We start from the raw sequence: 55,032 nt of genomic DNA, 5'->3' as shown, positions 1-55,032 counted from the left end.
AAGTAGTCCAATGGTTGATGATGAAGGTGAAGGGTGTATTGATTGCGGCGATCAAGCGCGGGCAGTCTTTGGAGAGGTATTTGGGGAATGGAGAGGATATGGATGCAGGTTGTGGATTTGGGCGGTGGTGATAATGACTTGGGTCGCGCAATCGGTTGGAGCTCTAATACCAACTAATATGAACACGAATGAGATGGTCAATTCTTCTTGGACGCGGATCTAGATCGAGCACTTTCACTGGATCATTGATTTGTTTTTACGTGTTTAAGTGACAGAACAAGAACGTTTTTGAGAAACAGAACAAGATTGATAAGGGATCTTTAAGGTGCGAGCCCGTGCCGGGGTGGCGCCGATACAAAAGAGGAGATAACTCGCATTCAAGTAATTGTAAAGAAAATACTAGTAGGCTATATATAGCCAACGAACTCTTCCAAAACCCTAATGGCCTTAGGCCTTATTCTTAATAATGATTAGGCCTTCTTAAGCATAAGAGAAGTACACACCCAAAATAGAAAATGCATAAAACATGAGAATGCAAATTAATAATGGAATATGTAATAACTATATACTAAGTATTCATCCAAGGAGGACGCCGTGGTCGGGGTTGTCTCACAGTTGCCTCGAATTGTCTGATTACAAGCTAGGATTGCATCAGAGACTATTTCAACCCATAAATGGGTTTACTTAACAAACAAGCATGATTAGTATGATTTTTGTCAACAAAAGTTAAAGACTGTCTCATATAGATAGTTTCATCCAATTCACCATGTAAGACAATAGTTTTAAAATCCATATGTTCCCAATTGTAAACAGTACAGATAGCAAGGAGCAAGTGCATAGTCTTATATTTCACTACATGTGTGAATATATCATTATAGTATGTGCCTTCTCTCTATATAAACCCTTTTGCCACTAGTCTTGCCTTATATCTAGGAGGACCATTAAAATTTCCCTCCTTAATCTTATAGATCCATTTACAGTCAATAAGCTTAGCACCTTAAAGGTTTAGCAACTAAGGTCCAAGTTTTATTTATTTTCAAGGATTCTAACTCACCATGCATAGCATTTATCCATTTCCGGGCATCTTTACACTTGACAACATGATTTTATGTGTCCAGAGTGTAATTTTCAGTTTTTATAACAGATGCAACCATAAATGCATAATCAACAAGGCTCATATGTTCAAAAAGATAACATGCTCAACATTACCAGAAAATACTTCCTATAGGCATAACCATACAAGGTTCTCTATCTCTTATAAGTTGGTAATTATTCACTTTATCATCCATTTTATCAGATTATGATTCCTCAATAATTTCAACATGCATAGAAAGAAGTGAATTACTAGAAAGAGAGATAGGGTTAGAAGTATTCTCATCCCTTTTCTCTGATGGGTAGTGCAGTCGTTATGCACTAGTCAAATGTATTCTTATGAATACCCAATGAGGAAGTATCAGATAAGCACATGGTAGAATCCACAGAGAGATAGTATAATTACTTTCTACGAATCACCACCAAGTAATTTAATGTGACAAAAGGAGTTTTTTGTTTGGTTTGTTATAACTGGTGAACGAACAAAAGCTTCTTTGTTTGTGTAGAACCGGATGTGTTTAAGTAAGTCCAAGGAACACGGAGTTGTTCCTTAGATGCGGAAATAACTTTCAACTCACAAGGGAACAATGTTCTTTAGAGTGGAAACTTTTGACAACCAACTAGTTGTCTATGATAAAACCCACTACCTTTGTTCGGAAGGATTTAGAAACCTTGTTTATATAGATAGATCGATTAAAGAAATTAGGAGAAGACACAAATTATGTATAAACATTCTAGACTTCCTAATTAACTATCACTCTCAACAAAACAGAATAGGAGTTTCACTATTCTCTCAATAAAGAACCACTACTAGAAATAACGGCTTTTTAACCTTGGCGTGTAAGGGCAAAGAGCCCAAATATAGCCAAAACCGTCCGGGATTTAGGTCTTTGGGCTAAAAGGGTATAGGGTCCGGAGACCTTTTCACACATTCCGCTCTATATAATTGCAAGAGAGTATGCTTGACATAGGTTTTTTATCCCGGACCAAATGTCACACAACCCCGGGATCTATGGTTAATATAGTGCACAAATAAGAGAGACATTTAAGTTCAGATGTGTTTTATTCAATATACGGGCTGTATACTCAGATCCGAAAAACCGGATTTCTTCCCAATATATACCTGTATACATCAGCATTAATAATCTGAAATTTCAACACGGTACAACACACATTAATAATCTGAAATTTATAATAATAATCCAAGTATCATACATCAACATTTTATGATCCAACACACAATATAATTGTTCACTTATAGTCCGAATTGATTGATTGTCTTCCTGTAAATGAATTTCAACATTGTTTCATACTTCCAAATCCACCTTCATAAGATGAATCATTCTTGATATTTGACATCCTGCAAACGATAGCGAACATATTTTAGACAATTATAAAAAAAATAAACAAACGATAGTAAGATAGATAAGCACTATTACATACCTACACAAGACTGAGATAATAATCCAACCACTCCCGTCGAATTTCAGCAAGATCATTATTACTATAGATAATCTTGTCACCAAACCACTACAACATATAATAATGTAATTATTATAAGTACAACTTACAAAAGACTATAACGTATTATAAAAGACTTACATTAATTGGTATCATTGAAGTGTTTTTCTTGTGTAGTACAAGGTCTTTCATGAACTTTAGAACATAATATCCACAATCAGCAACATTTTTCCGACGAGGACACTACAAGTCATGATATAAATAACTATGTAATCTAAATAACTAGATATACCTTATTAATTATAAATTTTTTTTCTCTAATACTAATATAACTAAAATCAGTAACCTCATCTTAATAATATGCCACAAAGTGTCTCTTCGTGGTATTTTCATGCCAAAATTCGTATATGTCATTTTGTAAGTACTGTTTACAAAGGAAAAAAAAGCTTTTAAAAATATTAAAGAGAAAGAAAAAATGTTAGTGAATATAACTAAATACTTACAACTTGACTAATGCCTTTGCGTCTTTTCTACTTTACCATGGTGTGAATCAATCCAATAAGCATGATGCAAATGATGATTCATTATTATCAACACCCAATGGTCCTTGTAGACATATTAATTAAAATAAGTGATCATTAAAATTTCAATGAAAAAGGTTAATAAAACTATATGGGATGGTTACCTAAAGTGATACAGTGCGACAAATATCTTATCCTTCACATGTCCTTCCATAGATTTTGTAATGTAAGTAGCCGTTTGTTTGATGGTTTGAGTGGAAGGGGAAATTTGAGTAGGACAAAGAAATTTTATCATGTCATTCACACTTTTGCATTGATTGTCAAATAAAAATCTATAAGAAGTTTAAAGATGTTGTTAGGAACTTTAGCATGAATGATAATAAACTGTATTTTGCTAGAACTAACCTGATATATAATATCATGTGAGTAATTTGAACCTCTTACCTATCGAGCCATATTAGAATCTCCTCCTTGCCAATTTCAATCCCATGATGGTTAGAATAAAAAATTTCATCATTTACCTTAACTTTTCGCATCATTATAGTGCCATCATAATATTCTAATATCCATTGATATTCTTCCAATGAATTTCACTCTAATTCAGCTTCACCCGGACCAATGACAGATTAATAAGTTAATGTATTTCCCTTGGTATACACTTTCTCTTAATCCTTTTTAGATTGCTCATTATCCTTATTAATAAAAAATGAAACTGAGGTAAGACTCATTCTTATGGTCATTTTCTCACTATAACTTGCAAAATTTGAACAAACAACAAATTGTATTGGCTATAACAGCATCTATTTGAAATTAATCCTTGTTGTCTTCACTTATGCATATGCAATTTGAAATCTGGAAGAATCTAGAAATCTAAAAAAAAGATAAAGATAAATGATCACTGAGTATTTTTTCACTTACCTCAATGGGAAGCACAAGGGATTAAGGCCAACCAATAAACTGTCATATGGCTTCTCGGACTGTACGAACCTCATCAATAGGACAAGGTACCACAACATCACCTTTTACAAGGGTGACGACTTCAACCTTCACATAACCAAAATAAATTACATGGTTGCCAGCCTTACATACAAAACTTCTTAATTTCATGTTCAAAATAAACTGAAGTACAAATATATAAGAGAATCACTTCTAGTATATTCACCATTTTTTCTAATGTAATAGGGTTATTTTTCAAAGTTCAACAAGATGCTTTTCCACTTTGTGGAAAAGGAAGCTGAGGTGAAGGGGTAGATAACACATGCACCTTTTTTGATGTAATAGGATGCTTCTCTGCGACCAAATTTGTAATAACTTCTTTTAATGCTTGTATCTGTACCCCAAATGTTGTTTTCATGACCTTCATTTGATCCTTGAGCTCAGCAATCTTAGCTTGTTCCGAAGTATTTACTTTGGATTAAGATGCTCCTTGAGATCCTCGTGGCCAAAATTTGCTAATCGTGATATCTTGACCAACTCCTCTAACACGCCCTGGGTGCTCAGGCTTTCCTAGTGCTAAAGCCAGCACATCTTTTTGAAGTAGTAAGCTCTCCTAAAGCTTGTTGTTTCATGTAATGATGCCAATCCACAAAGTAAAATCAGTAGCAAACAATCAAACATAAAAAACAACAGAAATGGAAAAAGCAACAACAAAATATCAACAGAAAATCAGAGTGGAGTTAGTGATTATGTATATATCATGGAAAATTATGAAAAATACACTCAGCAAAAAATCAACACAAAGTATCATGGAAAATACACTTTATTAGTCATTTGAATATTATGACTATGTATATATCATGGAAAAATCAGCAAACAATCAATATAATGCAAGCTTACGAGTGTTTCAACCATGGGATTCGATTGTTCACTATACTCCCCAGTGTTTTTCGTTCTTGATTTGACCCAAAAAATGGCTCGAGAAATAGTAGCAGAATAATACAGTTTATGTTCAACTTTCTAAGATAAATGAAAATAATATGGTTACATCATTATATACATCATAAATATAAATAAAAATTAAGTTATTTGAAAGGAGTTGTGTCTCAGTACTTACATATTCAGCGTGGAGACCAGCATAACCCTTGCGAGATGCCCAGTAACTAAAATCATTTTTCAGGGGAACTTAAGAGCCCGGATATTAAAATAGGAGTTGGAGGGAAATTTTAGGGGAACTTAAGACCCGGATTTTTTAAAAAAACAAGACCGGTCTGTAAAGTTGAGTACATAAAGGTGATATCTATATGTTTAGCCCGGATGTCAACTCAAATATCCGGGCTAATATGTTGCACCTATAAAACAACCTTATCTGATTGTGTCTATTGCTACAATTCATCTCGGATAATCATTGTCCGAGCTAATAAAAAACGGGCTAAAATGCAATTTGTGTAGTAGTGAACACTCGATCGTTTCTAAATTTTTTTCTCTCTTTTGTTTTGGAAATCGATGAAACTAAGTGAAGGATAATGAGCACTATATATATGTTCCAAGAATTAAGTCTTGTAACATCCAATTCGGGCTCCATGATTTACAAACTTGATTTTAGCAATTTCCATAAACGACTCAAGTCAAAGATGCGAAATAAATCTTAAATGGAAACTCGGGAATTTACACATATTACACATTTTGTTCTTATCTTAAGACTATCCATAAACAGAGTACATGAATCTCCTTCAAAATTCAAATACACAAATCGACCGCCAACTAGAAAAGAGGTGTTTCCTTGCATTGGGGATCTGTCTTCTATTCTTGATGGATAGTGTTATTCAAAAATAACTCTTCTTGATCTTGAGATGTGTATAGGAGTTAGTTTCAAATACCATATTCACTTCATTAAATGTTTGAAGACGTTGTTCTGTTGAACGGTGTTTAACAGAACGTTATTCTCTAGTTCTTGACTTAAGGCATTCTGTCTTGTTCTCTTGATCTCAGACTTGGACAATATACTTGATATAATATGAGATAACAATTAGTTTGTCATAATGAAAAAAAGGAAAAAGAATGTTACTTATGAACAAAACAATGTTCTGTTCTCTGAGTTCACAATACTAATAATTTCCCTTTTTTGATGATGAAAAACATAAGAACCCGGCATATAGATAACATAGAAAAGATGAGAAGGAAACATAAAGGAGAATGTAGAAAGATCATCATTGAATTGCATATAGCCCCTCAACACAACCAGGGTTCCTTTTAGAGTTTAACTTTAGAAGCATAATGAACTTCCCCCTCAATAGAACAATGTTATGTTCTTAGTCCGTTCAAATATCCAGACTTCACTTACCCCTTTTTCTATCATCTAAAATTTTCTAGAGAAATATATCACAAAACTAGCAGTTAGAAAACACAGATTAATCAAAACTTTAGGGAAATTGCAGGTGATAAAACTCGAAAGCACGAAACAATTCAAAGAAGCAAAGAGTTCATATGTTAATCAGTAAAAACATGGGAGAGTCAACACAAAGAGAACAAAAAAATTGTAGTGAAAGATGATAGTGGAAAAACCCTAGGGAAACAAGTTCTGTAGTTTTCAGTGGAACACGATTCTGATGAAGAACTACTCTTGGGCAGAGTCTGTTCCCTCTTCCTTGGTCTTAACCATAGGAGGATATTCCACTGCCATTTCCTTTCCCGTATCCTTTGATGCTGGTTCCTTATCCTCATGAATAGTATTAATGCCAAAATCACCGCCCTTCTCCACGCGCCCTTTGTGCCTCATCCCTGGTCTTGAAGTCCTTTCCCTTGGGCCACTTGTTCTTACTCACCAGAATGTTGAAACCCTTTCTAGTTTATACTCCCAGAGCATTGGAGATTATCACGGCATTCAGAGGAATCATATGCTCACCCCGAATGATAATGATGTTGGAGCCAGGGGTGTTCTCCTTCTTGCTTTGGTAAATCTCATGCCTAAAAAGAACAGACGAACAACATCGTGGTTTACCGCAAAAGGTTATGTGATCAGCTTGTCCAACACTTGTTAGTGAAAGAGGGAGTGAAGAATGCGAATCCCTTTGCCGTAAGCCTTCTCTTTGACATGAGAGATGGATTGCTTCCAGAACTCCTCACCGATGATGAGAGGAGTGATGATTCCACGATTAGCGAAGGCTTTATCTGGAGAAGGGCTGAGGTGATGGCCAACATGGATGCCTTTCCCTTATCTTTGGCAAGCTCCATTTTCGACTTCTTGGCAGGGCATCTTTCTTCCTCCTCTTCTTTGTCATCCCTACCCTCTATTATCCGTAGAGCAAGGAAATGGGCACCTCATTTTTTGAGGCATCCTGCCACCGACTAAGAATCCCTCACTAGAATAGGTGAAATAAGAGGGGAGGAGTGTTTGGAAAGGTTGATTGTGTCCTTTGTTGGCAACAAAAGTTTGATCAGAGGAGCATGTCATTGTTGTGTCCTCCAATGTTTTGGAGGAAGTGGTGGTAATTTCAATGACTGGGAGGCAGAGGAGCAACCCTTCTGTTTTATAAACTGCTTGAGCATCAGAAGATCTTCATCGGAGAGGGAGAAGGTATTGTTGGAGGCCATTTGGTGGAGAGAGAGAGAGAGAAGTATGAGGCAAGAGAGATTTAATAATTTAGAATATAACAATGAAAGTGGTGATAAATGAAAGGATCTTCTATTTCCTTAAATACATGAATCAAATCCCTAATAAGAATAAGCAAATCTATCCGTTGGAGATACAGAATCCCAAGATATAGTTGTAAGAACACTTCAAATCATAACACTAGCTTGGGCAACAAACAACACAAATCTTCCTTCAATGTTACCGTTGTCACAGATAAACCCATCGAGCCACATGGAGAACCAATCAAATCATCGTAATCAATCACAAAACATACACAGATCAGTAATGATGAGCCTCGGGAACTGGTGTAGTCTATGATAATAGAGTCGTTGGAGTCTAGACAATGGTGTTCTCTTTCATGAGCAATTTCCTCAGAACCTTACTATCTGCTAGAGTACTACATAAAAGGGATGACATGGGTACCTTTTTGGAATGAAAAGTGTTCTTATGGTAAGGAAAAGTACGTACCCATGTAATAAAAATAATGGACGATTGTTTTGTCACCACAAATTTGATTCGCATTTGTAGATTAAAGGGGGTTCATAGGGAATCACGATCAAGTGTTCAGGTTTAGGGACGGATTTAGTATGCAATCATGATTTCGGCTTGTAATATTAGGATAAAAATATGATCAGATTGGGACTTTTGGATTTAGAAAGAAAGACTCACCCATGTAATCACCACAAATATAATCATTCCAGGCATGAATTGAACAATGCTTAAGGAGAAATATTACATGACATGCAAGGTCATAATAAAACATAGTTCAATAAAGTACAAGTCAAAAGAACATGTCAAAGGAACAAGTCTAGACAATCAAGAGAATTGGATAACACAAACATTATTAAGCTAGATGTATCAATCTAAGAAGACATCTTAGATTATCATAGGGTTCCCTATTCAATGCTTTAGTGAATATATCGACAATTTGATCCTTAGTTATAAAGTGATAAAGAACAATGTTCCCTTTCTCATCATGATCTCTAAGGAAATGATGCCTAATGTATATATGCTTGGTTTAATTTGATCCTCAGTTCTATAGTGATAAAGAACAATGTTCCCTTTCTCAACATGATCTCTAACGAAATGATGCCTAATGTCAATATGCATGGTTCTAGAACAATTCACAAGATTCTTAGATATATTTATAGTACTTGTATTATCACAAAGAATCTGAACAGAACCAAAAAGTCATACCGAAATCTCCAATTTGTTGCTTTGAGCCAGAGGAGTTGAGAATAGAAAGCTACGGCGGCAATGTATTCTACTTCAATTGTGGACAAGGAAACGTTGTTCTGTGTCTTTGATACCCAAGAAATTAGGAACGGTCTAAGGAATTGCTCCATCCTAGAGGATCTATTTCTATCCATGAGAAAGCCTGCATAGTCCGCATCTGTGTAGCCAAGTAGACTCATGGAATAGTCCTTAGGATACCATGGGAAAAGGACTTTGTTCCTTTTAGGAATCTAAAGATTCACTTAACCACAACGAGGTATGATTCTAGGATCTGATAGGAATCGTGCATATAGACATAATGAGAACACAATATCTGGCATGCTTGATGTGAGATACATAAGAGAACCTATCATTCCTCGATAGTGCTTTTCTTCAACCTTGTTCCTTCAGAGTTTGTACTGAGATGAGATGCTGGATAAATACGAGTTCCTTTTAGGAATCTAATGATTCACTTAACCACAACGAGGTGTGATTCTAGGATCTGATTGGAATCGTGCATATAGACATAATGAGAACACAATATCTGGCATTCTTGATGTGAGATACATAAGAGAACCTATCATTCCTCGATAGTGCTTTTCTTCAACCTTGTTCCCTTCAAAGTTTGTACTGAGATGAGATGCTGGATAAATACGAGTGTTGATTGGTTTATAGTTCTCCATCTTGTACTTCTTAAGAATCTCATTAAATATTTTTGTCAATGGATTTGGATGCCTTCTTTCTTATTGGTGATTTGAAGTCCTATTAAGAACGACATTTCTCCAATCATACTCATCTTGAACTTACTACTAATAAGCTCTTTGAAGCTTTCCACAAGTGTCAAGTTCTTTGAACCAAAGATGATATCATCCACATACACTTGAACTACCAGAACACTTCCATTCTTCTTCACAAGAAATAGTGTTTTGTCCGTCTGGCCTCTCTTGTAGCCATTCTTGATAAGAAAGTCTACGAGACACTCATACCATGCTCTTGGAGCTTACTTGAGTCCATAAAGTGCTTTGTCAAGTCTATACACATAATCTGGATTTGAGGGATCTTCAAAACCTGGAGTTCGCTAAACATAGACTTCTTTATTGATCATGTCATTAAGGAACGCTGTTTTCACATCCATTTGGTAAAGAGTGAAGTTCTGATGTGAAGCATAAGCAATAAGAAGTATGATGGCTTCGAGACGAGCAATTAGTGCAAATTCATCATATTACATGCCCTCTTGTTGATTGTATCCTTCAACAACCAGTCTAGGCTTGTTTCTTGAGACTCCAAAATCATCAAGCTTATTATGGAACACCCACCTTGTTACAATGATGTGGCAATCAGAGGGAAGAGGAACCAATTTTTATACCTTGTTCCTTTCAAACTCTACCAGTTCTTCTTGAAGGCTATCAACTAATCTTCATCCTTTAGTGCTTCATTGATGTTCTTGGGTTCTATGAGAGAGAGAAAGGCATTGATGGCATAATGTTATTGTTCTTCATAACCATATCTCACAGGAGGCTTGACCGTTCTCTTCTCTCTATTGGGAACAAGCATTCCAGATGATGACAATGTAATGGGAACGTTGTTCTCTTCAAGAGACATATCAACAATAGGATTTATCAAAGCATCTTCTTCTTCGGTTGAATCATCCAAATGATCAGAATTTGGGGTTGGAACTTATTCAATGAGATATCGAGGATTAGCTTGAACAAGTGGAGGCAAAAGACAAGACTTTGTAGGAGGGGCGTCGTCGTTAGAATCAACGCCAATGGGAACAACATTCCCTTTATCTTTATTCAATTCCTGCAAGGGTTTAGTAATAGAAAATTCATTTAACTCCATGCATATGCTCTCGACAACCTTCTTGGTACAGTTGTTAAACACTTAGTATGCACTACTCTTAGGAGCATAGCCCAAGAAGATTCCTTCATCGCTTCTGGCAACAAACTTACCAAGCTTGTTTACACCTACATTGAGCACAAAACGGTGGAAATAAAAATTCTTCGGTGAAAATAGTAGGGGTGCTTCCTTTGTACAACTAATAGGGGGTTTTCCCTATCAAAGGACGAAGCATCGCCCTGTTGAAGATGTAGCAATTCGTGTTGACAGCTTCAACCCAGAACCCCTGAGAAAGATTACTCGATAATAGCATGGTTCTATCACTTCTTCTAGTGTTCTATTCTTTCTTTTCACGGCTCCGTTCTGCTGAGTATAAGGAGAAGAGAGGTTGTGCTGAATTTTGTGTTCTCTACAAAAGTCAAGAAAGTCCTTGTTTACTAACTCGATGGCATGGTCTTAGCGAATATCCTTGATTGGGAGATATTTCGCCTTTCTAATAAAGGAACAAGTAATTTAAAGTGACAAAACACCTTGGTCTTGGATTTGATGAAAATGGTCTAGATGAAGCATGAGAAGCCATCAACAAGCACAAGAATGTACTTGCTTCCACCAATTCCATGGGTTCACATAAATCCAATGCTTTGGATCACACCAATGCTTTGGACATTCATGGGTTCACAAAAATCCATATGAATCATCTCTAGAGGTTTGGAGGTAGACACTTGATTCTTGGGTTTGAACGATGTTCTGACTTGCTTTCCCCTTACGCAATGTGAACAAAGTTATGTTCTTTCCTTTTTAATACGGAAGAGACCTCTTACCAACTACATAGACTATAGCTTGTGAATGAGATCCAAGCTAGCATGACCTAGCCTCTTGTGCAACAGTGTGGAGTCATTTTTTATAAAGGAAAGACAAAGTTTCTTCTCAGGGATGAAAGAAGGATCAATAACATAGATGTTTTTGAAGCTTTTCCATTCTAGAATCAAGTTCCCTTCATTGTTAAAAACCTTGCAATTCGATGTGGTTAACCTGACTTCATTCATACCTTGGTCACACAGTTGGGAAACACTAAGTAAGTTGAATCCCAATGAGCTCTCAAGATTGACGTTGCTGACTTTAACGTGGTCATTGAGGTTTACATTTTCGACCCTAATAATAGTTCTAATGCTCTTATCTCCAAAGGAAATGTAGCCTCCATGTAGATGTTGAAGTGAATACATTGTTCTCTTGTTTCTAGTCATGTGGAACAAGCATCCACTATCGAAATATCACATGTCCTCCTTCTTCACTTCAACCCACACAGAGAAAATCAAGTATTTTGAACCCAGACAAGCTTAGATTTTCTAGGTGAAGCAGTAGAAGAATGTTTGTTAGCGTTCTTATGAGTGTTTCTCCATACAGAACAAACATTAGGATCAGATTCATTAACAGTATCAACAATGTTCTTCTCCGACATTTTCTTGGACGTTTCAGGTTCCTTATTCTTCTTACATTCATGGATAACATTCCCATTTTGACCATAGTGCCAACAAACTCAATTGTACAAAATATGTCCATACTTGCCCTTTCCTAGTCAAAAGGGTTCATGTTTCTTCATTTTGTTGTTCTCTCTAGTGTTTCTTCCTTGTGCTTGCTTAATTTACATTGAGTGAGCACTTTGACCGTAAAACCACTTCTTCTCCTTGTCAGAGCTCTTTGGAGAATTCTTGGTTGATGAAACAGAGGTGTTCTGTTGAAAGTTATTCTCGAGGACCTTGATCTTCTCTTCAAGAAATGTTGTTCTGTCCTTTGAGGTCTAAAGATCTAATCTTAAGCTTTCATTCTTGCTTTCCAACTCCACACGAATATTTTTGTGCTTGATTTGTTCTTCAGTATTGTCCTCAGTAGGACCATGATAACCCAGACCATAACGTGGTCTCACAAACACCGTTTGATTCATAGTTTTGTCATCAGTAGAGTAAGATAAATCTTTAAGTTTATATATAATGTTCTCAAGCATATTCCATGAAGATTTAGACTCAATATCATTCCTCAGATCTTTTCCCTTGCAATTTTCACAAGACTTGGAGGATTCTGCGAGCAACTTCACATTTTCAACAAGTCTTCTCTTAGACTCAAGCAAGTCTGTTTCTAAGAAATCCACTTGCATACTCCATTGACTGTTTCAGCAGTAAGGCATCCTATCTTATCTTCACACCAGCAATTATTTCTTGTAATTCTCCATTTTCTTTGCCCAACTGTTTTACGATGTTAATCAGTTGCTTCTTATCACAATCATTTAAATAGTTAAAGAGATCACTAGAAACTACATCAAAAGTTGACGACTCACCATCAGATCCTTTTTCTATTCGACATTGTTCTCCTGCTTCTACTCTTCTGATTCATTTGGGATTTTTTGCAAGGTGTCCCTTCTCCTTGCAGTGGTAACAGATGTACTCCTTGAGGTATCTCTTCTGGAATCCTTGCTTGAAGTTCCTATTGATGAACTACCTTTTGATGTGCTTTGAGAACTAGGTTGTCATCTGATCTTCTTCTTCTTCTTAATCATCATCAGAACAATAATCATCCATATCAAGCTTAGCAAAAGCTTTTGAAATACCAACTTCTATCTATGGCGCGACTCCTTTCTCAACTTCTTTTGAGAGATTGATCTTTGTTGTGTTTGATTCATCGACAACAAGCATGCCAATGATTTGGTCTAGAGGAATATCAAGAGTGTCGGGAGTGTTTCTCAAAATTCATTTAACCAAGAAATACTTCTCATTCAGCCCGTTTACGATGGTCAATGCATTGCACTTTTCCTCAAGCTGGACTCTATCATTTGCAAGTTTGTAACACAACCTATGAAATCTTGAGTAGTATCCGGAGATGGACTCTCTTTCGTTCATCTTGAAGGAATGGTATTCACTTTCTAGTTGAAGCTTTCTGCTAGCCTTAAGATTGTCACTTCTTTTGTGCATCTCCTTCAAAGCATTCCTCATATCTTTGATGTTGTCAATGTGGAGAACATTATCCATGTATTATCTTTACAAACCATTAAGAATGTATTGTCTCACCTTGGCATTCTTCTCCGTGGTGGTGTAGTCAGTTGGGGTCCAAAAGTTTGCTACCATTGTGAAATCTACTACACCATTCCCATTGAGGATGATTCTCTAGAACTGGTAGTCGTTGATGGAGATGTAGTTTTCCATGTTCCTTTCCCACCATTCTTCTTCTTTTTCCTTCCTTAGATGTGGCTTGCATGTAGAGATACCGAGGGAAATTGGCCATTGTGAGACATTTCTTGTGAGTAAACACAAAATTAGAGACTTGATCTAATACCAATTGTAGGACCAGATATATTTTAATTAAATCTAATCGATGTGGAAATATCTTCCAACTCATAATGGAACATTGTTCTTTATAGTGGGAACCTTTGACAACCAACTAGTTGTCCAGGATAAAACCCACTACCTTTCTTTTAAAAGGGTTTATAAGCCCTGTTTATATTGATAGATCAATTAGAAAATTTACGAGAACACATAGATTATGTCTAAACACTCTAGACTTCCTAATTCTTTAACTCCCTCAACAAAATAGAACAGGAGTTTCACTTTTCTCTCAACAAAGAACACTCGATTGATTCTTAGTTTTTTTTCTCTTTTATTTTAGAAACCGATGAAACTAAGTGAAGGATAATGAGACTTATTTATATGTTCCAAGAATTAAGTCATGCAACATCCAATTTGGGCTCCATGATTTACGCTCTTGATTTGAGCAGTTTCCATAACGACTCAAGTCAAAGTTGCAAAATGAATCTTACATGGAAACTCAGGAATTTACACGCATTTCACATTGCATTCTTATCCCAATATTATCCATAAACAGAGTAAATGAATCTCCTTCAAAATTTAAATACTCAAATCAACCGCCAACTAGAAAACTGGTGTTTCCTTGCGTTGGGGTTTTGTCTTCTATTCTTGATGGAAGGAGTTCTTCAAAAATAACTCTTCTCAATCTTGAGATGTGTATAGGAGTTATTTTCAAAGTCCATATTCACTTCATTTAGCATTTAAGACAAATTTGGATGTAATAGAATAGTGTTCTCTAGTTCTTGACTCAAGACATTTTGTCATGTTCTCTTGATCATAGACTTGGACTTTCAGTGAGGCTTTTGATCAATTCTTTATACCTGTATAATATACTTGATATAAGACGAGATAAAAATTAGTTTTTCATAATGAAAACAAAGGAAAAAGAATATTTCTTATGAACAGAATGGTGTTCCATTCTGGATTCATAATACTAACAGTTTATGATGGAATGGATATTGTTTCATTTAATCACTTTCAACAATTCAACTATGTTATTGATCCTTGTATTCTATTAATATCTAGTTCATAGACCCTAATGTTGTCTTTGTTAAAGGTATATACTATAAATGCAAACTAGTCTATTCATAGCATGCAAACAATTCCCACCTCATAATTACATTCGTGATGAATCATGTTAATTGTATTTGCTACTAGATTCACTATTCCTAGAAATATGTAAATCATAGCATTGTGTATCTCAATTTTAAATCTAAGTGGTCTTCCTAGATAAATTCATGAGAGACAATGAAGTTGAATCAATGAGAGACAAAATAACAGTGATAGAATCAGAACTAGAATAAAAACACTCACAATACCATAGTCGAAAGCTTCAAGGTTTTAGGCAAAAGCACAATGGAATTAGTTCTCCATAGGAGGCAGAGAACTATTCTATGTAAAAGAATATGTAAAACTAACTAACTCCTAACCCTAGTTGCCTCCTTAGAATAAAAGTATGATTCTTCTCTTCTAAGGGTAAAAGTGGAAATAGATAAAAGTAAACTAATAAAACAATTAAGAGTCTGATAGAAAATAATCGAATCCTATATATAACTCTTATAAATAATAATAACATGCAGAATATGGTCTTGCATAGAAATCCCGAGTCAGGTCCAACCGCGGGCCACAACAATAAAGGCGCAAGGAGCGTCCTTCAGTGGAATTTCTCCTGTTTGTTGACGTGCGGTCTTCATGCACGTCAATCTTTAATATTCCTATCAAATACCCAATACGGAAGTACTTGGTAAGCAGAGGGTCGATCTCATGGGGAGACTGTAGAATAGTAGTTTAAAGTTGAAAGCTTTAGTAACAACAGAGGTTTTAGGTTTCTATTTCATATGGTGAGTATTGTTCCTCTTTACTATTCCATCTATATTTCCATCATTGTGTTCCTTGTCACCTATCCATATTAATTCCTATGTTGCCCTATTCTACAAACAAGTTCACAGTCTACATTCACCAACCTGAACCCTGTAAAACATGTTTGATGCCAAGAATAGACATAGTTAAGATGAGCCACAACACAAGCGTCTATAAATCATAATCCTTGAGACGAGACAACACACCAATAGTCTATAAATCCTAACAATTAACATAGCCAATAGGTGTGTTTACAAGCTTTAACTATATGTAATACTTCCTCTTTTGACTTATACCCGCAACTAGTTTAAACACAAGCAGAGGGTTTTTCTATGATGATAATATAAAAAGTAATCATAAATGTCTAGGTTGTCAATCTAATCAACTATAAAAAGCAATAAGATGATAATCATGGAAGCAAAAATCAACATACTATAAATTAACATGAATAGAGAAACACTTATAAAACTAAAACATCCATATAGACTTCATAGAAAAGGGAGATAATGTTTGAAGCTTAGATCCTCATAACAAACTATGCTCTGAAATATAATCTAAGAGTGCGTCCGGACATTGGTTTGTAGGGAGAAGGGATCCTTGTATAGGAGACAACCTTAACCTAATTCTACTAAGAGGAAAAAACAATAAATTCATCTAACTAAAATTCAATCTTTAGAAAACTAATAAAATAATATAATAAAATTTTATCTCCAAAGGTGAATCAAAGATTCCTTCGCCAGGTCATCCCGCGGGGCCCGGTGGATAAGGCGCGGGCCGCATCCGTTGGAAACTGGTGAGATTCCATTATCCTTTGCAACAACATGATTTATTAAGTGGGAATAAGGCAAAGTTTCATTGGACCCATGACGCAGGGCACAACAATAAAGGCGTGGGTCGCGTCCGGCCTACTGTTGACATTTTCTCCTAAAGACGACTTCTTGAAATATGGTGGAATCCTGCAATTCCGTGGGCATGTCTTTTTGGGCACGAGTCACAGTTCTGGTTCTGAGGAGCAGGACTCCGTTTTCAGCATTTTCCAGCACTTGCCTCACAATATCGCCATTGATTGTCAACTTCATTCTTTTCTTGTTATTCTCTTCTCTCTAAATTCCTCCAAAAGTGTGCAAAAACCCTTGAATACTTAATCTCCTCATTTCTGGCTCGGGTAATTACCACTTAACTAATGTAGCTCATACCTCATCTAATTATGTGCTAAAACTTGTGAATTAAACCATCGCAATTGGCTCACATCATATGTGCTTTCTTGTATGCCTAAGCGTGAATCTTTTGGTGTTTCTTCATCTTCTGATCTTCTAAACTCTTCTTTGTGGCTTCGTCTTCTATTGGAGCTCAAAACTCCATAATAATCCTCAATTAGGATAAACTCATCTCCAAAGCTAGAATAATTAGAACTCCATTAACTTACTTCATTTTCCTATACAATATGTGCTAAAATATGCTAGATAAGCTATAAAATAGCTCACATCAAACTCCCTCTTACTTAGACCTTTACTTGTCCGGAGTAAGCCAAAAAAATCTAACTCTCTAATCATTAAAATACCGAAGGTCTCAGGATGTACACGCAAGAATGAGCTAATACATCCAACACCTAATCATGTAATCTCCTAGACAAACCAAAACTGAGAACGATGTGAATGTAACCATAAAAATTTGTCTTGTACCTTAACCTTAAGATCATAAGTGGCCAATATTGAACTCCTTATATCACCTCTTCATATGCCACCTTCGCCAAAATGAGAAATCCAGTAAATTACTCTTTTTTCTTTCACTCATTTTTCCTAAGCACCTTTTCTGGATTTTACCTAGCCACTCCTCTTCTTTTAATTGTTTGAATCACATAACTCACGTCTCTCATAACATATTATTGCACCAGTCTATATCGGTCCAGGTTACCTACTTATTGCATGAATCACCCCAACGGATTTTCGAAACTATCCCAGGATTTCGCTTGCCTTTTTATTTTATGGCTTCTTCGTTTATTCTATTTTTTATTGATTTTTAAAAAAATTAATGCAACATTTATAGACTGAATAGATAAAACTGTAACAAAAACGAACCTAATTATCAGTTCAAATGCTGACTCAATGAAACTACAAAAAAACTAGTGAATTATAAACAGTAATGAACTATCTCCCCCCTCCCCCATACTTACTTCTACATTGTCCTCAATGCAGATCTGGGACACAAAGATAGAGAATAAAGGATATAAAAACTTATAGAAAAAGGTTTGGAAGTGGAAAAGTAGCTAAGTACCAGATTTATCAAGGAATACCAAAAAACTAGATATTGTCAAATGTGGGCCAAGAACAGGGCGTGACAGGAAAAGAACGGGGCATTGCTTGGCATATGGTGAAAATAATCATTGGTACTCAGGGAACATGCTGAGGCATGTTCAATACAAAATCTACATTGATTCAGAACTGTGATACGGGAGGTGATGGTGTCACACCAAAGTCATGGTGAAGAACGAAAACTCGGTGATATGGAAAGAAAGTGATGTAGAGATGTCGTTGGCCCTAGAATGGTATTATCTAGGGAGGAGACAACACTAAATATGGTAAAATAGCAAAAAAATTAAAGAAGAATGTAGTTTGTCTCCAAGCATCTATAATGGCTTTTCTTATATTCATGCCTTTTGTTCTTTTTGTTTCTTTTTTCTTGTTCCTCTTTTTCTTGTTATTTTGTTTTTCATATATGTTGTTTTTTCCTTATTTTAATTTTCACATTTCCATGCCTTTTCTTTCTTCTTTCCTAACTATTAACGTTGCACTAGAAGTGAAACATAAACATTGAAAGAAACAAAAACTAGGCCATACACGATCATTCGTGCACAAGTCGCACGATAAGATCATAAAAACCGTTGGAAAGTAAGACTGATGCACCATCCATGTACAAGTCACACGGTAAAGTGACAAATCACATAGCAATGTCTCATAAAGTTCAAGAAAAACTAATAAATAAACCATATAATAGAGACAAGGGTGCCAACTGTAACCTCCCCCATACTTGTAATAGCACATATCCTCAATACATTAAAAGAGGAATCTATATAAAGGGAGAGAAATATAGAAGGACTCACTGTGGCGGTGGTGGTGGAAAATGTTGTGGCCACGCCATTCGTTGGCTCTCAATCTTGTACATCGTTGCAAAGGTGTGGGTTGTCTCTTGGTGCATCACCTCCATCCTGGATTTTTGTGTTGTCTGGGTTACTGCTAGTTGATCAACCCATGAGTAAGCTCCTCAATCCGCTCCGTCAGGATCGGTCGACCACGACGTCTGGGTCTAGATGGACCCCGTCTTTGTTGTACACATGGAATGGAATATGTTTAGGTTAGATCTAGAAGTCACTACACCCAGGTCCGTATGGTATGTCATGTGGCAACTTGAACTTGTGGTTCATGTCCTTGTAGGATAGACACCAGCAAGTGTTATGGGCGATTTTCAGGCACTGATAATGCTGCAATAGCTATACATAATAGGGTGTTGAGTTAACCTTTTCCATCATTGAGAAGTTTACTCCAACTACCAGACCAAGTGAAGTCAAGAGGTAGCCCTACACGATCTTCCTACGTGTCTTCATCTCCTTCACCTTAAGTGAACCCTTGACAAACTCAGTAGCCTAGCATGGAACCCTATTGCTGAAAGGAGTCAGACTGCAAATCAGAGATAAAAGCTTTTAAGAAACACGGTTCAAGTCTACGTTCCCATGGATGTTGGTCGTTAGTAGCTTGCACGCCATCCTCATGGATGGATGAGTCATCTTGTTATTTTACTAAGTGATGGGATCAAATTGTGCTCTAGTGGCCTCTAACCACAAATCAAAGGGCTCCTAGATGCTGATGTCGATCCATACTGGGTCGGACCTTTATTGACACCGAGACAGTGATGTAAGAAATACACCAGGATCTGATAGTCAAGATTCTCAAATGCAAACCTGATCATTGAAACTTCTTGGTCATTGGCTGGCGAGTTAGTGTATACCACCTCCAAAGTCGATAGGCGTGAAATGCAGAACTCCTCGTATGTCAAATGATTGATTGCCAAAAAGTTTCCCAACCCCCTAATTTGAAAAGCATCTGAAGACATACCCAGATACCTAATTCCCTCATTGTGTGAATGTTGATAAATTCACTCGACTTGGCAAAGTTGCATTCCTGCAAATTTTCAGTTCAAGCCAATTCTTCATCCGTCCATCATTTTCTTATGACTTCTATACCGGCCATAATGTACGTAATTAATAACCAAGGTGGTTTAAGAAGTACTTACAACGAGCTAAGTTAAGCTCGGAATATATCCGGGTGGAGTGGTCTAGGACGAGATCTGAATAGGCGGTTCTATGGTGCAACACATGTAGTAGCTTTTTAGGCGTGATACGCGGTCAAATCTGATGCAGGTGGCGTCTTGGTTCTAGTTGGTGGTCGTCACCAGTGGTGTAATAGTTGTTGGAAAACACCCAAAAGTCATTGAATATTGTGTTTTACCCCAAATTTGCTTAGAAAGATGAAAAATTTGGGAATTTTGTGTCTTTTAGGGTCAAAAATTGGAAGGTAAACAACATGTTCCAGGTTATTAGATGTTTTGGCAGTGGAAGCTATGGGATCTTGGCAACAGAGTTAAAAATGGCCATTGTCTCTGGGTGTGGGACGCGGTGGAAAAGACGCAGGGCGCAACCTTCTAGTTCGGCTTCTGCTGGTTGCGACGAAGACCAAAGGGAGATGCGAGTTTTGTGGGCTCGTGCGGTGGCTGGTCTCGTGAAATATGGTGAGGTGTAGAGTTTGTGAAGAAAGGGAGGTTTTTATATTTAATTTATCTTTCCCTTTTTTCTTCTTTTTGTTATTGCTCTTTTTCTATATATTTTTTCTTTTGAAATCTGATTTTTTCTATTTCTCTCATTTTTTATTTTTTATAAGGAATTAGAAAATAATCTTATCGGGTTTCCTCCAGATGAGCGTCTACATTAATGTCTTTCCGCTTGACAAAGATAATTGTCTATCCTTCTCTTTCTTTGAAATTTGCCAGAACTGCTTCTTCTACATGAGCGTTGCTCCAACCATCATGGTAAGGTTTTAACCTTTGATCACTCACCTTGAATACCGTCTCATTCCTAGGGTTGCGTGTGTACACAGCTCCATGGGGGCATGCTCTCTCGACTATGTATGGTCCTGATCATCTAGAATGAAGTTTTCTTGGAAAAAGTTAAAGTCTGGATTGATAGAGTAATACCTTCTATGAAATTCCTTCCTCAAAATTCTCCTGTCATGCAATGCCTTGGTTTTCTCTTTGTATAGAACTGCATTGTTGTATGCGGCATGATGTATTTCGTCCAATTCTTGTAATTGTAGCTTTCAGAACTCATCGACATCTAATCTCATATTTGTAGAGTATCTACCATGTTTTATGTTCAATCTCTACTAGGAGGTGGCATGTTTTACCATACACTAACGAAAAAGGTGTCATTCCAATAGGTGTTTTATATGTGGTTCTGTATGCCTATAGAGCATCATTGAGGCAATCGCTCCAATCCCTTCTATGAGGTGCAATTGTCTTCTCGGGAATGGTTTTGATCTCCTGATTTGACACCTTGTCTTGTCCATTAGTTTGCGAGTGATAAGCAATTGACACTCGCGGTGCCACGTGATACTTCTTAAGTAGTGCAGTGATTTTCTTATTCAGTAAGTGAGTAGCATGATCACTTATCAAAAGTTTGGGTATCCCAAACCTAAAAAAAAATGTTTTCCTTAAGGAAACCTGCAACTTATTTGGAATCATTACTCCTAGTGGCTTTTGCCTTCACCCATTTAGAAACGTAGTCCACTACAAGTAATATATAAGTGTACCTGGGCGAGTTGGGGAATGGTCCCATGAAATCAATATCCCAAACATAAAAATCTCGCAAAAGATAACGATGATTGTGGCAGTTCATCTCTCCTATTCATATTCCATGTCATCTGGAATCGGTCACAAGAGTTAATGAATGCATTATCATCCCTACAGATGTGAAGCCAGTAAGGTCCTTCTTCTAACACATTTCTAGTTGTCTTATTAGCGCCAAAGTGACCCACGCATGCTTGAGTATGTCAAATGTAAGGACATAATTTACCTCATTTTCGCGCAATGAACATCTTATTACCTGGTTTGGGCAGTGTCTCCGTAGGTATGGAACCTCCCATATGTACATCCAAGATTCTCTCTTCATCTTGTCCCTAACAGATTTGATAGATCTTGGTGGAAACTCTCCGCAAACTATGTAATTGACCATATTAGCATACAATAAGTTCATTTTGCAAATTGAGAGTACGACTTCAACTCGTCTTCTCTCTAGCAAAGCATTGAATTTGATAGCTATGTCCTCCAGCAGTTCAGGATGTGTAGTGGTCTTATAGATGTTTTCCTAGTAATCCTCTAGAACAAAATTTAAGTTCACATTGGGTTCGTCAATGACGCGAGATGCAGTCATAATGGCGCGGTTTGTGGCTTTTTGGGTGCCCGGCACTGCCATAATGGAGCGAATCACAGAATTTTGGACGTAGGGCACGACCATGCTATAATTTGATTTGCTTCTGGATAACTTTGAACTGTTTTGATTACTGAGAGTTTTCCGTGGGGCACGACATATTGGGTGCGTGTCACGGATTTTTGGGCACAAGGAGCGGTTTTTGTAATACAATCTACCCAGAACAGTATGTCCTGTGGAAATTCACCATGTATTAGTGTGTTCTATGCATCTCCATTCTCGTCCTTGATGATTCTGCTTAAATGATCGGGCACTATGTTGGTTATAGGAACAAGCTACTAGTATCTATAACATATGATCTCTCAATTTTAATGATAACAAACATCTCTATATACTAATGTCTACCTTGAGTGAGTTATTGTAGGATAGTAATAGGCCTTCGAGCAAATTAGGTAATTGGAGCAAAGGAACTAATGAGCTTAAGTTAGGAATCTGAAGCGAGTCAAGCAAGAAGCAAAGCACTCAAAGCGCTTCCCAGAATGAAGCGAATCGAGTATAGAGTTAGGGATCAAGCAATAGAAGTTCGAAACAATCGAAGGGAGTGACGCGCTGAAGGGAACCGAGTGAAAGGAAGGGAACCGAGCGCGTAAAATAGGAAAGATATCTTTAAGATACTATAAAAGGAAAGTTAGATTCACCAGAGATCTCCTAGATTCGTAATCTATGTTTTTAGAGCTGCTTTATTATCTTTGATATTCAATTATGATTTATTGTTTTTTATATTGTTTTTATCTAGCTTTTAGTAGACTAGTTCTCAGCGGTTATGCCTTTTGTATAAATAGTTTAGATCATTTATTTAGAAAAGGTTTTTTGTTCCAAGAAGTTATCTTTGTTGATTTTGATTTTACGTAATATCTAGGAGAGCTTAGAGACGAATTAAGAATTGTGTGTTCGCCTTGAGGTTGTAAACTCTAGTAGAATCAATACAGAAAATCGTTTTGGAAATCATTGTTCTTAAAGTCTTAATCTATTTTTCACAAAAGAAATATTCTTTAGTTAGATTAAGATACTCAAATTACACGATCCACAATTGATATCAAAGCTGGATCCGATTCCATAACGATGATGAAGATCGGAGAATTCAATCTAGGGATGCCCTTGAACAAACCTCATCAACTTCTTGAAGGGGAGCTTGACTGGTGTCTAGGAGTGCATACAACGTTCATCCAAACCCAGGACTAACAGTGCTGGAAGATTATAGAGCTCGGCGATGAAGTGCTTCCAGAATTAAAGGAAAGGAAGATTGGCAGCCTGAGCACTATGCCAAGATAGAGAAGAATTCAAAAGCTCGACAGCTTATTCTATGTGGGCTCACACGAACAGACATCGACAAGGTCATTGGCATACCAATGGCCAAGGATATGTGGGAAGCCATCATCTCCATTCACAGAGGTAGTGAAGATCAAAACGACACACCAGAAAAATCACTCTTCAAAGAGAGTTCCAAGCATTCAAGCAATTCCCTGGTGAAAGCGTGTGCGCGTGCAAATCCCGGTTCACTATCTTCATGAACAAATTAAGCACTTTTGGTGTTAAGATTGATGATTGGGAGAAAACACTAGAGGTCATTTATGCAATGAGCGACAAGTTCGAGCTCACCCGAAGAACCGCTCTAGTGTCTCCAGATTGCAAGAAGCTCTTAGTAGTCGACTTATTTGGCAAGTTTTTCGACCAAGAGAGCGCTGATATGAGGAAGCGCTTAGCTATTAAAGAAGCCACTGGAACCGCTTTGAAGCTTACAAATTTTCTAGAAAAGATGGACATCAATGATGGAAAAGAGGAAGAGGTCGATGATATGGAAGTCGCCCTCATGAAAAAGATGGTCAAGAAATGGTTCAAGAAGAAAGATGGTCAAGGAGAATCATCATCTATAGCAAAGCGAGATCTCGAGGAGTACAGTTGCTACAAATTGCCAAGAAAAGGGGCATCTTGCTAAGGCTTGCACCAACCCTAAGGTCGAAGCATCTAAAAAGAAGCACTTTTCTCAGCATGGGGAGAAGAAAACGATGAAGCTGACCTCCATGAAGGCTACCAAGGCCACTGTCTTATGGTTGATACAGAGGCTCTTGATCCTGTGGTAAAATCTTCTAACCCTTTTCCTATTCGTCTTAATTTGTTAGAAAAGAAAGAGCTTATCAATATGATTAAGGGCTTTGTTAGAAGATACTGAAACTCTAGAGTCACAAATTAATAAATATGAAGAGGAAGTCAAAGATCTACGTAGTGAGTGTTTGGATTTGTCTACTAGGTTAGCTAACAAGGAAAAGGCCTTAGTAAAGTCTAGGGAACTAAGCTTAATGACTAAGACCTGAAAGGGATGCAATAGTAAGCAACCTCAAGGGGGACTATGTAAGGAATTGCACTCAAATGTAGAAAGCGACTTAGGAATCATCCTTAATAAATCACCGATCTTACTGAATCTATTAATAAGAACACGGTGAATGAAACTGTATTTGTTTGATCTAGAATTGGACTAGGATATGACTCGGATGTGGATTTCACTAAGGGTTCTAGCGCCAATGAGAAGCTTACTAGAGAATTAATTGAAAAAGTTGAGACCTTAAATAAAGCCCTTTAAACTTGTTAGAAGAAAAAATGAATTTCTAGAGAAAAAGGTAAAGGAACTTGAACAACCGTCAAGGGACACTAATTGTTGGTTCAAAGAGGGAAAGGCTGATATGATGTATGTGAGCCAAGCCCAAGGGAACTCAGTAAACACCTTAGATCCTAAGCTTAAGGATAAAATACCCTTTAGACCTGGAAAAGGCAAGTACAGTTATGTCAAATACAATGAATGGTGTAGGTTATGTGGTAATAATGGCCATACTATACATAGTTGCAAGAAGAAGCATGCTCTAAGTAACAAGACATACAAGTCACCCACACAAAATAATCGTGAAGTGCTTGATTCAGATGACCCTTCTTATTTTGAGCATGTTCCTTCAACCAAAGGCCAAAAGCGAGTCTATAATCATTCTCCTAATGTGAACAAGAAAGCTAATCCACCCAGAAAAGATGAGCTTCAATGGGTTCCAAAGGTTTGATTGTTTCATTGTAGGTAAAATTGAGCAGCGAGAACAAATGGTACATAGATAATGGCTACTCATGTCACATGACCGGAGACAAGGAAAGATTGCAAAGGTTTCAGAACTATGACAGTGGAAGCGTATCATTTGGTGACAAAAGAGCTAGAGGAGATTACAGGACATGGAAAGGTGCTTCTGAATGATAAAATACAGATTCAAATGGTGATTTTTGCGGAGATCCTTCACTATAATCTATTGAGTATCGCTCAACTTTGCAATGAGGGACCAAATGAAGTCACTTTTACTACCTCCAAGTTCTTTGTGAGGAACGTTGCAAATGAAATATCTTAAAGGGAAAGCGAGTCAATAGAACTTACATATTTGACCCCATTTACATCCCTAAGAGTAACCCTTTGACTGCTACTTTAGAGGATCAAACCTCTTTGTGGTGTCAAAGAATTGGGCACGTCAATCTACGTCTCCTACACAAGTTTCGTGCAAAAGAGTTGGTCTGTGATTTAGCTCCTATCAAGATAGAGAATATGACACATTGTGCTAATTGTGTCAAGGGCAAACAAGTTAGAAGCTATTTCAAGCCAAAGTCAGACATCACAACCAAGAAGCCCCTTGAGCTTCTTCACATGGACCTCTGTGGACCTATGCGTGTTCAAAGCCCTGGTGGAGCATGTTACATATTTGTGATTGTTGATGACTGTTCTAGATTCACATGGACACTCTTTTTGAACTCTAAAGATCTAGTCTTCACTCGCTTCACTGAGCTCATCACTTTTCTTGAGAACTCCCTATCACGACAAGTGCGCTCCATTGGTTCAGACCATGGGACCCGATTTTTGAGAGGTTTGATATGCATAGCTACTGCATTGAAAGAGGTATAAGCCATAATTTCTCAGCCCCTAGGACTACAACAAAACAAAGTCATTGAAAGGAAGAACATAACTTTAGTGGAGATAGCGAGAAAGATGTCACTTGGAAGTGGAGTTTCTTCCTCATTTTGGGATGAAGCGGTAAACACAGCTTGCTACATCACCAATAGGGCTCTTCTACGCCCTATACTCAATGAAACGCCATATGAGTTGATCAAAGGATATCCTCCAAGCATCTATCATTTCAAGGTCTTTGGATGCAAGTGCTTTGTACTCAACAATGAAAAGGATAATTTGGGCAAATTTGATACAAGAAGCGATGAAGCCATCTTCCTTGGCTATGTTCCAGCGAGTAAGGCATATAAGGTGTTTAATCAAAGAACTAGATTTATGAGGAGAGCATACACGTGGTGTTTGACGAAGGCACTTTCCATTCACCGACTTCTAACACTGCTGATCCATTCCTCCAAGTTTCCCACTAAGAAGCGCCTTCAGAAAGCCCGCAAGCACCTTCTTCTAGAGCCTTAAATCCACTCTCCCCTCCATTTACAGCCTCAACTCCCATAGCATGTGACTCAGACAGTGACATCAATGTGCCCTCTCACTCCGACATAGTTCCCATCACATCCCCTCCTACTAGAGGCTTCCAACAATGAGGAACTCATCCTCCAAGGAACATGATCACTCCCTTACACTCAGGAGTGCATACTCACTCAAGAGCTTCTTTAGAGGCTCGTCTAGAGGCAATCACCGATGCACTTGAAGAAGCCACTTCAGAGACTAATTTATGTGACTTCAATGCCTTTGTCTCCCTCACCGAGCCTAAGAACATCAAAGAATCTATCCTTGATCCAGATTGGGTGGCCGCTATGCAAGAAGAGCTTCATGAGTTCAAAAGGAATAAAGTCCAGCGTCTAGTTCCTAAGCCCTCTAATTGCACTATTATTGGAACTCACTGGGTCTTCCGAAAAAAGCTCGATGACGCAGATGATGTGGTAACGAACAAAGCTCGTCTTGTTGCTCAATGGTACAACCAGCAAGAAGGAATTGACTATGATGAAACCTATGCTCAAGTCGCTCGTCTAGAGGCCATTTGTCTTTTGATAGCCTTCGCCTCTCACAAGGGTTTCTAGATATGCCAAATAGATGCGAAGACAGCCTTTCTCAATGGAGTTCTTAACGAGGAAGTATATGTTAAGCAACCTACAGGATTGGAGGACCCAAATCACCTAGAGCACGTGTATTTCCTAGACATGCACTATATGGCTTGAAGCAAGCTCCAAGGACGATTGACAAGACACTCTTCATTCAAGAACACAAGGGCGACATTCTCGTGGTTCAGGTATATGTAGATGATATCATTTTTTGGCTCCACTAACTTGTTGCTTGTAGATAAATTCAAGAATGTGATGAGTAGAAAGTTAAACATGGGCATAATTGGGGAACTGAACTTCTTTCTCGGCCTTCAAGTGGTGCAAAAGGTTGAAGGCATACAAATCCATCAACAAATGTACTTAAGGGAGATAATCAAGAAGTTTGGGATGGAAAATAGTAAGCCCCTTCACACCCCAGTGTCCATAGGCACTAATCTTGGTGCAGATCTCAATGGCCCCAAGACTAATGAAACACTATATCGAGGTATGGTTAGGTCTTTGATGTACTTAATTGCCTCTAGGCTCGATATTGTCTTTGTAGTAAGCCTATGTGCGAGATTTCAATCCGATCCAAGGGAGTCGCATGTCGCTATCATCAAGCGAACCTTTCGCTACTTAAAAGGGACTGATAATTTATATTTGTGGTACCCTAAGAATTGCGATTTTACCCTTGTTGGATATACAGATGCTGACTTTGAAGGTTATTTAGTTGATCGAAAGAGCACCTCAAGTATGGCTCAATCCTTAGGCCCTTTACTTGTTTCTTGGCGATGTCGAAAGCTAAACTCAGTAGCCGTGTCCACCACTGAGGCAGAATACACAGTGACCACTTCATGATGTGCTCAACTCCTATGGCTCAAGCAACAACTCAAGGACTTTGGTATTACTATGGGATTTCTCAAAACAAGTTGTGACAACACAAATGCTATCAACATCTCAAAGAACCTTGTGCACCACTCTCAAACTAAGCACATTGACGTTCGTCATCATTTCCTTCAAGACCATGTGGAGAAGAAGAACATAGATCGTACCCATTGTAGAACTGAGGATCAAATAGTTGACATTTTCCCCAAGGCCTTGAACAAGGAACCATTTATCAAACTAAGGATACACTTGGGATTGATCCCCCTTCATTAAGCATCTCTCTTTCATTGTAAGATTCTTCCTTCTTGACTCCTTAAAATCCATGCTTCTTTTAAAATTGGGAATTTAGGTCTATTATATGCACAAACCTAGCCTATACTCTTAGGGGTATTTGTCTCTTGCATGCTCTGTGTGATGCTTATTGATAAACGCTTGCTAGGCCCTTCTAGGATTGTACTATTGCTTGCTATAATTGGATACCTTTGCATGCTCTGTTTTTCAAGCCTTGATACATAAACATGATGATCGCTTCTTAACCATATCATGAAGCCCCCTACATATGACTCGTGTTTATAAGCTAGTCCTTTAGCCTTGATCTTTGTGTTCCATTCCCTATGACCACTAGTCCACACCTGGTAATATTCACTTAGATGACAAAGAGCCTTCCTAATTATCCTTAACACATGTTTATTTAAGTATATTCTGCTAAGAATGGGAACTGGGACACATCACCTTAATAAGATAGGGACCGAGTTTTATGAGTATATACCAAGCGCAGAGTGATAGGAACTGAACTTAGGGACCAACATAGTATGGGAACTGAGAACACGGAAAATGGTATGAAGCGTAGATTTTTAGGGAACTGATCATAAGGACCGGTGAAACCATAGGGACCAATCACCCAAACAGTCGTTCCTAGGCAATGATTACGCCCCAGTTCCTAAATGGTAACCAACTGTACCGAGTGGCAAGGCGCCAAATCTGCTCTAAAGTGAACTGTTGCAATTGGACCGTTGCACCTCCCATATAAAATCTAAACAAGTCCAGATCCATGCTCCCTTACCCCATTCTCTCTCGCTCTCACTAATATCTCTCTCTTTCTCTCATCTGTCACTCAAAATCTCTCAAGATCCTTCACAAATCTCAAATGGCCAACCCAATTAATGTAACTCCCGAAGAATGGGAGCAATTTCTAAAATATACGCCTTTTCTTCAGTCTCTTCCCACCAACTCCTCAAACCCGCCACCACCTACACCAGCCACTGAACAAGCGCCATCACCGACCGTCAAAAACCCACATACACAAACCACCACGGCCTCCGTCCACTCTCCGGGACATCAAACCCCTTAGAAAATCCCTTCACCACCACCACCAGCTAAATGGCCTACCTCCTCTCGTCACACCACTCCCACTCCAATGGAGTTGGATAAAGCCAAAATAACCAAGCCCATTCATTCCATTTCTTCCACTATCCTGAAGCCCTCCTCGTCCAAATCCAGTGAGCACACACCTACTATCTCAGCTCACGACAAAAGACATCCACCAACCCTCGCTCTAACAGCCCCTACTCCCACCCTCACAGCTCCCGAGTCCCCCTAAAGCCGCCCATACCTAAAACTCCTTCTCAAAATCACCCCATCCTCCACCATAGTTAAAAAGGCCAAAGGCCTCTCTTCAAAAGCCATCATCTCAATGGAGGGCGTCTCAGAAATCTGTCTCTCACCTCCACACGGAAACTTCGGGACGCGCATGGTGATCGAGCCCATCATTATAGGACAAGGGTTTTGGTGCACCCTGGATCCGGCGTAGTTTGACGTTGCCACCTTAGAGCGCACCCATTGGTGCAAGCTAGAAGAGGAGCCTTTCACTCTCGACCTCGACGAAGTGCGAAGTTTTTACTGCGCCTTGGTGCCCATGCATCGAGCCTCATGCCAGCCCTACTCAGTCGCGTAGAATCCATGGGGAGACGAGCCCAAGACCGTGAATGTCAAGCTCGTCATCAAAAGGTGCTCGGCCTCCCAACCACCGAAGGATACACTTCATTGCCAAAGAAAAACTGGTCCTCTAGGAAGTCAGAGATGATCGAGCTTCTGGTAGGCAAGGAGAGGCCTAAAGAATCAAGAACCACATGCTATCTTTCGGCACAAAGCTCCTACACTTCATCATCTGCGCAACGGTGTTCTCAGATAGGAGAAGTGCGACACCGTGACGATAGATGATGCTTGCCTTCTCAGAGTTGCGATAGAGGGGAGTTTAATCAACACTCCAAGGCTAATCCTCTCCCACATGCTTACAGTCAAGATGCACAAAAACTATGCGCTTCCATACCCGCATGTTGTGAAGAAGATCATGATCAAGCTCAAGATCTACAAGCCAATGAAGGAGACAGTGTTGGAGAGTAGAGTGACATTGACGGGGCTGCGACGACTAGTCAAGAACGCTGGCATTGAGGCCCCTCAGGAGAAGCTCAAGCTCAGGTCTGAACCCAAAGTAGCTCCCAAAGTAGAACCCAAATCTCAGCGCCTCAAGAGCCCAGACAAGCCCCTCATACCAAAAAATCTGACTCCTTCACAGATCCAAGTCAAGACACTAGAGCCCGTGCTTCAACTGAACAGGCACATGGCAGGCCTCCGCAAGATGATTGCTGGCACCTTCACCACATCAAGGCCCTCATGGTAGGCCCTCTTAAGGAAGATTATCTAAGCGACTTCAAGATGAATAGTGGCCTTGAATCAGTGCTTGTTCTCAGCATCTTAGGGCTCCTTAGAAATCCAAAAGTTATCTTTATGTACTTTTTTCTCTTATTACTTGCTTTTTGTGTGCTTAATTAATATATGAAGTATGCTTTTGATTAAATGTCTGTGTGCTCTAGTTCGTACTGAGAAGTGCCTTACTTGTTGTTTTTATTATGCATCACTTAACCATTCCTCTAGAGAGCACGCATGTGCTATACTTAATTTCCCTTGTTTCATATTGAGCATGACCATTTAAATGATGTCAAAAGGGGGAATAATACAATCATAGGAGATATTTGATTAAAGGGGAACCAACCCTTGCAGTAAGTTTAAAGGGTGATACATGCTAGTTGTTCACAAGTTAAGGGGAAATCAAAACTATTTCCTACTCAGTCCCTTTGGTTAAATTTTTATATTTATGCCAGGATCCTATGTCTGTCATGATTAAAAAGAGGATATTGTTGGTTATAGGAACTAGCTACTAGTATCTAGAACCTATGATATCTCAATTTTAATGATAACAAACATCTTTATATACTAATGTCTACCTTGAGTGATTTATTGTAGGATAGTAATAGGCCTTCGAGAAAATTAGGTAATTCGAGCAAAGGAACTAATGAGTTTAAGTTAGGAAGTTGAAGCGAGTCAAGCGAGAAGCAAAGCGCTTCACCAGAATGAAGGAATCGAATACAGAGTTAGGGAACCGAGGAATAGAAGTTACAAACAATAGAAGAGAGTGATGCACTGAAGGTAACTGAGTGAAAGGAAGAATACCGAGTGTCGTAAAAGAGGAAAGATATCCTTTAAGCTACTATAAAAGGAAAGATAGATTTACCAGAGATCTCCTAGATTCGTAATCTAGGTTTTTAGAGCTGCTTTGTTATCTTTGATATTCAATTATGATTTTATTGTTTATTTATTGTTTTTATCTAGGTTTTAGTAGATTAGTTCCCGACGATTATGCCTTTAGTATAATAGTTTAGATTATTGATTTAGAAAAGTTTGTTCGTTTCAAGAAGTTATCTTTGTCGATTTAGATTTTAGGCAATATCTAGGAGAGTTTTGAGACGAACTAAGAACTGTGTGTTCACCTTGAAGTTGTAAAATCTAGTAGAATCAATATAGAAAATCACTTTGGTAACTCATTGTTCTTAAAGTCTTAATCTATTCACAAAAGAAATATTCTTTAGTTAGGATTAAGGTACTCAAATCACACGATCACACACGACATTTTTGTTCCCTTCTTGTCTCTTATTTCAATATCGAACTTGAAAAGCAAGAGAAACCTCATTAGTAGTTGTGGCTTGGCGTGTTTCTTCATCATTTCTTCGTCATTAGGAAACGAAGTGATGCGTGGTCAGTGTAAATGATAACTTTGGCTCCCAACATGTACTATCAAAACTTTTCTAAATAAAACACTACGATAAACATTTCCTTCTCAGTGGTGGAGTAGTTTCATTTCACTCCATTGAATGTGACAGATGCATAATAGATAACGTGAGAAGCACGTACATCTTTCTTATAGAAAATAGCCCCAATTGTGTAGTCACTTGCATCACACATAATCTTGAAAGGTCAGGACCAGTCTGGTGATTTATGATCGATGCTCTCAAGAACCGTTCTTTCATCGTGTCAAATGCCTTCTTGCAGTCTTCTCTCATCTCAAAATTCACCTCCTTATTTAGTAGTTCATACAAGGGTGCTGAGTTCTTTTAAAAGTCTTTGATAAACCTACGGTAGAACCTTGCATGGCTTAAGAAAAAACACACTTCATGAACATTAGTAGGATAAGGCAGAGACTGAATTCCATCAATCTTTGCCTTATTGTCCTCAATCCCCTTGGACGACACAATATGGACAAGGACTATACCTTGTTCTACAATAAAATGACACTTCTCAGAATTGAGAACTATATTCTTTTCTATGTATCTTTTAAGAACAATTGTCATATGTCGTAAATAGTTATCAAAACTATCCTCACAAACAGTGAAATCATCCATAAATACTTCGATAAAGTTTTCTATGTATTCAGATAAAAATACTAACCATACACCGTTGTAAAGCCACAAGGTGCGTTACAAAGTCCGAAAGGCATTTTGCGGTATGCAACATGCCAAATGGGCAAGTGAACGTCGTCTTCTCTTGATCTTCTGGCACTATACCCACTTGGAAGTATCCTAAATAGCTGTCCAGGAAGCAGTAATAGGAACGACCAGCCAGTCGTTCGAGCATCTGGTTATAAAGGACAAAGGAAAGTAATCCTTATGATTAATTATGTCCTCTTGTAGGAGTTTGAGCCCCTCCATCCACTACTACAAAAAAGCAAATATACTTCGAATGTTTCTAGTGATATACACCATATATATGATGGTGTATAGGTCAGAGGTGTATTTGGTCTATATACTGTATATACCGGATTTGATTCCCGGTGTATTTTCCCTATTTTATGTCCAGCTTCCTGGCAATATGTAGAAACCCGGTGTATATATAATTATAGACACCGGGTATGTAACTAAACCGGTGTATATTCCTAGTTTATCGGGGTATTTTCCTAACATATATACCATTTATTTAACGATCGGTGTGATAACCACCATGATATACCCTGTACAATTTAGATCCGGGGTATAGTTAAATTGTTTTTAAAAATAAATAAAATAGATTGCATTAATAAAGCACATCCAAATAGCAGCGCAAAATTAATAAGCAACATTTCATGTAATCATACTACAGCTAAAAATAGATTGCATTTAGATCGGTTTGATAACCACATGATATATCCAAATAGATTGCATTTAGATCCGGAGTATATTTTTGTTACAGAAGCATTGGAATCCCAACTACAATAGATCATTTAAAATTAATTGCTACAGCTAAAAAATAACACTTTTTACAACCTTATTTCAGCACTACATGAAACAACCTCAAATTCCGACACAAGGATAGCAAGCAACTCTGCCTATATCATGTTGCCACTTGTCACAAGCTTGTTTGCTCCTTGTTTTTTTTGTTTACAGAAAAATAGATCACCAAACAAACTAATACTACTCTTAATTTAAACAGAAAGGCATGACTTGAAATTGCACTAGATGATTTTTAGTTTGACAATCAAATTTAGTACAGTCATATGCGATAGAGGAGCACATTCTATTAGATCAAGATTTATAGTTTGGCTCTTTGCCATCTTGAACATAATGCATAGTTTCTACTGTAACAATTCTTCCCGTATTCGAATCCCCGGACTGTTTAAATGGTGTTATTTCCGAATTTACCTCCTCTACTAAAGGGATGAGCTACTAAGGTGAGGGCCAGCTTATATACCCGATTTGTACGTATAATAAACAGTAATATTTACTTAGTTATTCGAAATATGACTTTTTCTTGTATAACTTAAGGTTAACTACTTTAACTAATTTCTATAAATAATTATGAAGTTAAATGGACTTGCCCAAGACCATGATTAAACACGTTATTACAAATAAATATACTGTTGTAGCTTAAAGAGACTAATGTTACTTATTATTCACCTAGATGAATAACAAGCTTTTCTGGGTGGTGGGTAATTCTATATTCCTTACAGCATCTATACACTCCTTTACTACTGGTATTAGTATTGAATATATCTGGTAAAACTCAACCCGACATGATGATCCGATTGAAACCCGATTATTAAGAACACGACCCGACCCGAAGAGGTATTTAAACCTGAGTGACCCGAACCCGATCATCCCGAAATTTGGTGTGTAAAACCCGACCCGACCCTGACCGAATATGTGTTTCACATCATACATGACATTATAATAAAAAATATTTACACATAATTTACTTAAAATATATAATATTATTTTTTAATTTAAAAATAATATTATCTTCTTATTAAAAATGTATTATATTTCGATAAAAAGTTAAAAAAAATATTAAATGAAACATGCGTGACCGTTGGGTCAACCCGAACTGACCCGAAACTCGACATGACCGTTGGGTCAACCCGAACCTGATTTGTACCCGAACCCGAACCGCCCACCCATTTTCCAGGTCTAGTATTGAACAATTCTTTTCTGATTTTTTGAAGACAGTGGAATAAAATATATTTATTACTAACAAGCAAGCAATTTGCTATTATAGTTAACTAGGACCTTCCGGCCCGTGCTACGCACGGGCTTTGATTATTGTATTGTGATTACACTGCGTGCTTTTTTGTATTATACTCCCTCTGTCCTTTATTGATCTTTCCATTTCCTTTTGTCCCATTTGCCGAGACACGTTTTGTATTGTGAATATCTACAAAAATATATTGCCAAAAATTAAAAATTTTAGATATTGTTAAAGTACTTATTAAGACGAATCAAACAAGACCCCACATGACTATGTTTTATCGTACATATCGAGAGAAATAAGAAAGATTTTCTAGAAATGTGAATAGTGTACAAAAAGCAAATGAATCTTATATTAGGGGACGGAGGGAGTATGTGATAAGATTAGAAGATTAGACCTAGAATCTTTTTTCTCGTGCTTTTCACGGGTCTTATGTATATCAATATTTTAGCTTATGTGATGAGATTGATTTATATTTCATTTAGGTCTAATTCTAAGTTATTTCATACAATGTTAAATAGGTCTAATTCTAATTATTGTAAACGTCCAAATATGTTATACACAACTAAATAAATTTTATTGAAAATAGGTCTTAATTTCTTAAAAAAGTCCTCAATTACTTTTTGATGACACCATAATAACCATAAATTACATGCAAAACTCATAATTTCTTAAAAATACCCTCAATTAGTGTTTGGTGACACCCTAAAAGTTCATTTATATATACGTCGATATTAGATACTTGGTATTAGATACTTGATATTAGATTAGATAAATATATTAGTTATAGATAGATTAGATTAGATTTATATTTTAAAAATCCTACATACTTAATATAATCATATATATTTCTAGATGGTTATTATGATTAAAGAGAGGTACAATATAATTCTAGTTGATTATTCATTCTAAATAGTATCATTGATTATTATAAAAAATACCATTACTTTGTGTTAAATGTCATTACTTTGCGTTAAATGACATTGATTCAAACACATTGCACTCTGGCGATTACTCTGCGTCAAATGTCATTACTTTGGCCGGATGAATTGAATTAGCCATTACTGAAAAAGCAACAGCCTAGCCATTATATATAATAGATAGATTGTAATAAACAAAATCAGGAGATAAATCTTTCAGGTTTATTATAATAGACACAAGTATAATGAAATAAATAAGAACTAAAAATTTCAAATACAAGAATTAATAAACTAGGCTAATGAATCAATGTTGCTCAGTATGTCTTATAGATAAAAGATTGTAGGATGACAACTAAGTTGTATCTGCAATTTTCTCTCTACAAGAGATTCCACTCTTCTTATTAGTAAAAGTTAACTTTGATCTGACTTGTTAATATTTTGTATGGCGTATTCACTCTTTATGCATATGATGATATCAGACGCTTTTCCTGACAAGAGAGATATATATAGAGCCCAATCTAATGTGGTTGTGGGTTTTGGTGGTTGGTTGATCCTGTTTGCTAACAAATATTACTGACTTTACAAGTTGGTGATTGGTTAATTCTTTGGGATTCGATTTCACAATATAAATTTAAAAGGGGTTCCGGTTTGAAGTGCCTTTATAGTGTAAAATGTGAAGAATGTTGAGTCATTAGATTAGAAAATAGAGGATTGAGATTAAAATATGATTTTTTTAATGAATCCACGCGGTATCATTTCTGTAATTAATGATAAATTATTTTTTTTTAAAATTTTGTGCGTGATTTTTTTTATCCCAATTGGAACTGAACGATTACGTGTTATCTAGAATTTACCTCTCGATTAGCTGATGTTATTCAAGTAAAGAACAAGAATGTTGTTTAGATTTCAAAAGCAGAGGAAGATCGAGAAACGTACATATCTAATTGTTAATTGAATTTGTATTGGATGTATAGAATTTATTTAGTACAATTATCATTCTTCATTTGGAGTGATAAAAAAAGTTTGAACCCTTTGTTATATTTTATATATAAAATGCAAGCAAGATTGTGAACACATAAATTAGTGGGTATACCTTAGAGGATCCGTTATCAAATTAATACTACATAGCAATTTATCTTTACTATCTTCATGCAACAACGATTCATATGGTTAGATATATATATATATATATAACACGTTTCGTGTGAGGACGTTTTTTTCTGTGCGGACATGCAGACTCCTCCCAGCCTTTAGGTTTTATCACATCCAACGGTCCATTTAAATCGCGAAAAACATTTTTTTATAAAAGGAACCCGCGACGCGTAGTTACATCCATCTTTCGCAATTAAATTTTTGAAGCCGCGCGCTATTTGTTAACCTCTTCTTCCAATTCTTTCATACATCGAAAAATTGTTTGAAAACAGGAATTACGTAGGCGAATTTTGATATCAGGTGTTGAAAGCGTAGTTTTGGGCGAGTTTTTTAGCATAACCAAGCTTTTTTGGGCGGCGAAATCTAGGGTTTCTACGACTATGAATTACGAAGGTATGTTACTGTAGATTTGCAATACAATGAATTCTCTCATTTATCGTCAATGAGGATAAATACACATTTATTTTCGTTTGTTACTGCAGATTTTTGTTTTCTTGGACTCTGTCTTTGTTATTTTTTGTATCTAATGTGTTTTAATCAGTGTACTGTAATTGTATTTGCACTTCTAATTCTTTCGAAAGTGCACGATCTTTCATTTGTTAATTGCACTCACATTTAACTGTGTAGTGATTTTGAATGTGCGCAAACTGTCATTTCTGAGAAGTGCGCCATCATTCTAACTGAGTAGTGTACTTGTAATTGTACGCAAAGTGCACCATCTTCCATTTGATAAGTTCACTCACATTTAACTGAGTAGTGCATTTTCTAATTGAATTATAAGTGCATGATCTATCATTTTGTGATAATTGCCCCCTTATTCATCTGAGTGGTGCACCTCTAATTGAATGGATAGTGTACCATTTGTATTTTAGTAGTGCAGTCATATTTAACTGAGTAGTGCATTTTCTAATTGTATTTATAGTGCACGATCTGTCATTCTGATAAGTTCACCCTCATTCAACTGACTAGTGCACTATCATTCATTTGATAAGTGTACTCACAGTCCACTGAGTAGTGCACTACTTTTGTCATTTTCAACTCATGAAGTACCTAAAGGATCTTTGTATGTAGTGTACTTTATTTTTTATATGATATAGTCTACTACTAACATTATTTGAACTAATGTTATGCAGGTTTTGTCTCCCCTGAAGTTGGTCAAAGCAGTAGAACAATTGAATCACCAAGTGCACTAGGGTTTTACAAACCCTCTTGCGAGCTAGAACTTGTGCCTTTTATAGGGAAAATTTTTAAGACCATAGAAGAAGCATCTATATTTTATGTTAAGTATGCCGATGCATGTGGGTTTGGAGTACGACACATTACAATGAGGAAGTCAAGAGATGGCTTTGTTAATGTGAAGTACATTCTTTGCAACAAGGAAGGTACTATGAGTAATTCGAATAAGGAGTCAGGCAGTGCAACTGCTAGCTCACAGGGCACACCAGCATTTAAAGGAAGAACAATGGATAGGAAGAAGAAGAAAATCAGGCGAAGAAGAATAACAAACAGGTGTGGATGTATTGCTAAGATTGGATTGCGCCGCACTGCCTTTGATACGTACCGTGTAAGCGTATTTCAAGATAAACATACTCACCTCTTCACAGCTGTAAAAGACAAATATTTTGAAAAGGGGAATAGACAAATCAGCATTCTTCATGAAGATTTTATCATGTATTGTACTCATGCAAATGTGGGCGTATCAAAGAGCTACAAGTTATACAAAGAGTTTGCGGGGAGCTATAGCAATGTTGGTGCCACAATACTTGATTTTAGGAACTTTAAAAGGGGATTACAGGCATACGTTGAAGAAGTTGATGCACAAATGACAATAGACAACTTCAAGAAGAAACAAGATATTTGTAAAGGGTTTCATTTCGATCACGAAGTTGACAGTGATGATGATTTATGCTCTTTATTCTGGGCGGACCCAATAAGTAGAAAGAGCTTCAGCTTCTTTGGAGATGTTGTTTTTACGGATGCAACTTATGGCACAAACAGGTACTAAGGCATTCTAATACAATGTCAATTTTGAAACGAAACAAAAGGAAAATATAAAATCATTTTGAACTAGGTTTTCTTATCTAGGTGTTACTTTTGTTATTGAATGCATGCACTATGTTTTCTTATATAGGTGCACTTCACACATACTCAAACAGTTCACTTTTTTGTCAACAAGTGAAGCCTCTAATTGATGTATAGTATTTATCTCTGAATCATTGGGTAGTGCACTCCTATTTTCTAGTTGGAGTGCACTTTTCATTTCTTTTGTAGTACACTCTACTGTATTTGTAAAGTGCACTTTGTTGAATACAAGTTGTAGATTTTTTCCGGTACTATAAGGTGCACTTGACGTTATTCAGAACAAATTGGAATGCACTCGGAACTTACTGTATTTTAGCAAAATGTTTTTTCCCTGATAGTGATATTTGAATATTTTTATAGTTGAAGGAAGGTAAAGTAGAAATATATTTTTTTGCAGCTACCAAATGGTGTTTGTCCCTTTCACTGGTGTAGACAACCACAAGAAATCAATCACATTTGCTGCAGGTTTGATATTAAAAGAGAATGAGGATTCTTATACGTGGCTGTTCACAAACTTCAAGAAGGCAATGGGACATGAGCCTAACATCCTTCTTACAGACCAAGATCCGACTGACAAAGTTGCAGTTGAAAGAGTGTTTACAACGTGCGTTCACAGATTCTGTATGTGGCACATAATGATGAAAGTACCAAACAAGGTTGATGCAGACTTGGCTAACAAATAAGATTTAAGGAAGAGATTCAACAATGTTGTGTGGAACGCTGAGCTGACAAGATTACAGTTTGTGCGAGAATGGCTAGCAATAATGAACGATTTTGGTTTGCAAGACAAGCAGTGGTTCAAGAATCTTTTTGACCTTAAACATTATTGGATAGCGTCTTTTTTCAACGATGTGAAAATGGGTGGCTTACTACGTACAACATCAAGGTCGGAGAGTCAAAATAGTTTCTTCAACAACTTCCTAGGTACCAGATCGAACCTAGTAGAGTTTATGAATAGGTTCAACAATGGGATCGATTCGCAGAGGCACACGCAACAAAAACTTATATTTGACTCGGCCACATGTACCCTAGTGATGAAGACACCATTGAAAACTGAGAAGCACTGTGCATCAATTTACACAATAAGCATTTTCATGGAGCTGCAAACTGATATTTACGCATCTGTTTTTTCTTGTTCGATTGAGGATATAACAAAGGAGAATGATTTTAACTTGTACAAGATCAGAGGCAGTAGGGACATGATATATTCTGTAAAAGTTGTGCTCTCTGAAAATGATATAATTTGTTCTTGCAACAAGTTTGGAAAGACTGATCTCCCTTGTCGGCATATGTTTGTAGTAATGAAGAGTATGGTATTGACACTCTACCAAGTAAATTCGTCAACCCGAGATGGACAAAGGATGCTACTTTGAAGTCTATTTTTGAAATAGATGGTTCTTTATATGAAGAGTGTGCACAAAATGATGAGAGGAAGATGTTGCTGCTCCAACTAATGTCAGAATTTCACACGTTGGTCAGTGTTGTAGAGAACAACACCGATGGGATGTCTGATTTGCTTGGAGTGATCAGAGAATGCAAATTATCTTATTTAAACAAAAATAAATCTTTGACTAGCACAGGTTCAGGTGAAAGCAGGTTCGAGAGGTTTGTTGGAAAAGCTTCGTCCGAAATAACTATAAACCCTCCGAAGCAAGCACATAACAAAGGGTCTAGAAAGCGTTATATCGGTGGAAAAGAAGAAGCAATGGAGAAGGAGAAGAAACAAGTTAGAGTGTGTGCTAAATGTGGAGAAACAGGACATAACATCAGAACCTGCAAAGAGCTTATGAAGAGCAAGACAACAGAATAGTTATTTTTTATAGTTTAATTACGTATAAACATATACATCACTCATAATTTTTTGCAGTATTCTTTTTTTATGTGTTAGAAGTTTACTATTAGTTTATTAAAAGGAAAGTTCAATAACTATATTCACCATGGAGTGGACCATTACGCATGTAGAATTGTTCTGTTACATAACCTTTTTTAGTGCACTACCATTCATGTGAGAAGTACACTAGTTTTCCCAAGATTAGTGCACTATTATAACTTTTTGGATTTTTCACTGCCTGTAAAAAACTTCACAGTTCTCTCAATTATTAGTTATTTTATTGTCCACTGTTTTTACAATTCTGGATTCCTTATAATAATTTTTAATGCCAAAAGCACTACCCATCAGCTTATAAGTTCACCTTTTCATCAACTCAAGGTGTTATATTTTATATTAGAAGGGAGTAGTGTTTTTAAATTGCGGTCAAACGTGGTATTCAAGGAGAAACTATAGCTCTGTTTACTGACTTGACATAAAGCTGAAAATAGTTATGGAGGGTTGGTTTATGGGGAAGCTGTAAAATTTCATTAGTTCAGTTACAGTACATCTCCTTTCCCGTTTTAGTCAAACTAGAAGCTACTCTTCGTACTTATTACACACATAGAAAAGTGGGTACATGCTTATAAACAAAGGTCCTTCAATTCACTTATTACACACATAGAATTGCACTACCTATATACTGAGAAATGCACTAGCATTTTATATGTGAAGTGTACTACCTGTATACTGAGAAGTGCACTACCATTGATATGGAGTTGTGTTTGTGTTACGGGGAAAGTGTAAGAAAATAGTATGACCAGTGTCCTTTCAAATCTATATATGGTCAAAACATCAAACAAAGTGCACCTTATAGCATATCAGAAGTGCTCTTATCTCAGTTTTTCGATTTAGTCAAACATTGAACAAGGTGCCCTGCATTGGGCTGTTTGCAGTAAATTGCATGTGGTCTTATGCTTTTACTAAGTAGTAAAAATATTTTTTTTGAATATTGTGGTTTATTAAAAAATACTACAAATGTTTAAACATAAAAACATAAAAGTTGAAATGACTTTTCGTATATAAAAGGGGGTTCCATCCATTTTTAGCAAACACACCATCATAGCTTTTATTCTACTTTCATATTACTCTTGGAATCAAAGATTTTTCAAATCAAGAGGTACGTTCATATCAAGAAAGTTTTTTTGAGTCGACTAAGTAGTGCACTAGAAGTGCTCTAAGTAATGCAGTAGCATTCATATGTGAATTGCACCTCATATATACTGAGAAGTTCACTTGCTGTCTGCTGAGTAGTGCACTAGCTTTGATTTGAGAAGTGCACTAACAGAGAAGTGAGTAGTGCACAACCAGTTCGCTGCTTAGTGCACTACCAGTTCTAATTAGTGTACTAGCTGGGGTACTGAGAAGTGGTCTAAGAAGTGCACTAGCATTTATATGTGAATTGCACCTCCTATATATTGAGAAATTCACTACTTGTCTACTGAGTAGTGCACTAGCATTCATTTGAGAAGTGCACTAGCATAGTTTGCTTGTTAGTGCACTACCAGTTCTAATTAGTGTACTAGCCGGGTACTGAGAAGTGGTCTAAGAAATGCCCTAACATTGATATGTGAAGTGCACCACCTATAGACTGAGAAATTCACTACATGTCTACTGAGTAGTGCACCAACATTCATATGTGAAGTGCACTACCTGCACTAGCAATCTACTGATGATGTACCCTTTCTGTATTTTTATTCTTATATTTACTACATTTTTGAATTATTAATATTTTTCTTCGTTTTTATGTAGGATGCCACATTTCACGCGAGAAGATATTTTGGGATTACTTAATGTTTGTGTTGCATATCAAGAGCGTTTTGGAAAGTATAAGAAGAATAACTGGGATATTCTTTCGGCTTACTTCAACCATCAGTTTCAGAAAAACTTTAGTCCAAATTTTCTAAGGAGTCACTACAATCGCATGAAAGAAGATTTCAACACCTGGCAATTTCTTGTGAGTGATGTAACTTTAATTCCCGAAACAGGTGAAATCAATGAAAGTGGCGAATGGTGGGACTCAATGATTGTTGTGAGTATTTTATCAACGATTAAATTTTCTTGGTGAAAATATTTATGTATTTTTATGGTTTCTATTGTGCTAACAAAATTTTGTCTTTAAATAACAGTTTAATGGGAGGTATGGAAGGTTTCGTAATAGGCAACTATCACTTGAAGAGCAACGCTTGTGTGCACTACTGTGGGATGTTAGAAACTTTCCATCATATCGGGTTAAGAATACTTTACCATATTTTGAAAAAAACTAAGATGTAGTTCTTAATCCATGTTATGTTTTTTCAAGTTTTATGCAATTTTATTTTGTGCACTTTCAAGAACTTAATTAGTGTACTCTCTGTGCAATTTGGGTTTGTACTTTGTGTGTTCCAGTTTGATGTATTATATGAAAAGGTGTGAGTTTATTTTGTTTAGTTTGTATACGAAGTGCACTTCTACACCCTATATTAGTGTACCTTAAAAACCTAACGAAGTGCACTGCAATTTTGAGATGGTGTTCACTTCATTTCTCAATATGAAGATCATAGTTTTGAAACACACGTACCTTTTTATGTTACATAGCTAGATGCATATCATACCAAATTCATTACAGTTCTGTCTAAAACCATAAAATACGAGTTAAAGTAACTAAAAACTACTGAATTGCATTACAACTCAGTTTCAAAAGCACCAGTCCATATCATATAGCACACTTAAGACTAGTTTAATTCATCATACTGGAGATCCCAGGTCACGTAGTCATTGTCACTTAGTCCATAATAGTCATTGTAGTTCTTATACTTGTCTTCCATAATTGCTTGGTTGTCATCAACTGTCACTTCACTGATCACTTCCTCAATGACATCTTCCTTTCCCACTTCCTCCATGACAACTTTCTTGCCCACTTCCTCCTTGACAACTTTCTTGCCCACTTCCTTGCGCACTTCTTTCCTTGAGACAACTGCCACCCACCTTTCTGTGCCTGAAAAATATATGGACACTAAAACGAAACTCTATTGCATAAAGCTACACATGAACAGAAAAAATATAGAAATAATTAGAAAAAATACGAAGTTGTGAAATATGCGCACAATTGCAAAAAGTATTTTGAATGATGAAACTTTTTTACCTCTGTAAAATGGGTACCGTCTAACTTGTGCATTAGGCGCAGCATTAGCTGCAGCCTTCTCTTCATTAATAATGATTCCCGTACTTCTAGCTTTCGAAGTAGTGTTTTTGACTGTAGTGTTTTTGTTTGTGGTGTATTTGGTTGTAGCTTTTGACATGGTATTTTTTGGTGATTTTTTTTCCAAAGGAATGGTATATGGATTATGTCTATGAGTGGGTTTGGTTGTGTTTTTATAGAAGAAGGAAAGAGTAGGTGATTTTTTTGTGTATGAACAGTTCTTATGGGGAATCTAAATAACGTAACTACAACTTATTCAAGTTATGAATTTACCTAACCCATATTCTGAAAATTACTATTGAACCAGTGTCCTTTCAAATCCATTATTAAAAAATATAGAGCAACTCCACTTATATTTTATTAGTTAATGGTTGAAGACAAGTTGAAACATAGTGAACCTTTAAATACCCAAGAAGTGCTGTTATCTATCCGTTTCAAGTTCACTTCGTTCCTTTTTTAAAAAAGTGGTGTACCTGATTTTTGTCAATTCAATTTAGTCACAAAGATCAGAACAACACTGTCATTCAAAAACTAATTATATTTACATATAGCAATGGAGTATTTTTGTTTTTCTGATGTCTAAATTAAAGCGGAATCAAACTATGATATTCTAATCATCATCTTGTCGATCTTTCTTCTTCTTTTCCAGTCTATCAAGTCCTTTCTGATCGTTTTCTTTTTTTGCATATTCTTCCGCTTCTCTCACTCTTTGCTTCCATGGTAGTGCAATATTCCTCTGATTTTTGGACGAGCTTATCACATGATCTAGAAGTAGGTTTACAGTATATTTGATGATAGCATAAGTATACTTTATCCTCAATGCATTTCTGGGACTTGTTATTCCTATTCAGATCTGAGAAAAATCCAGATTGCCCATTCCCCATGTATGTTTCCATGTGCCTCATGACATAAACTCCATAGTCCCTTTTATTTTTTGATTCTCTCCAGTACATGGGCAGACGTTGAGGTTCCTTTTCTTCAATGCTGGTAGCTTTTGTATTCAATTTGTGAACTCTCAGAAAGCGTATAAACATTCTTTTCTGGAAATAAATAAGCTTAATCAATACACACAACAATATCATAAACTGCATGATAAAAATAGTGCACGTCATTCTAATGGCTGAGTGCCCTTTGAGATGAACGATAAGTGCACTGATTTGTATAAAACATAATGCACATGTATTTAACATATAGATAGTGCACTTCCCTTTTTCTAAGAGAGAAGTGCACTTCATCATAAATGAGAAATGTACATACTGGTTGAACTGCATTGTTATTTTATTTTTTTACAGGTGTTCATGATGATGGGAAAGGTGGTGTCATGACTAACACCTGTAAAATAACACCACTTTTTCCACCAGTAGCAATCATATTTCTCTTTTGCAAAAAATGTGCACTAATTTTACAAGAAAGTGCACATTCAGATCTAATGGAAGTGAATTGCTATATTCCTTTTTTAACAAGTGCACTTCTATTATTACTACAAAATGATTAATAGTGTGAAAAAAAACTAACCAGCTCAGAAGGTATATTCCCATACTTGTCCATCGATCCATCAAGACTGTTATCAATAATGTCAATTCTGAAGTTTTTGACATTAAATGTTATAAGGAAGTAGTGTTTCTCCTTGTAGCACGGGAACATGAACTGTAAACAGGAACAAGAAGAAGAATAAAACATTTTTTAGTAATGTAAAGCATTCAAATCTATTAAAAGGTTAAGATTTTCTGAATGATAAAAGTATCTTACAAGGTCTACTGTGTGTGGTTTCAACCAATGACATATTTTCATCTCAGTTAGAACGCCGCTCACAAACCATTGCTTCCTTTTTTCCTCGTCTTCATTTGTTTCAAATACTGTTATGATCTGAAATTTAAAAAGAAAATATCTATCTTAAATTAAACTGGAACGGAAAAAATAAAAACTAAGTAAACAAAATCAATCACTCACCAATGGTAATGTTGGGCAAAAAAATCTTGATGGAGCATGTGGGTCCTTGAAAATTTCATTATTATTCATCATCCTAACCCAAACGTTTAAGACATCATCAGCTACATAAACATTGATGTCTAGTGTGAGTAATTCCTTCCTAGCTAGACGTATGCCCTCGATGTCGACAACCCTCTCTCTGTTTAAATTAATAGTAAAGTAACGTAGTAAAAACAATGTCAGAGAAGTGCCCTTTCTACTCAAATGTAAGTGCACATGTATGCAAATTAGATGTGCACTTTTAACTGTGATGAAGGTGCTTAATTTAAACAACCAAAAATAATTTAATAAATCAACTAAAATTGAAATGTTCTGATTTATAGTTATACCTATCATCTATGAGTGGATCATTAATGTATGAGAATACTCTTCTCTCTAATTTAGTTACTTTACTTGTAGCATCAATTGCTTTGTCGTTGATAGGTGATTTACAGCTAAGAACCAAATTTGATGTCTTCTTCTCCTTCTCATCATAAATTTCTTTTTGAGGAGTTATCTCAGATCCTATCCCCTGAAAAGTTGTTTCGTTCTTCCCACAGTCAACAACAATTGATGAAGCTTTGACAGTTAATTGTTTTTGCTGAACGTTGATGTCATCACCAATTTTGCGCTTTTTGGGTGAAGAAGGTTCATCACCTTCTTCCCTTGTTCTTTTATTAGCAATCTGCTATGAATTATAAAAGAACAATTTAATTTAATAGAATGATAAGGTTCAATTTATGTTCATACTTGAAGTGCACTTTTTTATAACTTTTCAGTTAAAGTGCAATATATCACTTTTTTATAACAATGCTTTTGAAATTTGTTTTGAAGTTATTTGTACTCTGTTGTGGGATAGGATTGCAAACGTGTAAATGATTACCTTTGTAACATGAACACCAACATCTATATTTTTTGTTGCTTTTGCTTGTGTTGGCAAGTTTTTCGAGTCTACTTCACTGGGGGGTTTTCTTTGTTGTAGCAGGCCTATCACTTGTTGTCTTTTCAGAATCTGTCTTAGTCTCCACACCCCTTGAAACAGCAGTAGAAGCTTCTTCAGTGTCCTGCTATGAATGAGGTAAAAACATTATATCAAACAATAATTGACAGCAGCATAAGCATTTGAATCATCTGAAACATAGTGCACTTCAACACAGAGTGAAGTACACTGGATCATCATGCCCGAGTACACTTCGAGTGTAATATGAAGTGCACTTTTAACCAGAAAATTAGTGCCCCGTTTTAAACCTATATTTTTTATAAGATACTTATTGGTACATTTTTACCTTTCTATCTTCGACTTTACTCTTGGTTTTATCAGAATTTGATTTGCCCTGAGTGGTCTGTTATGAATAAGGAAGAATATTAGAAAATCAAAATAATCTAATTTGTGCACTAATAACCAAAACAAATCACTTTTAGAAACTTGTGCACTTTATTTTAGTTTTAAGTAATGCTCACTTCTACTTATTAGAAAGAGTGCACCAACTTAACCTTTTTTTTATGTAGTATATTTGTAAAAACATTTCTACCTTACTCACTTCAAGCTGAGTCATTTCTTTGTTAGTATTTGGTTGCTCCTGAGTGTCCTGCTATTAATTACAAAAGGAATTTGAGTAAAATGAAAAAGTTGCACTGCAAGGTATTCTAGAAGTGCACTTAATTTTGAAACCAGAGTGCACTTCAATATAGGCCAGGAGTTCAATTTGATTTAAATGAGAACTGAGAAGTATGTAAATAATTACCTTTCTAACATCTACAACAACATCCATTCCCTCTTGGATCTCTTTTTGTGTTGGCAAGGAATTTTTATCACCTCCAATTTAAGTCTTGTTTGGTGGAGAAGGCTTATCACTCGCTGTTTTCTCAGAATTTGTTTTACTCTCATAAATTTTTGATACAGAAGTAGAAGCTGCTTCAGTATTCTTCTATGAATGAGGAAAATATATTATAAGAACACAAAATTTGCAGTTGAGAACCTAAAAAAAAATTCTCTTTTGCATATATGAATTTTGTGCACTTAATAAAATATAGAAATGCACTTTGGTATACTAGATTGAGTGCACCTCTTTAGCCTATTTATATGAAGTTTTATTTAGCTTGAAAGTTTACCACTATTTCTTCAACTTGACTCTTCTGTTTGATAGTGTTTGAATCCACATCAGTGTCCTGCTATGAATGAGTATAAAAACAACATGTAATTAAATCAAATATGTGCAGTTAGAAGAAAGTAAGATTTTTCTTCTTATATTGAAGTGTACTTATCAACATATTTACCTTAGCCTCTTTCTCTTGACTATTCTTCGACCCTCCAGCAGCGGCCTCCTATGAATGAGGAAAAATAAGGTTTTTATACTACCAAAAATAAAAGTGCAATATAGTTCATAAAATAGAGCGAAGTGCATTTCTACAGTTAGTTCTAGTGCACCTCTTTTTTAACTGATATCTACATAGGGTTATTTATTCAAACAGTTCACTTTGTTCCACATGTAAATCAGTACATTTAAATTTGAGATACAGGAATCTTTTAATCTATGTAAATGTTCATGATAATGTAATACATACCTTTCCCACATTCGCAATTACTTGGAATATATCATCGATGCCTAAATCAAATTTTGGGGTAGACATACTTCTGAATTTTTTGCATTTCTTGGATCCTGTACTCCTATCACTTGCTGTTTTTGAAGTTATAGACTCAACGGATTTTGTTTGTGGTTTAGAACTCTTTGTTTTCTCACTGCTCTTTCTTGATTCGGACCTTTCATGTTTTACTATCTTAATGGTTGTCGTGCTATCTTCTTTGTTCTCCTCATTATCACTTGTATCAGTTAGAACAATGACCTCAACAACATCATTTTTTTTAACAGCATCCTCTTTTCCAGAAGGAGGTGTATCCAGAACCATTAAATCAATAATCTCATCTGTTTCTTGAATGTTACACTGTCCCTGACTGGATCCTTTTTCTTCTTTCTTCTTTTCTTCATTTCCAATTGTTTCGTTCTCATACCGTTGCTCTTGATGCTGATGTGATTGTTCTGAATGTTCTTGTACTTGCTTCTGGCCTAGCAGTTGAACAGGGTGTTCGTCATCTAGCTCTTTCTCTTGTTGCTGCTGTTGATGAGGGTCGTCTCCCCCTTGATCCTGCTCGCGCTGGTTTTATTTTTCAGTTGCTTCTGCATCTCCTTCATTTTGTACCTCTCTATCATCTTCTGCATTTATGGTAACCTCAGCATGGTTATCATCAGACTTTTTGCTTTCTTCTCCTGATTGATGATCCCACCACCGTCACCAACATCCATGTTATCATTCTTTTCTGCTCTTGACATCAGAAATGTAGCCTCTATTTCTTCGATGCATTTAATAATGAACGGATCGCTGAAGAACTTGTCCTGGCTATCCTGTGAAAATCAGAAAAATTATGTATGTCAGAATAAGGTAAAATTAGTTTATTTATTTTTACATAAGAGTTCATTTATTTTCTTACCTGTGATTGTGAAGATTGGTAGTTCTGTGAACCTTGCAGAATTCTTATATTGATTATCTTCTCTATGGTTTCGTTGATTTTGTTGTATGTGTGACTGTCTTGAATTTCCTTTTTGGCTGTGTTGACATGCTCGTGGTAAAGCCTGATTTGCTCGGCAATAAGTCGAGCTATATCAGCTTGTTTGCGTATAAATTTGTAGAACTTTCCTCCATCACCGATGTCAATGTTGTCATCTATTCTTGAGCAGCCAGCACCCTGCTCTTCTACTTCTTCTCTATGATCAGGTACTGGCAGTACTAGCAACGGTGCTTCTCTAACATAGCCACGATCAAAACCCATTCTCAACCGCATGTTCTGCAGTGCTTTGAAAGTTTCACTCTTGTAACCCTTAATAGTTGGATAAGCTCGGGCAGGCTCCTCGCCATACATGATCAATCTATCACAGTATAGAACCTGTAATAGTAAGAAAAGTAGAATTAAATATTTCTGAAATGTGAAATAGTCTACATCATAAATATGTTATAAGAGATACACGAAAGTGCCCCCCCCCCCCCCCCCAGGATCCAATGGAAGTGCACCCCTAAGGGAAAAGGAAGTGCACCCTTAAGGGAATATGAAGTGCACCCAGGTGTAGGAAGAATTTTGCTCTGGACTGTGTATCCCTAGTGCACTTATTTTTTTACATTTAAAGTATACTTTTTAAGATGCAAGAAGTTTTTATTTTGGGAGGAAAAAAACAAGGAAGTGCACACTCCATAAGTATAGATGTGCACTCCCAAGATGTAACAGAGTGCACATATGGAAGGAACAATGTCTACTCATGAAAACTATTATCATGACAGTTCATTTAAAATATTAAAACAATGAAACTAACTCACCAGTAGGAGAAGATGAGGCCCCTTGAATGTTGAGTTGTCACTACAGTCATTTTTCAACTCACACAACCTTAAACGACATAGACGGCACCAGTTATAGTTTGACAAATCATCCCCTCTTGTTTTGTCTAACCAATTAATGAACTTAGATGACACGGTTCCATTTGTTGTTTTCTCAATTACAATGGAATAGAACAAAATAGAAAAATCTAATCCAAAAGTACCATCTGCATTTACATTTTCTTTTAGTTTTTTTACCAGATCAGAATAAAGAACAGCTTTGTTGTTCGGGAAGGTTGACTTCCAAGCTCTTACTTTCTCTGTGTTTGAACTCAGGAGTTGAAATTCGACTTCTCCTCTTGGTAGACCTAGATATTGCTGTATGATAGCGTCATTAACCACTATGTCTTGAAGGCCATTCCCGAATTTCAACAAGCAAGCTGCTGCATCAAATTTCCCTACAAGCCAGTCACATAGCAGGTACGACAATGTTTCTATGTTCCAACAGAAAAGCTGCTCCAATCCCAATCTCCTAACAGCCTGTTTTTGGTTTTCATTGAATTCTCTTAACAATGAACAGATGACACCAATTGATCCACGTCTTTTCTGCTTTGTTACACGCTTTATGTCAGGGCTGTCATCGGATTCTATATATATTCTTTGCGGTTTTGTCATTTCCAACCTCTCTGTTTTTTGTTTCTTGAGTTTCCCTACAAAGACATAATTAAAACACCTATGAAATCAGTAAACTTGCTTCAATTTTCTTTTGGAGGTGCACTTAACATTTAAAAGAGAAGTGCACATAATCATATAAATTGAGTGCACTTCAACATGAATCCGAAGTGCAATTAATTATCTAAACTGGGTGCACTTCGTCATAAACGAGAAGTGCTCTTATGTTTCTTATGAAATGCATCAGTATAAGCAACAAAACAAAGGGCACTATTTTTTTAAACGACAGTGCACTATATATACTATTCAGAGTCCACATTATTCTTCATGAGAAGAGCACTTCCAAGTGAAAGAAATGTCCACTATAAGTGAAAATAACAGAGGGCACTTCTATAGTGAAAACCAGTAGTATGAGTACTATATTTTTTACAGGTGTACTTCAAACAAAAACAGATAAGTGCCCTTATTTTTCTTATCAATTGCATCAGTATAAGCAAAAAAACACAGGGTACTTTTTTTAAAATGGGGGTGCACTATATATACTATTCAGAGTCCACATTATTCTTCATGAGAAGAGCATTTCCAAGTGAAAGAGAAGTCCACTATAAGTGAAAATAACAGAGGGCACTTGTGCAGTTAAAACCAGTGGTATGAATACTATATTTTTTTACAGTTGCACTTCAAACAAAATTAGAAGTGCTCTTAATCATCGAAAGTAAGTGCCCTTCAACATGAAACTGAAGTGTACTTAATTATCTAAACTTGGTGCACATCGTTATAAACGGGAAGTGCACTTAATCATCTGAACGGAGTGTACTTCGTTATAAACGTGAAGTGCAATTTAACCTAAAACAGAGTAGTAAAACTCGAAAACAGACATTGAACTTCATTTGTTACCTTTTGATTTTGTTTCCATTCTTGTCTTTTTCTTTTGCGATTGTTGTTCTTCATTATACTTGTCTTCCATGGGTTTATAAACCGTCAGCGCTGTTTTAGTTTGTTGGTTTTCGCTGGTGTCTTCGATGAATACTACTCGTTTTTGCTCGTCTTTCTTCTTCTTCCTTATGTAAACTTGTTTCAAAAAAATATCGCATCAACAAAAAACAGAATATGAGTTAATAGGAGCAAATACACTCTCGTTTTAGCGAAAAAACAACATTGCATGCCAAAAAACACTATCACATTAAGGGGGGAAAAACGAACGAAAAGAAAATCTGTGTTTAGGGTTTTGATTTCTCACCAGCTTTGACTTCTGGAACTGTGCGATGTTCTCCTTCTTTGCTTGTAGACATGTTGTTTGAGTTGAAAAACTGCCTTTTAATCAATAGAGTTTGATGTTTTTGTGTGTTTTAGGACTGATTTTTTGCTAGGGTTTTGAACGTTTTTCTGATTGCGATGTGAGAGGTATTGAGAAAGCAGGGAAATTGTGAGAGAGAATGAGAGAGTGTGAGAGAGAATGAGAGAGTGTGACAGAGAATTCGTAACCGTAGGAGGGAAGAACGAAACTGGAGAGATAGTTAGTGAGTGGGGGGTGTGAGCGCGTGTTGTACTATTATGCTTTTTCGATCAAAATTTATCGACGGCTGTGATGAGTCCGCAGAGTCCGCACATTAGTTTGAGTCCGCACCAGATCAGCCCTCTATATATATATATTCAATGTTTGTGGTAATCAGTATACTAACATTTTGGGGGTAAAAAGTACTCTAATAATACTCAATTGTCTAATTTGTGAGATCAATCGATCAGACTACGAACAATCCTATGAAATACACGTAAAAGTAGAAAAGAAACTAGTATTGAAAGTAATCAAGTTGTTTAGATAGAATTTCTCTGTATACCGGGAATCACACGTGCTTTACAAGGATTCGTTTGTGGTATTTATACAAGTATGATCTGACCGTTGGGCGTGGGTCGTCGAATGCGAGAAAGGCACTAGTCGTCCAGCCATTACTCGCCTAACGCTCTGCCTCATAAACGCTAAGCCCATCTTCTTCACAACATCTGATCCATTTAGAAGCTAAGCCTGTCTTCGTCACAACGTTTGATCCATCAATCAACTTCTCTTGGGTCGTTGACCAAGCTCGTTTGGGCGTCTAAATTTGGAGTCCAACAATTGCCCCAAAAGCAATTGTCGGTTTTGACAGAGAAACGAACGCTTTGCTTTTTTGTGCGATGGATCCACGTGTACGACCTTTGTTTTGTCCGCCAAACACTTTGACTGTCGCGTTCTTCCTATTATTTCCTGTCTAATCACCCTGCTTTGCACGTCACTTTTTTCCGATTCTCATCTTAGTAAGCTTCTTTCTCCATAACTGCTTCCTTTTCTCCCGTCATCTCCATTCTCCGGCCCTTCATTTTTAGTTATGCCACCAAAGTTTTGCTTAAGAGAAATTGACATTGTCAACAGTATTCTCTTTGAGGACGAACATACCGACATCCTATCCAGGGTGAGATTTCCGGGAAGTGCTATTGCTCGCCTTCCAGACGGTGTTGAGAGAGCGGATGCTTGTTATGAGGGTTGGGTGGTCATGTATGATTATCCCTTCCTCATCGGGCACATTCTCTCGGCTAGTGCGTGATGTGATGGCCTCCTGGAGTCTCGCCCCTTGCCAAATCATACCCTCAGGTTTGCATTTGCTCAAAATCTTTGATCGCTTGAACGAAAGATACCCTGAACTAGGGTTTTCTTTTGAGATCTTTGAGTAATTGTTCTACCCAATTAGTCTACGTTCGTACCAGTATCTCTTTAGGGCTCGCCCGGGTTAGGAACCCTTGGTTGGAAAGCTGGACGCGAATGACCGGGAATGGAAGTCTAGTTTTTTTTTGTCAAAATCGAGTCTCTTGGTCTGGAAAATGCTGCTTCTTTCTTGAAAACAGAATGGTCGGAGTATGGTAAGCATCTACCCATTGTTCAACTTCTTGGATCCTTCGGATTAACTAGCTTATTGTGTTTTCATTGCAGTTTTTTCTAAAGAAGCCAAGGAACTACTAGATAGTTGGGAAAGAGTCATTGGGGCGATTGAGTGCCTGCCTGCAGAATTTCGCACTTTTGAGAACACTACCGCTGATTCAAACCTCCCTTCAGGTCCCAAAGATTTAATGGTCTCTCCGACCAAGTAGAAGTTTCGCCTTTTTTCTGTTTATGCATGCTGGATTGGTTTTGACTTTTATCTTCTTTGTTCAGCGATAAGTAGCCGTGCTGGACGGAGTTCCTCCAGACTATCGCTCAAGGAGTTAATGGATCTAAAGGCTAAGAACAAGGAGGGATATTCTAAATACCATGTTTCCAGTACCAAAAGATTACGTGACACTACTATTGTTGACCTGACCTCACTCAACGCCACTCCAATGTTGCCTCCTTCAATCGTCAAAAAGGACAGGCTTCCTCAGGACGTCTACAAGAGTGCAGAGACTTCCCAAGTATTGGATATGATCCTGTCACCCTTCGATGCGGTTTTACTTCCTCTAAGTGCTTCAATAATTCTTGTTTCCTTGCTTTTACTAACCTATTTGTCATGTCAGTCGATCAGGGAGGCTCGTCCTGGACTCCATGATGTTGATTCCTTCCTCACCGACATGAAGCACAAGGTATCTTTGGCCGAGGCAAAACTGCCAACACTGGA

The 55,032-nt window shown here is 36.9% G+C and overlaps 1 protein-coding gene across 1 annotated transcript; it reads left to right on the top strand.

Annotated features, from left to right (window-relative positions):
- Nucleotides 1-27,783: 27,783 nt before the first annotated feature.
- LOC141249713 (uncharacterized) lies at nucleotides 27,784-28,347 on the top strand. The gene has a single exon (XM_073669771.1). It carries the CDS (start codon nucleotides 27,784-27,786, stop codon nucleotides 28,345-28,347), a length of 564 nt encoding a protein of 187 aa, XP_073525872.1.
- The last annotated feature ends 26,685 nt before the right edge of the window (nucleotides 28,348-55,032 follow it).

This window comes from Phyllobates terribilis, unplaced genomic scaffold (genome assembly GCF_046119375.1).
Source record: "Phyllobates terribilis strain yellow unplaced genomic scaffold, ASM4611937v1 Scaffold_5035__1_contigs__length_55031, whole genome shotgun sequence".
Classification (NCBI taxonomy): domain Eukaryota; kingdom Metazoa; phylum Chordata; class Amphibia; order Anura; family Dendrobatidae; genus Phyllobates; species Phyllobates terribilis.
The sequence above is the reverse complement of the archived record's forward strand: the minus strand, read 5'-3'. Positions and strand labels throughout refer to the sequence as shown.

Bases quoted from the DNA above. Each gene is read 5' to 3' on its own strand.
- LOC141249713 (XM_073669771.1), top strand. From the start codon at position 27,784: ATGGGCATAATTGGGGAACTGAACTTCTTTCTCGGCCTTCAAGTGGTG.